The sequence below is a fragment of the Platalea leucorodia genome (genome assembly GCF_965183815.1).
Source record: "Platalea leucorodia genome assembly, chromosome: 1".
NCBI lineage: Eukaryota > Metazoa > Chordata > Aves > Pelecaniformes > Threskiornithidae > Platalea > Platalea leucorodia.
The window spans coordinates 97,154,772-97,226,860 of record NC_138823.1 but is presented as its reverse complement, the minus strand read 5'-3'; the positions used below and the strand labels follow the sequence as shown (position 1 = coordinate 97,226,860).

General features: G+C 43.5%; 1 protein-coding gene across 1 annotated transcript; it reads left to right on the top strand.

Moving 5' to 3' along the window:
• Positions 1-14,509: 14,509 nt before the first annotated feature.
• On the top strand, positions 14,510-47,959 carry ADTRP (androgen dependent TFPI regulating protein; the record flags this gene model as incomplete). The annotated part of the gene is made up of 6 exons (XM_082322064.1): positions 14,510-14,662; positions 23,264-23,398; positions 24,861-24,962; positions 36,456-36,571; positions 41,505-41,656; positions 47,916-47,959. The coding sequence occupies 6 exons, from the start codon at positions 14,510-14,512 to the stop codon at positions 47,957-47,959; spliced, it is 702 nt and encodes a 233-aa protein (XP_082178190.1).
• Positions 47,960-72,089: the final 24,130 nt, after the last annotated feature.

Below are 72,089 nucleotides of genomic sequence, written 5' to 3'. Positions count from 1 at the left end.
AAACAGACCAGAAGGAGAAGCACTGCCTAGCCCTCTCCATTTTAAAGACCACTCTCCCAAGGTGGCAGCTGCAGTCACAGCCTTTGCTGGCTGCACAGCCCCATAACGCCATACCCCAGCAACACGTCCAAGCACAGCTCTTCTCCGCCCATATTTCAATCCAACGCCATCATTCAAGCATCCTGAATTCAACCACCCCAGAAAGGCCCGAGAGTTGGGGCGGCACCTCAGTGATACCCGGGGTGGGAAGCTCAGGATGAGGCAGCATCGTCCTGCAGCATGGCTGGGATGTTGCAGACGGAGGCTGCAGGTGAGGCACCAGCGCTGCTGCATGCAGATCATGTCACTTTGCCTTTCCTTGCTTTCCTCACCACAAACATGGGGCAAATAAATGCATTCAAGTCTCAGAGGGAAGCCTGTAATAAGTATTCAAGAAGGTCTCAAAGCTACGATAACAAGAGGTGCATGAACACAAGGTCAGATGGTTGTTTCTTTCCCCTGAGCAAGCATTTCCATTTTGTTCACCCTCCGATGACACTTTCTCACTTTGTAAGGAAATCTTGGCCCATTCCACCATCTTCTCTGCAAGACATATCATTGTCTGGGACTTGTGGATAAATTACCCACTTGAAAAAAAATACATATCACATACAATTACCACTGTAGCTTAATAGGGAATGTATTCTTTTCAAAATAAACATGTTGGGCCAGTGAGCTTCAAGTGACTTTCAAACATGGCTTATCAAAATGTGAAAAAAGCATGCCTAGTTTCTGCTTCCCCCCCACTGCAGAAATAAAACAGGTTTGTCCCCAACAGAAGATTCCTCCAGAAGCGGAGGAGAGATAGGATTACGTTGAGAGAACAAAGCCTCCTTCATTAGGGGAGGGGAAAAAAGAAGTTATTTCTATTAAGAGAGGAAGCGTCTGATTACTATAAGCTGCTATTTCACCTCGCCGGTCAATCGAGAATAAGAAGAAACGAGTTAGTTTTGCCATTGAGGACACAGAGACCTTAGCAGGTCCCAGAGAGTAGCATCAAGAGAGCTTCCCATGGGGTTCCTGGGACAAAATGGCCACAAGCGAGGGAGAAGGAATTAACACCTTAATGCAGAGCAAGTGTCCACACAGACAGCTGACCTGAGTTTTGGGGCAGGTCAGGAGGTGACAGGACAGTTCAGTGACTTGCATGGCAGTCCTTTACAACGTATGGCATCCCTAAGGAGCCCAGATCCCTTCCCTCAAGTGTTCACTTGAATTTAAAGTTGTTGGGCTATGCCTCTATTCCTTCACAGGAGACAACCAGCATCGGAAACGTCTTCTCATTCCTACCTGCAAAAAACTAACTGGGTGGAAAACGAAGACGACGAGAAGGAGAAGGTTTACTAATGATCTTCCACAACTTTTTGACAAACTAGCCCGCGCTGACAGCGGGCAGACACCAACTGCAAAGGACACGTCATGCACCAGTGGAAAAGGGATGTTGAAATCAGTCTCCTCCATTGGTTTCCTTGAAGCATGCCATTTCTGCAAGAATTGTGTAACGCCAAAAAGCAGAGCTACCAGAGAAAGGGCAAGACATCACATTGCTTCCATTTAACCAGCATAAAGCATCTGTATTTGTTAAGAGCCATCAAACCCAAGTTACAGCCTTCAGATAAAATTGTTTGCTGACCACATGTGCACATGGTTGGATGAACTCCGGCCTCTGAAACGTTGAAAGTGGGAAAAGAAAAAGAGGTATTTAGGCGCCAGGGGTGGGAACAAAAACCAAAACACAAGAAATCTCCTTTTTTAAGTAGCTCTGAGGCTGCTGAGGGATCTCAATGCCCTTGCTGCCAGTGCCAGGGGCTGTGCAGGCCTATTCCACCCCCGGGGGTTTCCTCTAACAGGTGGCAGCAACAAGGCACCGAGGCACAGGGTGCTAGAGGTGAACAGATCTCTGGCATCTTCTGGGGATGGCCCTCTCCAGGCCACAGCTGAGGTGCAGCCCAAAGCATCCCCAGGGAAGAGGATGAAATGGGCAGAAATGACTGTCCTTGGCTGAGCACGGAGCCCATGGCAGCCTGCAGGGGAAGAAAAGGACTAGACGGAGTGGAGGGCCAGGTGACGAAGATTGATTTTCCGTGAGGCTACTATATCATCCCTGGAGAATGATGCAACTTTGTGCAAACAAGAACATGTTCAATTAATGCATCTCCCTGACTAGAAGAGGACTACAGCCTCTACAGGGACTTTCAGCTGGTTCTGTACAAATCTGCTGGGGGCAGCAGAAACTCAACAGGGGCAGCTGCAACCCCAGTTCCTGTGCATTGCTTCTCTGCTCATTCTGTGTGCCTTCGTCTTAGTTTAAACCAGTTGCTGAAGTCACATAAGGCCCTGGGTTTGGGGATGAGGCTGATAGGTGTATGCTTTGTCATCTTCATTAATGTCTAAGCTACCAGTTACAGCTACAGATTCTAAGCAGCACACTAGAAATATAGTGGATTTACTCAAGCTTTTGATTCACACTGCTTTAGGTAGAGGCTTAATCACAGATTAATCAATCTACAAGTTAAACCTAAAGTTGTTGGGCTATGCCTCTATTCCTTCACAGGAGACAACCGGCATTGGAAATGTATTCTCATTCCTACCTGCAAAAAACTAACTGGGTAGAAAATGAAGTTTTCGTTAAGAGTTCTTGTCAAGTTAAATGTGACTTCTGAATGAAGCATGGTTAACACCATGGTCTCATACAGAAGTCCATTCCAGAGAAGACCCTTCCATCATAGCGCTATTCCGATAGACATGAAGCAACCCATGTAATGTCATTCAGCACGTCATCCCAATCATTCTATATAAATACACACACACACATATATATATATAAATATATAAATACAGGGAATCCAGAAGACCAACTTCCTCTCCCTGTTTAACCAAACCATTTTTTGATTCTAAAGCAACAGCCTTAGCAGTATATCCTCCTTTAAGAAAACAATTCCCAAAAGGTAACAAGGCCACTCTGAACTCACGCTCCTGACATAGCTACCTACTTGCACAGGTGATCTTCTACGTTTGAAAAGCAAAAGACTGAAAAAATGAGTCTCCAGCTTCCTGGAGACTGTTTACTGTCTCCTCTTTCCATTCCTTTATGCCGCTTTCCCCTTTGCCCTCCCACTTTCTTCCTGTGCCTCTCAGGATATTTTTCATTCCTTGACTTCATCTTTTTTGGCTGCTAGACTTCTCTCCATGGTCTAAATGCAAACCTAACCATTGAGGCTCATTGAAAGAGAAGGTGCACTCAGCGAGACCAATTACACAGAACAGGCTTTTTTCTCCACTGCAGAGATACGCTTCAAATAAATTTTTAAGAGTCCGTACGTGTCCCACAGAATTATGTGGTTAGCTTCAGATTTGCAACAGCAATCCTCGAACCCATCATTTAAAGATGCCCAGACTACTGCACTATGGAGTCATTTCAAAGAGCTCACTTAAATCTATATTCTCCTACATATTTCCACATGGTGTTTCTGGCATTATTTCATATTTTTGTTATATATCTAGAACAAAAGACCAGAGAGTAAACAAGATATCCCATTTGCTGTTGACTGTATGTATTCAAAATCCCTGTACATTGAAGTGCAAGGCTCCTGTTGCAGACCTAAAGAAGGACTTTTGTTCTTAGAGCTTGTCTGCTTCTCCCCACTGTGCAAGGCTTGCTGATGAAATCTGTTATCTTCTCTCTCCTGTAAGCTGGGGTCAGTATTGGAATGGCCTCGGCAAGTCCAGTGTAGCCATGAATTCTGGGGAGTCACAAAAACTAGTTTTGTGGAAGAAAGATTTGGGATGTTAATGCCATGCAGCTGAGCTTTTTTTTTATTTATTTTTTCATTAAGTGATTACTCCCCACAGATAATGTTTTCAACCTGTTGCAAAGCCCTTGCCTGCCCTGACTTTTCTGTTGTTGGGAAACAAGCTTCTGTCTCATGAAGGTGCAAGTCACATCTGCTCAATCTTTTATGCATTGATTTCACTCTGCTCAAGAAGATCTCTTCTGCAACAGGCTTCCAGCAAAGTATTGCAAAGCTGCACTGGTAAATCCCTCTGCCAGCTTCAGGTCCTAAACCTGCAAGCTGTCCTGGGCAGCAGCCCTTCTGGTTCTTTTGCAGGACCTCTCCTAATTGACATTCGCTGTGCTCATGGAAATTGTCTCCTGCATAACCTAGCCCTCACTACTTCCCCAGGTCACGTCTGTCTGCTTTCTGTGTGCACACACACCACATCACGCTGCATTTCCTGGCTCCGCTGGAAGGAGACTCAGGCATGCGGCGGGAGAGAAGTTCAACAGCAAGCCTCATCTGGGTAACTAGGGGAGCAGGGCTGCGGGGTGCACCACGGCTTCTACCTCCCACACAGTACAGATGCAGCCCAGGTGGCTCACAGAGTCTTTATTACTGCACTGATGGAGAAGCTTGAAGGAATGCAGCTTTGGACAGTCTGGAAGTCATTATCCCATGGCACCGTCTTTAGAGCAGCTATTCTGCCTTGAACAAGGCTCTCTGAAAAAGTACGCAGCCTAACTTTTATGCTTTAATAAGTGAAATACAGCTTTACTCAAAAAGAGCTGCCAGGGTATATAGATTGCTCTTTGAGAGGAATATGCATTTGCTGAACTAGAACAACTGTTGTGGAAAGCAAAGACGCTCTGCTTGAGCATGTACTAAATATCTGCAAAGAACCAGAGGCCCAACTTCATTCAGCACAGACCTTCGCTGTGCTGTACAGTCAGCAATATTCACACGTGATACTTGGCCTTCCTGAACTGCATGCTTTACAGCTCAATTAAAAAAAAAAAAAAGGCAAAAAAAGCAGTTCAAAGCATCTTTGGCATGTGCTGCAGTCATGTGCCGCATCCTAGCTACGGCTCAGGGGATTGAACTAGACATTTTCAGCAGACAGTAGTTCGATCCAATCACTGGGATTCTCAGCAAAGCTTTTTTCTAGCACAGCATCAGCATGCTTCAGCTCTAACACCAAGCTGGCTAGCAGATCACAAAACTTGCAGCCTTTTATATGGTAAGAGTATATTTTTCTGTTTCCCAATCCCATACAAAGCAAAACTACTTTCCTCTTTAAGTGTCCTAAAATAATTTTAGCTTTTGAGCTTGGAAATTTACATCCCAGTGGAGAGGAGAACGAGACAGAGAGAGAAAAGGATAAGGGAACAAAATAAGTGAAACTGGGAACGATCACCCTTTTAATGTGGCAGTCTCTGTCCTTCCCATTCTGGTGTGAACTTTAGGTCCCTTCCTTTAACTAACTACATTTGCTATTCGGTTATTCCTTAGTTTCATTCATTACTGCAGACAGCCTGGATTCTCCTCTGTTTTGCTCCTGGTTTCATCATGAAGCATGCATAAAATACTTTCTGGTTTCGTAACGCTAAGCCCACTTAGCTGATAAATTCACCTTTCCTTGCAGCCATGGTACGTTTTATTCCGCAGTGACTACACGTTTAATTAGAAAAGCAGTGGATCTGGATTCATGCTTATTGTATAACCCCATCGGCAGACATGAGGAAAGAAACTCGGACTGTGCTTACATACATCTGCGCAAACAAGAGCTTCTGCCACCAAAGTCAGTGGAATAACACCAAGCTAAAACCAAGAGCACAGGCAAGCTCTGGGCTCTTAGTATCAGTACAGCATCACCTCCTTTTCCCCCCTGTGCTTTCTGCATACGTGCTGGGCTGAGCTCCAGGGATTAATTTACCACCCACTGAGCAGTTTTGCAGAGGAGGAAGGGATCAAAGACTAGTTCAACAACATGAAGCCGTAGCTAATGACGCAGAGGCCAATACTTCTTCTTGGCAGCCCAGGGTGCAGAGAGAGGTGGCACTGGCACCTCATTAAGTGGCACCAGCACTCCTCTCCATTGCCAGGGTGGCACTGCTGCAAGGCAGCGCTACCCAGCCCCAGCTCCATTTGGCTACAAGAAAAGCTTCAGCCTTGGCATCCCAGCAAAACTCCAGCTGGACTTATGCGAGGCTGGTGCTGATGGTACCCAAGAAAAGCCTCATGCGGATCTGGGGTCCTTTCGATTATTTTTCCACTCTTGCCCATTTCCCCCATGTATTTTCCTGCCTTGATCACCAGCACCAAAAGGAGTCATCACAAGCGCGACTCCCCCTTGCAGCCACCTGCAGCAGCACCACTCAGGATCAGCGTATGTTAGCGTGGGCAATGCCATTGCTGTGGGGCACAATTTGGGAAGAAACGGGCTTCTCTGAACTCCTGACTGTTCTTTGTCTTTTCACCAACTTTCATCTAATGTATTGGGAGCAGCACCCCTGCACAGCTTGTCTAGAAGCTCAGGTTTCCTTCTTCAAAGCAAGGGCAACGATACTACCCTCCTTTTTTAAAATCTCTTGAAATGTGCAATTGGAAAGCAGCACTGCAGATCACTGCTGAGCGTTACAATTAAACAACAGCAGAAAGCTTCTGATGAAAACAAGCAGCCAGCCCTGTCCTGCAAGCTGCAGATGAACTCCAGCGCACTGCCAAACACAAGCAGTTGTTTAGCTGCGTGAACAGCAAGCAGTAGAATTAGCTGATAACCGGCATCTTGAACTTGGCAAGGGCAGGTCTCTTTTAAGAAGCAAGAATGCAAGAAAAGTCCAAGCCTTTCAGAGGGCAAGCTAACAGCAAACCACCTCCCTCCACCAGCTGATCCCAGAAATGTAAAGGTATGTAAACTACCTATGTTTTCACTAAGCAACTAAAGCACGTGACCAAGAAAGTTCAGATCCCTCAAACGCATTTAGCGTTAACGAAACACAACACGTTTTCAGAGGGCAGCGAGAAAGAAGGGGTCAGCGCAAGAGTTTTGTAGCAAATGGCCTTATTCCAAACTCAAATTCCTCATGAATACATCTGACTATCTGACCAACAGCCGAATGAAGTGTTGCAGAAGCTGGAGGCACTTTTCCTCATCGCTGAAAATAGCTGTAAGGAAAGGAAACGTGCCAATGTGCTTCATGTAATGGAACTGACAGTGGCAGAAGGAAAGTTCAGGTGGATTTTGTCAAGAAGGATGTAAAAAAATGTTGGGGGGGTTGCGTATTTGGTGTGTCCCCCCCCCCCTTCCCCTCACCCAGGTTCATTTCTACATAGGATAACTTTTGAGGGATAACTTTTTGTTACAGCCTGCCTTGTAAACAGCTACAGCAAAATGCTTTGCCGGAAGCCACCACTAAATCAACCCAGTCCACAAGATCGCAACATGCTACATCAAGAGGCCCTGGCTGCAGATGCAAAGGTAAACCACAGCTGCTGCAGCTCCCTGTAGCAGCTCTCACCCTTGCAGAGGGTGAGCTGAAGCTGTGCCACAAGGGCAGCCTGCAAACACAGAGAGCAGGGCTGAGGAGCAGATAGAAAGTGCTCTTAATGCCACATCCATCACCTAGAGCACTGCTACAGTACACACAGATTACAGGTAGGTGCTACATGTTAGAACTGGGTACTACCTAGCACAGCTGTTTGGATAATACATGCTCTATCACAGTACTTTGAGGAGGTAGGAGAAGGAAAAGCCACCCAGACAGGAAGATCTGTGCAAATTAAGAACTACAGTGAGCAGGAATACGCATAAGAGCTAAGAGTAAGCTGGGAGAAGTGAACTGACCCCTCACAAAGACGTTGCTGTTGGGGAACATCTTTATGTGGGGGTCGGTCCCGGTGATCAGGCTAAGAAGAAAGGGAGAGGAGGCAGTAGGCCACTTCAGCCTGGGGGAGCAGGGCATGATGTGCACAGAGGCTTGCTCTGAACATGACCTTTCTCCATCCCATCTTAAACAAAAAGGCAAGAAAACTCAGAGAGACCTTTCCAGGGCAAAGGGGCTGGATAATAAGGAGCAGTTTGCCAGCTCTTCATGGTAGCAGGATTACTCATACATTGCTGCTGAAGACCAGTAGCTAAGACACTGAGACACCATTGATACCCCACACAGCTCCTGCTGCAGGATTTGCTCTTTTATTTGAGAAGGAGGAGATGAAGAGCGGCATTCACTTGGTAAACTGGACACTTCCCCACTGACAGTGCCCCATTAGAGCCCGATTGCCAAGGCAATGCCTCACCCTGAGGGCTGCGCCGGGTGCACCTGAGCCTGCAGAGCCCTCTGAGTAACCCCTGCTCCAGTAAGGAACCACCAGCTGATGAGTAATGAGCTGACTGCTCATCACACAAGTAGGGTCCAGAGCCACAGGTTGTGTCAGACTCTGCTGATATCTTATGTGAAGACCATGGCAATGGCGTGACTGCTCGTAGGTAGGAAACCCGCTTTCTGTCCTCATTGCTAGACAGGCAGTCTGACCAACCCGCTGGTTCGAACTTCGTTATGTTGTTGACATCATGTTGTTATCATTAGAACATTGCAATCTTTGTTTCACCCTTGCCTTTGACAGTATGAAAAATTTACTTTCTTCTTCAGTGTCTGGTAATGAACAGGAACTGGACATGGGTTTGGTGTACAAAGGGTATTACTGTCCTCAAGGAGAGGGGATCCTTGTACTTGCCACTCCAGCCAACTTGCAAGGTCCCCAGCATCTAGCAGGGTTTGGGAGGCTCTTGCGGTTGTGGCATGGTTTATAACCTGTTGAGTCATCTGTCAAGATGATACCAGTGGTGGGGAGCAAACCAGCACCTCTTCAACATCTCCTGCAGAATTACATCCTTTCCTCCAACATGCTTTAGATGTTGTAAGGACTTCAGGAGAACAATCACCAATTTGCATTTCAACAGAAGTTTTCAATGTGACCTTGAACACACTATTTCACTGCTTTGGGTTGCACTTCTCCATGCATACGGTGGGGATAAGCAGTTCTTTCCTCTGCTCAGCATTTGTTGCAATCTAAGTACCAAAGGTTGTGACCAGATTTAGGTACTACACTAACACGGGCTATAGATAGGCATTTATTTTATCCTCTAATACCCATTTGTAACAATATCTGCCCTTTAAGGTAGATTTGCACATAAACTACACCACTTCAGCAAGCACTGACTGGTGGGGGTCAGTGTTGGATGATTCTCTATTGCCTTGTATCTGGAATAGTTATTTAAGATTATACATAGATCACAAAGTCAAGAGTAACATACACTAGATCTGCTAATCTTCTGAATGGCAAGTGGAAAAAGCCACAAGTGATGTCTTCTTATAGTCATCAAAGAAGAGTGACTTACCTGGCTTTCCTACCCTGCCACCTGCCATTCTTATTCCGTCAGTCCAGCAAGGTGCCCTCTACATCCACTCATAAATCTTTATGAAACTCTTCTGTCAAAGAGTTACTGTGTTCCACCCTAGAAGTTGCTGAGTTTCAGTGGCAGATGAAGAAACCCCACACAAATCAAAGTATTTTGATATGCAATATGTTATCAAACACACGTCTTACAAGACCAGTTGGTACATTCTTGTTTCCCTCTAGAGAGGGCAAAGAAAAAAATAACATAAACACATTTCTTAGGTTGCCCACCACAATTATCTAGCAGGAAGGAGTCTAAAGAGAACCAGTCATACTTCATGTACCCAAGATCTAGAAAATACCCTGCCATTTCTTCCCTGGTACACTGTGGCATGTTTGTTTTGCTCTGAGCTTCAGGTTGTTTGTGCACAATCTTTGTAAATGGTCAAAGAGTAACTGTGCATTTCTAACAGAAAAGGGAAAAGGTAAAATTGAGAAGCAAAGTTATATATCTCTTCAAAAAGTATGTAAGTGCTTGGAAGCTGTTGAGAATCAATGAAAACCATGCCTTTTATTTCTAAGCAGTATTCACCTTGCCAAGAGAGGAGAAACTATTAGGGTTTGGTGATAAGGCAATTACTAATTTCCACTAAGTTGGAGATAATGAGATAGGCAAGCATTTCTCCAATCAAATGTTTCTTATTTTCAACATATCTACTTTTAGAACCCAAGTTGTTAGCTGAAAAGGTTTTGTTTTGATTAATGTCATCATTTTGATTCGTTTAAAAGAGTCAGAAATGTCAAATCATTGTTACACAGGAAGTTTTGTTTCTGGATCACAGTGACATTTCATTTAGCAGTCTGAATAAACATACAGTTTAAAAGCCAATGGAACTCAATCGGAGGGAGAAACTCTGAAATCCGAATGAGTATTTACAACTACTGAATCGTGCACCAGTCACCACTTTGGGACTGAAAAATCCCTCTGGATTTTGGCCATTTGGAACAACTTTTTAAAAACAGTTCAGAACAAGCATATCAAGAAGAGATAAACCACTTCTTGTCTTCTCCTTACAAATATACATTAAAAAAAAGGAAACAAAACAAAACTGGACAAAAAACCAAACTCACACAAAATAAAGACGAGAGGCCCACAGAGGAGGAAGCATAAGCTGTCTCTCAATTGTATAACTTTCCCGCTTGCCATACACAGCAGATTGCAACATTGTCCATTTTCAGATTTTTAGCGAAATGTCTCAGGATATTTTTATTGATTTTCGTTAGTTGTCGCCATCACTGCGGTGTCGCTGGGCAATGCCCTCAGCTTTTATTAGCAGTTAAAACATTTTTACACTTGTCGCTCACACAGCTGTGAAGGAGAGTTAGAAAACTCAGACCCCTAGAAGCTACTAAAGCCCAAGACAAATAAAACCAGAGAGAATTAAACCTTGTGAATTACACTAAGCACATGATTTTGGGGAGCTTGCCTCAGGATTTGAGGATGCCTGGAACAGACTGTACCAGGCTTGGAATTTTGTCAATTATGTTTTATTTCATACATCACAGAATGAATCGTTATTACAAATGTCCCTGGGGACATAGAATTCAGGCAGCCTTATACTACATGCTAAAAAGCTTTCTTCGCTAATGCTTATCAGAAAATGCTTCTTCCACACAGAGCCCTGCATTACCTGCAACTAAACAAGAACATAGCAGAGATGGGGTGTATTAACTTTGGACACACTCACATAAGACACAGGGGATGTTTTACAAGAATGGCCCAGGGTCCCGCTTTCAAGGAATGGCTCCCTTAACACAAGCCAGCTTACCATAGTAGCAAATTAAAAACAAATAAATTACAAAATCCACACATGAGATAACAGTAACTGAATTGAGGATAGAAACAAGCATCAGAAAACTAGAAGAAAACTGGACTTACCCAGCTGCTCATATTTTCCTCACCCTATAAAATCCCTCTGACTGAGGCATGTCCCAGTTGCCTATCAGTGCCTTGTTCTTAGATTGTGCCTAAAAAAAGAGAGCTAGATGCAAAGACCCAGTTTTGCTTCTTAGTCCCCCAAACCTTTCCCAGGGCTTTGCTTGGCTTTGAGTCCTTTCCTCCCACCTGGTCTTAACTGCTGTCACCTGCCAGTAATTTCCCACCTTGCTCTCACTTGTTCTGCCATCACTGGATGCTGCCCTGACAGAGAGCAAACCTTGCCAGTGCAAAAGTATTGAAGAATATTTGAAAGGTGCCTAACTGGTCCCTAAACAAATTGTTGGCCCATGAGGAAGCAGGAATATTTGTTTCTACCAGCTGCTTCATTAGAGACAGGCTGAGGTGGTAGCCAAGGACTATATGGTAGTGATGGACTTGGATGGGGACTGCTCGGTAGCCTGGAAATACCATGCCCATCAGTGGAGACACACAATGACATTACAGACAGACATGTTGGTCTAAGATACTAGCAGTTTACTCTGTTTGCTGTTATCTCTGTACCTGAACCATGCTAATAATATGAGTGACTCAAGCCCATTTCAGTGCAAAGTCAGGCAAGATGGCCTAACTCACTCCCCTAGAAGAGGGCATGAGCAGGGGACATTTTGTGTATAGAAGGTGATTTACAGCTCCAGTTACTTGTTACTGTTCTTCAGCTAATGGACCAAGCGGGAGCCCCCAGTTTGCTTCAGCACAATGTCAGCTGTCGCAGCTGAAATCAGATGCGCCCCCGAAGCAGACGGGGAGCATTGGCAGAGTGCATGAATGTGGCTCAGCTGCAGGGGAGCAGCAGATTTGAGCTGGGGTGTGGTACCAAGCAGATGGAAAATGTTATTTCCCTAAACCATCCCACAAGATCTGCAGCAGTACATTTGCCTGTGCCCCTCTGTCCTCCTTTTTTCTTCCTCCCCTCCACTCCCTGAAAAAAGTTTTGGGCTGAATTTCCCATCCCATTGACCCTTCAGTAGATGTTCATACCCATGGAGAGAAGGCGTAAGATACCACTTTTCCAGTACATTTGCTTGCCGCATCACACTGGGAGTGAAATAAGAAAGAGTCCATGAAGTGTGGAGCGTTAGACTTGAGATCCTATCATCTGGTGCTCATCCTTTCTTTGCGATGTTTCTACATCCGAACTTCATGTCTCATCTAGGCTGAAGGATATGTATCTTGCTTCTTGTATATGGGAAAATAAAGCAGATGGTCTCAGTCTGTGGGACAGGTGTCCACATCAGAAAACTGTCACCGTACTTGACACCTTCCCAGCCATACTGGCCAAGATCCTCCAGAATAGAAAAAACATACCTTGCCATTTTGCATACATTTACATTCATTTACATGCATTCGGGCACCTACTGAGCAGAAGCACATGCCGTCCCATTTTTAAAGTTGCACTATAGCAAAACCTCAGAAAGACTGGTGTGAAGATAACTTGTTAAGTGCTGACTGCCTGGTGCCTTTGATATGCAAATCACTAATAAAAAGGGCCCTTCCATGCCGTGGTCTTGTTCTGTTCCTGCCTCTTGTCGCAGGGATGAGTCTCAACAAGGAGGAGCAGAGGAAGCAGCTCATGACAGCACTGCCCCTCCCCAGAAAGTCTGCAAAGGCTATTGAAAACCCTTTTCTGCTAGCTATCCTAGGAAAAGACCGGTGACATTGTCAGAGTCCAAAAACCATATTCCCTTTTTTTTTTTTTTTTTTTTTCTGGGAAGGGGTTTTCTCCTCCAACCACAAAAGGATCTACATCTTTATTTTTCCTAAGTGAGGCAGAAATATTTCATTGGAATTGCGATGGCTGGAATGCCTGGGGAATCTGGATGCGGGTAATCTGAATTAGGGGAGAAGTCAATGAAACACAGGATAATGAAGTGCCTTAGTGCAAGGGCTGTTTCCCAACATGTATGCACATTGCTGTCTGAGTTCATAGGAAATCATCCCACATGGAGCCTTACGTCTGGTATCAGGGGGGAAAAAAATGCAAGAGAAAAAACAAAACAAACCAAAACACAGCAGATTGCTCAATGCTGCCTGTAGGCCAGTTAGAAGAGAAAAAAAAAAAAAAAAAAGAGATCGCTTAATGGAGTCTGCTTGGCCAAAGCCCAGCCCTGCCCGTGGGGACAGCCTCCGCAGGGGCGAGAAGAGCACCCCATCTCCCCATCCTGCGTGGGGAAGGTGCGGGCGTGGGCTGGGGCACGGTACACGCTCCCGGCCAAGGCCCCCACAAAACACTCAAGTGGCAATTACTGCTGACAGCACTGCAATTACAGAGCCTCTGGCTCCACTAGGAAATGCCATGTGTATTTTCCAGTGCTAATTAGGGCTCCTTGGTGAGGCAGGAGGGGAGGGAAAAATGAGCATTTCCATGGGAACTTTTTTGATCACTTCATTTTAGGATGAGTATCAGTTCTTCTCTTCCGTACCCCAGCCCCGACGGCGTGATAAAGTCGTGCCAGGGAAGAGGGGCTGTCGGAAGGTGAATGGCAGCAAGCAAGGAAGCCGGTAGGCGAGACGCCCTGCTCAGAGCTTAGAGTTTGTCACCCAAGACCTTTGCCCTGTGTCTCCATCCCTGCCAGAGCTTCAAAGTGAGTCGGGGTTTGGCCGACCTGCCATGCATGGTTGTGACAGATCCCAGCTGTGTGGAGCAGTGTAAAGGCGGCAGAGCCTTTTCCCATAAAAAAAAGTCAACGCTCGCAGTGATTTTCAACCCCAAGGACCTTTGCCTACGAATCCTCTCAGCTTCCTTGCCACCTCTGTAGCCTATCAACAAATCAACTCGGTTTTTCTTTCACAGACCATTTTGTTTCCCACTTCTTCCTTTGGCACAAGGGAAAAACAGTCACAGAGTGCTTCCCAAGCTGAGCTGGAGACATGGCTGCACCCATAGCTATGAGTGAGGAAAATGCCACTTGTTTTCACTTGCTACCCAAAGCACGACAGCCTGTTACACAAAATCAGCAGCAACGCTCCCCCCACTTTTACAAAAAAAAAACCAAAACCCAAAAACTTATGTAACTCCACAACTAATCTGTGCTAATCTTGAGCAAGGCATTTAAATCCGGGGAATAAGCCTATTCTTCTCGCCCCCTCCAGCCTATCTGTACAGTGAAAAGAGACACAAATAGAAGCAAAGTTCACAGCCTTGTGAATATTCCTTTCGACGAGAGCGAAGTGGCAACGTGTCCTGAGTCTGCTCCGAAGTAAACTCTCCTGCCCTGCCATTTCCCATGCACAGCGACCGAGGGCCTTAAGAGAAAAGCTGCTTTTGGACCGATTATCACTTACTCTTAGCTAAAGCATGGAAATCTCCACTCTCGCAACGTACCATTGCCTTGCTTTTGTCTGGTATTTTTTTGTCGCCTATTCAATCTTGCACATAAGAACAGAAGAGCGGCCATCTGAAGTGTTCCTTTACGGTGGGCAGTGGAAATATTTGACAGTCCTCAATCTGGTAAGCAAATCATGTTGTACAGTGATACCAATATGTCTATTTGTTTGTCTGCCATCTGTGCCTCAAGACATATGCAGCTGGTGTATTTGCTGCTGTTAAACTGCTTCCTTTAACGGTTTATACCCCAAAGGAAACTAAGTAGGGATCCATGCTTGTGCTGTGAAATGTATTCACAGGTTTTATGCAAAAAGAATATTGGCTGGTGAGCTGCTTGGCTTTCAGAAAGTACTTTGCAGCTAGCTGCCTCCTTGTAAAAGAGACAAGCTATCAGTGAGGAGAGGGACAGAAAGGTAGGGTATGTCCAGCCAGGACACGTGCAAGTTTGATGCATCTTATCTAACCCTTAATTCAATATACATTATAATGCTGCTTGGAGTTTTACTTCAACTTTTTAATAGGCTTTTATGTCCTGTAAATTACAGAAAAGGTAAAACAAAGCATAGCATGGTGCTAATTTAGGCATTCAGATTACATGCTTAGTTTGACAACCAGTTGAGAGCATGAGGGAAAGAAATTCCAGCCTGCCGAGAGAGGTGCTCATGACATTATCAGATGTGTTTTAACAGTGTTATCAACTGCCTGCTGCATTTCCTAAAAGCGCACAGAAAAACGTCGACCGTAATGTGTTCTGGTTCTCCTAATATGCTAATGTTTCACAAGATAGAAATCAAAATGAAAGCATGTGAGATACCCTGGGGAAGAAGGCTTGTTCACAGTCCAAGTGCTTTATCAGTCACTCGTGGCAGTGGGGTGGAAAGACCGGGCCTGTGGAGAGGTTTCCTACAAGGGACAAATTTCAGGGACACTTGCAAATCTGAAGGATGACCACAAGGACCTCTGTTAGCTTTTCATCCATTCTGTGTGACCATCAGAGTTAAATATCAGTGGGAGGTCTGGCCTGGGGTATGTTTGTCTCTACGTTTGCTCTTCAGAAGGAGACACCCCATGGTGGAGTTTAATGGAAGCCTAAAGGCTCCCCAGCTCCAAGGGGGGGCCTTTGGAGACCCCCAGGGGTTTGGGAAATTTGGGTCCCTTCCAACCTCAACCATCCTGTGACTCTGTGAAATATTTGCAACCAAGAGGCGGTGAACGGCACGTGAGGTGGCTACAAGAGCCCAGGCTTCAGGGAGCCACAGCGCCCTTTTCAGTGGCCAAGCTGGCTGTGGAAGGATGAGGGCAGTCAGGATGGCATATGTATGGTTTGTTACTATGTTGTCTTTGTATCAGTCCATCTAGGCTTTTTGTGATGTTTTAAAAATTATTTTTTCTGAAATGCCAGTGGTCAAACAGTCAGGATTCAACAACCTTAAGGATATTCAGTTCATCCTGCTGGGACATATGTCAGTAGATTAAAACACCACCAGTCAAGTCCCAGGCAAGGGACTGTGTGCCCAGCTCCTCTCCTTTGTTTTTTGAGGAAAGCTGGCCCCATTAAAGTATCAGCCACACTCTCAGGCAAAACAGCATCTCCACTCCCATTCCCTGGCACCATTATAATGAGATCTATCACCCAGTATATGACACAGCTCTAAAGCATGAGATCAAGGGGAGAAAGCAAGTAACCCACCTCCCAGTATTTTGGGATGCAGAAACACTCATTGAAATTATCGTCCAGCTTCCCTTAGTGATCAGCAGTGGATGATCAGGGAAAGGCTGCACAAGACAAGAGCGTGTGTAAGTGTAAAATGAACTTTCCATCGCATTACCCTCACACTGGCATACTGAATTACGCAGCCAGAAAATAAATCCAGGCCAAGGTAGCTACTATCCAGACAAAGCCTTCCCTTCATCTATCTAAAGGAAAAACATACCTGTTTTTACTTCTGCTACCTTTCCTAGCCTGTGACAATGAGTGCCACAAGGCAAGTGTGCCATGTGTGAAAGAGCAGTTCATTTTGTTGGTGTAAACCTGCTTCCTGACAACTGAATTGGATTCTGCTTCTGTGTTATAATGTAATCGGCTGTCCCTGTTCACTTTTTCTTTGCCACTCAGTAGAGACCTCTACCAAATTTTCCCCTCAATTATTCTTTTCTGCAAGCTGGAAGTCCGAGCCTTTTTCATAGAATCATAGAATCGTTAAGGTTGGAAAAGATCATCAAGTCCAACCATTAACCTAGCACTGCCAAGTCCACCACTAAACCATGTGCTCAAGCACCATTTCTACCCGTCTTTCAAATACCTCCAGGGATGGAGACTCAACCACTTCCCTGGGCAGCCTGTGCCAGTGCCTGACCACCCTTTCGGTGAAGAAGTTTTTCCTAATATCCAACCTAAACCTCCCCTGGCGCAGATTGAGGCCATTTCCTCTCGTCCTATCGCTTGTTACTTGGGAGAAGAGACCGACCCCCACCTCACTACAACCTCCTTTCAGGTCGTTGTAGAGAGCAATAAGGTCTCCCCTCAGCCTCCTCTTCTCCAGGCTAAACAACCCCAGCTCCCTCAGCCGCTCCCCATAAGACTTGTGCTCCAGACCCTTCACCAGCTTCGTTGCCCTCCTCTGGACACGCTCCAGCACCTCGATGTCCTTCTTGTAGTGAGGGGCCCAAAACTGAACACAGTACTCGCGGTGCGGCCTCACCAGTGCCCAGTACAGGGGCACTGTCACCTCCCTGGTCCTGCTGGCCACACTATGCCTGATACAAGCCAGGATGCCATTGGCCCTCTTGGCCACCTGAGCACACTGCTGGCTCATGTTCAGGCGGCTGTCGACAAACACCCCCAGGTCCTTTTCTGCTGGGCAGCTCTCCAGCCACTCCTCCCCCAGCCTGTAGCATTGCATGGGGTTGTTGTGACCCAAGTGCAGGACCCGGCACTGAGCCTTGTTGAACCTCATACAGTTGGCCCCGGCCCATCGATCCAGCCTGTCCAGGTCCCTCTGCAGGGCCTTCCTACCCTCCAGCAGATCGACACTTCCACCCAGCTTGGTGTCATCTGCAAACTTACTGGGGGTGCACTCAATCCCCTCATCCAGATCATCAGTGAAGATATTAAACAGAACTTGCCCCAACACTGAGCCCTGGGGAGCACCACTCGTGACTGGCCGCCAACTGGATTTGACTGCATTCACCACCACTCTCTGGGCTCGGCTGTCCAGCCAGTTTTTAACCCATTGCAGAGTGCACTTATCCAAGCTGGGTGCAGCCAGCTTCTCCAGGAGAACGCTGGGGGAGACAGTTTTCATCTCTCTTCACAAAGGGCTGCTTCTTTCATTAAAGCATCCTTGTCGCCCTTTGCAGTAGTGTTTCTAGTTTCAGGAAGGGGTAGGTAGGGCAGGATGCAGCGGTCAAGCTATGAGCACAGCATGGATTTATACAGTGACCTAAAGGTGGTTTTTTGTCTGTTGTTTATTTCTTCTTAACAATTCTTAACTCTCTATTTGTCTTTTTTGATTGCTGGTGAGCAAGGAGCTGGCAATTTGAGAGAGCTATCCACAGCGAGTCCAGCATTTCTTCCCTGGATGGTGATAGTTAGTTTAGAACCCACTGTTGAAAAATATATAATTGAAGTTGCTTTTTTTCTGAAATGCATTACATCATTGCATTTACCAACACTGATTTTTGCCTGCTATTTGGTTGCTCAGGCACTCAGTAACCTGAGATTCTTTGGCAATTTTGCAGTCAGGCTTCACTTTGATAGAGAAAAAAAAAAAAAAAAGATTTACAAAGCTTTACCATCTCAGTGTTTGCTCCCTTCCCCAGCTCATTTATGGATCTGCTGAACAGCTCAGGTCTCATTAAATCTCTGTGAGCGGGGGCCCTTGCTCCACTTCTCCAGTCCTTTGTCTCCCATCTTTTAACCACTTATTGAACTGATCCTGATGCTAAAATGGAGCTGTCAGCCAACAGGGAGATGGTTTGGGCTGAAGATGTTGCCTGTCTCTCACACAGAAAATGTGGCAATGGGGCAGCGTGTGCAAAATTACTCCTTCATGGCCGGTAGTCCTTCTGGAGAGATATGTTTTTTTGCAAGAAAGGATTGCCAGAAATGGAAGGGGGCACAGGGAGAGAAATGCCCTCATCCCCTGTTCTCCCATTGATCTGGACAGCGTTTGTTGGTATCTCCAGGTGGCAAAAGTTTCCTGAGCTGCTGTATAAGAGAGAAAAAAGGTGAGAAGACAATATGGCCCAGGGGGCCGTGGAGCTCCCTGTGGGGCTCCACAGGACCTAGAAGAGTTGTCCCATGGTTTGGCATTAAACCACTCCCTGTTGCTGCTGAGGGACATCAAGGAATGAGAGGTGGCTGTCAACCACAGACGTCCATCAGGTGCACACCCGAGGTGCTACATTTCTGCACCTTTGGGAGTAGTCCAGGAAATACCTCGGGATGCCGGGAGGTACGGTCCTGGGGAAGAAGAGCAGGCAAAAAGCTTCCCACTGGGCTGTGCTGGTTCCGTGGAGCTGCCGCACTGGGCAGGGCTGGGCAGTGCCTTGGAGGCTTCCCCAGAGCCAGGCATGCAGAGCTCTTGTCCAGCTCTTCTGCTGGTCTCCTGCCAGGCTGTGATTGCCTGGTTTCTGGCACCAGCTGGCTGAATCGCTTGGAAATTTTCCCCCCAAAATTCCTCTTAGCTCTTTGGAATTGCATTTTAAAATTTCCTTCTGTGGAAAGCTGCTGTGGCCGGCTCGCTCTGATCCGAAATGGAAATACTGGGAAACGTGACATTTTCCAGGGATGGAAATGCAGCTTGACTCCTAGCTCTGCTAGAGGGATGCTGGAAGAATTTCTTCTAGATATGACCCTCTTTTAGCACCTCATTCAATTCCTCGCTAATCATGTGGCTCTCCCAGGAGAGCTACGGCTCTGACGTTACTTCAGATTCATTTATCTAGTTAATGATCGTAGCAATCAAGATTCAGAAAGGAAATATTTTTGTAGGGGAAAAAAAAAAGATAAGTGGATTTTGTATGAAAGGAGTTCATTGACCGATTATTGACCGAGCAGAAATGACAGATAAAAACAGTTTTGTATTCATTTCTCTGTGGCACAAAACAGTACAAGCTGAATCATTCATTGCCTGAAATATCCGAGCTCATAAAAATCTGCTCACTGCTGTAAATCTATTAGTAAATCATTGCATAATGAGCACACTGCACCTTTAAAAACTATTAATTGCATTCCTATCCCATTTTACTCCTTATGCTTTTGTCCCTCATAATTGAAATACTTTCCAATTCTCCTGAAACCTGTTTTTTATTTATTTCAAAATAGACCCAGTATTTAGTATACATATTTTCCAAGTCACTATCATTTGAATGGATGTGTGTCTACACTAAATGTTGACTGTTATGTCTAATAGCCTACTCAGAATATTGGATTTATCCCCCCTTAAGGGCAGAGCTTGGAGCCCGATTTATTTGCACTAGTTGGAGATTTCAATCTACACATATGGCTAGATCTTATACGCGAAAGTAAATCATGTCAGGTCAGTTAAACAGAAACACCCCTTTGATCACTGCAGCAGATAAAAATTAAGGTTTGTCTTTGTCACTGTGACTCTCAGTTTGGAAAATCGATCTGGCCAAATTAAGCATTTCTACAGCACCTAGCGCCATGGAGCTCTGCGGGGTCTCGAGAGGGAAGCAGCATCTCTCCAACAGGGATAATCATATCCATATTCTCATCTTTGGGTTAATCATTAGCTTTCTGAATGCTTCCAGTCTTCCTTCTGTTCGTGTGGGAATACTTTAGGGGATTCTCTTTATTTACAGCCAGCAGATTTATATTCCATGAGCAGCTACAATGGATTTGTGAGAGCCAGCACTGCTGTTTGGGAAATTCACGGGACATCTGGAATAATTTGATGTTTTCATGTCCCTTTTTTTTTTCTGATGTCAACATTTTCCCATTAGTGAAGGGCTGTGAGATTAGGATGCACCTTTCTTACAGGAATAAGCCTGGAAGAGCACAAGTTTGGAGCTCTGACTCGAGTCTACTGGCAGTGCACCCTGCCAGACTGAGCGTTACGAGGGATGGTTCTAGCGAGGTTCAGTTTTCTGGCTTGAAAATTACTTATATATTCTACCATTACTCCTGGAAATACAGGGTGATCAGAAACTGACTGAAACCCTTTTGAACCCACAGTGACAGACAAGGGTAGAGCTATGAGCAAGCACAAAAGCAAGCTCCTGAGACTGAGTGCAGACTTCTTCAGGAGTTGTTCTTCTCCATGTTCAGCCAGAGAAAAGGGTCAGGTTACAGATTCAGATAAGCATTTTCCATACAGTAGATAACATTGTCCTCCCCTGCACAGGACAGAATATTTACCAGGCTGAGAATGTGGCCTTTGTGGGACTGTTTCTTTTCAGAAATGTTTGGTTTAGTGAATTTTGAAGTGGGGGGGGGAGGAGGAGCCTATCCCTGTCCTATGATTAATGTAAGGCTGACCATGAACAAGATAATAATAGCCCCATCCTCTGGGAACCAGGCCTCTCCCTAATTGCTTTATTGGCAATTAGTCACCATGTGTCACCAGACTGTCACCACCCTCATGTAAATTTTTCATGCTTTTTACAGAAAGTTACTGCTGACTCTACGGGGTGTAACAAGAGCTTCTCTTTATTACCAGGCTTTTCTTAGCTCTTCAAGGACTTGGGTTTGGTGTCCTGGTGAGGCCAAGGACTGGAGCAGCCGTTTGGGTTGAACATGTGCTTGGGTCTAAGTACGCTGCGCCCCAGTACGGACTTTTCTGAACTAGACCCATGACTTGGAGGGCTGAATCCCTACTGGCTGAAATTGTGCCTGCAGTTAGAGAGGCTAATTGTGATAATGGGGAGAGAGAGAGAGAAAACCACATTTAGAAGAGCTGGTTTGGGTGCCTCAGAATTGAACAAAACCATATGTGGGTTCTGATGAAGCTGCTTGGGTTTTTTTATGTAAAAATGTGGCTGTTCACCCCATGCTCTTGAAAGGAAACACGGAGCTTTGCAGCTGAGCCGGGTGGTGCATGACCTCCAATACCTCGTCCTGGGTGACCCCGGGCCAGTCACGCAGCCTGCGTCAGCACCTCCCTACCTCCACTGCTGTGGGTCTGCACAGGGAGGGGGGACACTCCACCAGTGGCACCTGGCTGCAGTCTACTGGGGTGACCATCTGGACTGTGGAAAGGATAGGGAAGGAAGGATGTATCTTTTCCCTTAGCTGGAAGGCCACAAAATGGATGGGGATGGTTGTGGATAACGGGAAGGATGCTTTGGTCATGCAAACTATGGTCATTTTGCTCCCCAGGAAGACTCATTCTCTGCAAACTAAAGCTTGCAGAAACCCATGTTTGACAACAGGCATGGTGAAATCATAGTCCCCTCCTTCCCTCAGATATTTTGATAATAAAGGAATTTCTGATGGAAAAGCATTGCACTAATTCTGTCCCCTCCCAAGCACCGCCCTTCTCAGCTCCTTCAGAAACTGATGAAGTAACTAGCCACAACTTCAGACACTTCGCTCTAAATAAATATCTGATTAAGAATAAGATCATGGCAAAAGAGATCTCATCCCGAAAGCTGCAACACAGCCTCTTTCCATTTAAGCATCGCTAGCTGGTCCAGCGTTTGCAGTAGGCTGCATTTCCCGTATTGCGTCACTCTGGGACAACCTAGCCTTAAAAAGAAGAGGCCGCCCCGTGAGTTTACAGAACTAAACTGGACTCAGTGCTGAATGCAAAGTAGCGGGAGAAGTATTTTTCTGCAAGGCTTTGCCTTTGTGCGCCTGACAAATCTGGTTCAGCTTGATCTGCTGTGTAGCATTAGGAGAGAAAATGTAGTAACAAGAAAAGCAATATTGGCTTAAACCACAGTATCGTGACAATTTCATACAGAATTTGCGGAATACTGTTTTGTCACTGTGCACTTCCCTAATTCTTTACCAAATCCTCCTAGCACCCTCCCCAAACAACCCCACCCTCATTACTTGTAAATGATTTAAACAAAGAAAAAAACCAAACCAAAACACACACACACCCCCCAACTCCAAAATTCATTAGTTATAAACAGTTTTAACTTACGCAGCTTTAGTTAGTGAAGCCTGGATCGCTGCTTCCATGCACTTGAAATCCTTTCCTGAATCCCTCTGAGTTCAGCAAAAGAGGTTCTGGTTTTGATAACTTCTGCACCTAATTCTCGTGTTAGAGCATTTTGAGCTACTTGGCACTGAGATCAACTGCACCGTGAGTCTGCGGAAAGCAGGCCCTGTGTTGGCTAAATGGCGGGAGAAGCTATCTTGCAATTGCTTTACAGGAAACATTTCCTGGCATATTTTGTTCTCTCCTGCTCCTGCTCAGATACATTGAACGTAACAATTAACATAGGAAGTGTGAAGCAGCTGGCTTTCAACATGTCCTTCCACCTCCCCCGTCTGAATCGCATCACACATCTCTGTTTAGTCTATTAAATATACTGATAAATATACTGAGATACTGTTAAAGTTATTTCCTGAACAACTTTATTTAATCAGTTTCAGTTAGTAAAAAAGATTTAGCCAACAGCTATTTCCCTCATGCAGGCTTGCAGCTCACGAACAAAACAGCTCCCTGAAGAGCAAGAACAGAGTTCATTGAGGAACGTGCTAATGAAAGCTGGATTATTTTCCCTCATTAGGTGTAATTACTTTAGGTTTTGCAGGCTGTCTTCTATGGGGTGTCCTTCCTGGCTGATGTGTTGAGACTAATTAAGAAACTGCGATGTGCTAAGTGTGTAATTTCCAGCAGAGACCTTCTTTTCAGTGTCCTGGCTTTCCCACTGTCCACAGTAAGTAACCTCTGTATGTAAAAATAATGTTTGCATAAATGATTAGGGGTGTATAGCATAACATGCACATGTATAAAATAGATAAGAACTGTAGGCTTTCTTTTACCATTTGAAAATGGATTTGGACCATTTAGAAGAAGAAACAGTGCTGAGCCTCTCATGGTTGAATGCAAAGCACAAACTTTAGGGTTGCTGTCCCCAAGCGAACAGAGATTGACCCTAAAGGGTGAATGAGGTGTAACCTCTCCATTAATGTCACAGTCCAAATAGCTGTAGATTTATTGACTTACTTAGGGCATTTCTCTAAAGGGCAGTACAGGCCAGAAGGACATGAGAGGGTACCTAAGAGGCAGCAAAATCTCACATCTCCTTCTCTGACTCTGGTGTGGCTTTCAATAAGCACTGGAGAGAAACAGATTCACAGGATAAGAATTATAGTCATAGCCTACGTCGGATTCACCACAGATCACCTACTCCCTCACAGACAGTGCTGTTTATTGAAATGCCATTTATCTGGTGCTGTGGGTTGAATGGGAACTGATGGGTTACTTATACGGGTAGGTACCGCTTTGTGTGAGTGAAGCCTGCAGCCACCTCTGAATCTCAAAGGGCTGAGCAGCACTGCTTAAATCTGGTCCCCAAGCAGCTCAGCCAGCTGGCTCACTAAAAAAGTCCTGCCAGGGATGGAGACAGAGAGACTGGCTAATTTATCTTCCCTGCACAGCAGTATTCATGATGCTGCTGTCATATCCCCCCAGGCATCCTCACCGTGCCCGCAGGACAGCGGCACAGGGTAGCCTCATTCTTCCAGCATCTCACACCCCTCATTTCCAACCCCAAGCACAAAGTGTGCTCAAATACAAAGCCAGGCCAAAAAAGTGCAAATCAGCTTCCAGGTATCAATATCCGATACCAGGGTTCATTTCCTCCGGTTAAGTTCTCTTGCTGTAAATCCTCCTCTGCTGGGGAAAAAAATGGGCACCTGCAGTGCAGCTTGCACCTGCAGTTTAGGAATTAGGCTTATGAATTGTGAAGATAAGGGTAAGTTTTATGTGAATTGTCTTACCAAGATCTGTTTTTACTTTATTACCGATCAGAACAAATGCTGTGGCTTGACAGCCAATCCCTCAAGGAGAACTTCTGGACCATCAAAAGATCCTGTCTGGGGGGGGGGAGCAGAAAAAAAGAATTTTAAGGCTAATCTAGTATTCCACAGAAAATGTCAGTGTTGGCAGTTTATAAAGGAGGTTTTTCTCACAGTGTCAACACAGAACACTGCACCTCAGAGTAAATTCCTTTCTGTATGTTGTAACATGTGAGATAAGTGAGTTTATCTGGCAATATCACCATTTTTCATGTAGGAGATGTTTTGCCTTCTCAGAAATGAAAGCACTAGGCAAATTCTATCAATTATGTTTGTCTTTCATTTTGAAATTTCTTTCATTTTGTATTTTGGTTCCAGTTTGTGTCTATAGCCTTTTGGACACTGCATACCTACAATCGAGAGCTGGTTTACCCCAAAAGCCTTGATGGAATCATCCCACTCTGGTTAAATCACGCAATGGTGAGTAAGAAACACCCCTGCCTCTTGCAGCAAAGAGAGGCTTTGCAACGCGTGTCACACCGTTGCATTGTGTCGCTTTCCAGAAGAGTTTCACGGCTTCTTCTTTCTCACCTCCTCCTTCCTACTTACCTGAATCTGATGTTGAGCTATGCACACCAAACAAACAGATGCATGTGCCTGAAGTCACCTCAAGGAGCCTTTTAGCACACAAGGAATATCAGTGAATTGGCCAGACCTCTGAAGTCAATGAAATGATGCATAGTCATAAGGGAAAAAAAAAATCTCTTCTCTGTTATTGTAGCTCAAAAAATAAATTGTTTCTGCAAACAGAAGTCTATGAAATACAAAATGGCTGGGAGCATAACAAAGCAGTTCTTAATTTTTAAAAAAGGTGAAAGAACCAAAGAACATCTGACAGCTCTACAGCTAATAAGCTAATGTGTGCACAGCTTTGAATAGCTGAATTGCAATGATTGTTTACAGATTTTCTATAAATACTTTCCAGATTTCTCCTTCGTTTGCTCTGGCTGTTTTTATGATGTGTTGAATAATCACATATTTCTCATCAGTCAAGTGTAAGGAGGCTGACAGTAACATGGAAACCGTGGGTGGATTGTAAGGTCAGGGAGGCCTCATGGGGCTAATGGGAAGGGGGAGAGAAGGGAGAGGTTCAGTGCTAGACTGAATCAGAGAAGCCAAAAAGTATGAAATAATTGCACAGAAGACTCATTTCTCCCCAGACTTCATTTCTTAAGCACAACGCTTTGCAACCCACTGCAGCAGTTCCCGATGCGTGTTGAAGGTAAATGCGGGAGGCTTCAGGGTTTCTGGCTGAGGGCGCTTGCTAAAGGTTTTGAACAGCCACTTGATTTAGACAGGCGTATTCAGATACATGTGCCTGGAATCCAAACACACACAGGCATGTCCGCATTACTGATATCTGAGTGATAAACTGCAGCTATCGTGCACTTTTAACCTTGTCACCTGCTCTCTGCCCACCAATTCATCTCCACCAGGGCCTCTACGCGGCTGTCCGAACCTCCGCACAGACGCAAACGGGACCTGTTCTCTCTCAAAACCATCGTCCACCAAACAGAAAGATTCCTTGTGTCCTCAGCATCATGCTGGTTTCAGGTCTGGGATGTGGTATGGGCGACTGGTCGAAGTTTAAAATGTTCATGGTAGTGGAGGTGCTGGGGAAGGGGAGGGCACAGGGTAGAGCTGAGAGGAGATGGGCTTTGCTGCTTGTTTTAATCCCGGCCCACAGCTGAGAATTTGCCCTTTCCATTTCCGCATTCGTTTATGACATGGGAAGGTTGAGAGGTGCTAGAACGTACATTTTTATTTCATGTGCAAGAACTCTTTGCAGGAATCCCTCAAACATACTTGTTATAACTTCTTTCTTACCCTACCTACATCTACATTTCATAACAGAGTCATTCTGACAACAACAAAAAGCTTTTCCATTTCAGAAATGCCAAAAACAGGTCTTAAAAAAGGAAAACAATCCTTCCGCAAAATTATTTTGACGAGAGAGAAACTTCACATAAAGAAAACCTCTATCACACCCTAGTATTTTATTTCTATAGCTCTTAATACACTGCAGACATCTTGTGCTTGACAGTTCCTAGGTGGGAAATTTTCCTTCCAGTCACTATTGAGTGTAAAACACCTGCCACCAGCGTAGACTGATTCCCACTGTTGACAATCCCCACGTTTTGGGACGCCTTCCAACAGGTGCCTCCGGGCTTAGCTGAGGCATTTCTTTCTTCCAACCTAAAATATCCGCTGGGAACACTAGAAAGATCCAGGGAACTACCGACACTTTAAGGGACAATCTCCAAGTGCTGATTGCCAAGCAGACGCTTTGGGTTCGTTTCCTTGCACGTTGCTATACTTTATGGCTCTGAGATTACAGACATTTCATGGCAGATTGAGGCAGCATCTAGCTGGCTTTGGTGGAAAAAGACATCGGTGTATCAGTAGTAGACGTCAGTGCCATATCATTTGCAGTGGGAGTACTTTTTTTTCATCTCGGTCTATTTTAACGTTGTAAATAGGGAAAGCATATGTTGTTATGTAACTGAAGAGCAAACCCAAAAAATAATCATGCAAAACCACTTCAGGAATACCAGGCTCCTTGAGTTCGCGGTGATGCTGCAGCACCTTCCTTGCAAAAATGAACTAGTCATTTATTTTTCTCACATTTACTGCTCTTACAGTGGGAAAGTGTCGTTGCCCACCTGGTAGCCCGGAGTTGTACAGAGCGCGTTACATTTTAGGCATGTTTTTGCACTCTGAGTACAAACATTTTCTGTTTTGGAGAAAGGACGGCTAATGCAGAAAGGAATCTTGCTAATATTTGGAGGAGGCCAAATACTCCAGACTACCTGGGTTTCTCTCTTTGCCTTTCTACTGAGTTTAACCCAAGGGCTGCACCTCAGTTTCCACTTCTGTTTGCCTGGGCTAATTATGTTTTACCATCTTTATACAAATCCTTGAGCTTCATGGATGAAATAAAAACACCCTACTTACGTGTCAAGCACAATTATTTTATTTGAACAAGATTTTTGAAGCGCAAGATGGCTGAGACAAAAGATATGCTGGCCAATTTGTCAAGTGAAATTGTTTATTTCTTTCGCAGTCATCCCTTTTCAAGCAACATCTGGATACTCTCCAGAAGGCGACTAACTGCTGGAGACAGCTTGGATTAACTCATATGCATGTATTATTCAACTTAATGGCAGTATAGGGGAATGCTAATTTTGAAGGGGCTTACAGAATTGAAGGCTAAACAAAGAGGGGCAATGGCGGGTCAGAAGAGATGACTCAAAAACGTTTTAATCTATAACAAAAGAAAAGATACACATCAACATTGACCAGATGTGTTCACAAAAATGGTAATGGTACAATTGCCTTTTTGTAAAGGAGGCTTATATTTTCAGTCTGTAAGGCACAGTTCTTGTAAAATGCAAATTTTCTTGTAAAAAGCACAATTTTCTTTATTTTCAGGCTGCAGCTAAGTTTAGTTTAGCCGTCTGTTTTCCTAATTTGATCTGTAGCCATATTATCCTCTCACCTTGACAAAAATCAGCATTTTAGCGTCCTGGGTACTTTACTGACACATAGTCATGAACTGTGCATGTTCTGAAGACCTTGCAAGCTAAATAACTAAGAATAAAAAAGGAGGGATGGTAAATGGAGGCACAGAAGAAAAATGGCTTACCTGGCAGACTTTCAGCAAAGATGACAACAGACCCCCACTTGGCCTGAGCCTCTCAAGCTCCTTTGCATTTTGCCCCGATGTAGTTAAGCAGTATCTGAAAGTAAAAGGAAAATGCAAGGGAGTGAAAGAACAGCCTGGGTGCACACAAGTAATTTCCTTCGCTGAAGCAAGCCACCGATGCCCTGACAGTAAGAATACCAGCAAGACTCGCCGTGTCCCCTCTCTTCTTGCAGCTTCTTGGTATCTGCAAGCTGCTTGTGTTCTGTCCACCTAGCTAAACCATTACCTTCCCTAGTGTGGACACAACTACATCAACAGAAATGTTATTTTGGATCAGTATGATTTACTTCTGTCTAGAAAAGAAAATCAGTTATATGAATACAAATTGCTCTTACTCCTATGCAAGGGCATCTACGTGAAGGATTATATCTTTCTACAGATATTTTAGGAAGATGCTGCAACACCAACCTACCAAGGGGGTGCAAAATCAGTGTGTGGAGCAGAACCTGCTTGTCCAGGCCACTCTAACTGGACTCCTGCTCCAGGTGTGTACACAAGAACCAGCTCAGGATCATCTTTGACCATCTTAAATGATTCTCCTTGCAACTGGTATTTAATGCTTAATAATTCATGCATATTTACACAAGAGAGAAACATTTCCATTTGTTTGCATTTCACAGTATCTCAATTTTAAGCTGTCTGGCAACTATGGACATTCATAGGCTTCCAATTACATTCAGCTTTTGGCAAAGAAGAAGAACGTGTGTGAGAGGGATATGGCACATGAAATTAATCACCCCACACATTTAAGAGCAAAGATGCTTAGCTTTTCCCAGAACTGCATATATATATTTTTGAAGTTTCCATTTTTGTTGACATAAGCTCATTTCCTCAGGGAGAAAGTATGTGTTTCACAGACAAATGTTATGTCAGGGAATCCTCCCTGGCCGCTGCTACCCCGGCGTGCACAGGTGCCGCCTCTGTAACCCACCCCGCGAAGGAACAGCTGGAGACAAATATTCCACAGCGAAGGATGTGTCACTTCGGTCTCATGTCAGCTTCCAGCTGCAGTGCAACATCAGTTTTTTAGACTACATATCTAATGTCAGGCAGAAATGCAATTAAAATTCTGGCATTGACACGGAGACAAAACATTTGCTAGTAAGCAACAGGATATTCAGCCAGGGCCTTATTTCCAAAAATGCATGCATGCATGCAGAAATGTTATCTCTGAAGCTCTTATACCTTTGCTCATGCAATTGGTCTGATGTTTCATCTATTTTTCACAATAACACTCCCAAACTACCTACACGTCTCAGGAAAAGCAGAAAAAAAATAATGTTGCTTTTCAGATGAGCATGAATGGACCTGGGAAGGGTAGAAACAGATAGTAGCCGACAGTTCAGAGGGGAGTGCTGCTGGAATTCAATTGAGCAATAGCTTCCTGACTGATTTGTCACCACACCTGCTCAGTAACAGGACTCCTTGTGCCTCCCGCTCTATCCATAAAATAAATCTGTGGTTCCCTGAAAATGCACCGATGGCTGAGAATATAAAAGACAGGTAGTAACTCTAAGAGAGAATTATTTCTTTAACTAAATATGGCGATGTATTAGTTAAAGAAATAAAGTGAACAATAATGCTTAAGCCCCTCCCACCCTGAAAAATAAAGAGAGGTTAAGAGGGGAAGAAAAATGTATAAGAAAGAAAAATTTTAAATGTATAAGAAAGACAAATAAAAAAGAAAATTTTAAAGGAGGCATTTGAATGAAGACAGTACCATAGCAAAATAAATCAGAAGAGGGAATTTGTTCCAAAAGGAAGCCAAGAAAGGAGAGAGCATACAGAGGTTCAGAAAATTATGAGGAGTAGAAAACTAAATAGAGGTTGTGGTGACAGGAAGCCATTTAGTTTTATTATGCTCAGATAACGCAGGCTGTAATTGTTTATGAAAGCATCCAACCCAAGGAAATTTCCATAGACAAGAGGACATTTCCCAACAAAGAGCCGAATAACTGAGTAAACACCTCAAGGGTCCACCGATGAACACTGGCTTCATGAGCCTCATAAAACAGCACCGAAGAGGGTTTTTACTTTTTCTTTGCGGTAACGTACGGACAGAGAAGATACAAGCATGAGTATCGGCCACGCGTGGTTGTCAGCACACAAGCTCTGCAGGGAATTTGTCTGAAAGGAGAAACACGGGCAGTTTTTCAAAAGCACTTGATGGTGTCCAACTATGCCCAATGGAGTTTAGTTTGGCCAGTGGTAACTGTTTGTGAAAAATCCCCCGCTAAAGTCTCACATGTTAATGGAAAGCAGACACGGAGGGTATGTAAATGCAGACGAATTAGAAACAAACAGCTATGGTCAGCCGAGGCATCATTTCCTTCACTCTGGAGTCAAACAGGGTCAAACCGAGTCAAACTGCGACGCACGTGTTAGGCATATGAGTGATCTCAGCAGCTCTGGGGAGATTATTCATGGGTTTAAAACTCAGCCTAGGCTGGAGCCTGCAGCTGAACACAAACTCTACCCAACCCTGTCTTCTCAGCCCGAGAAAACTTGCTTTTACTTATATTCTCAACAGCAAAATGAGGATATAACACTGAATAAATACACAAATTACTCAAAATATGGGAAGTAAAAATTCCGTACGGTCTTACCAAACAGCAGAAATAGCATCCAGAGAGAACTATTTATCTCAGTTTAAACTCATGAACCTGAAATGTATCCTGGGAAACATACAACACAGGGTAGGAAACAAAAAATAAAGAAGCAGGAGAATGTTATAATTTCATTCTTCTCTGCAAGAAATGAGTTAACATGGCAATATATCAGATAAAGTTCAGCATACGTTTAAGAAACTTTCTTCTCCCTGTATTCATATGCCAGAGTTTATGAGCAACAAAAAGAATTTTGCAATTTTATAACTAGTTCAGGTTCACCTGAGTTTGCCAGGAAAAAAGCAAAGAAACCAAACGCAAGTTAAAAATCATAATAAGTGCCAAAAAGAGCCACAGAGAATCTTTAAATCAAATGTCTGGAATCAGAATTCAGATTATAAGTGTGATTCGTTAACAAAAGGTCTCTGATAATTTTGAAAGTCCCATAACTTTTATCTTTCCACTGTACAAATAAATTTAAAAAAAAGGCATTTGAAATACTTCTGTCCTTGCAAAATTTGTAAGCTGAAAGCTTTCCTCAACAAACAGAGGTTATTAGACAAGTAAATATATTAATATTTCAGAGAACATTAAAATAAACACTAGCGGGGTTTCTGCCAAGCGAAGTAAAAACTCTCTGATTCAGTTCAGTTCATTGATAGCCTGATAAGCACACGCAGCTATTGTTTTAGCCCATTTTCCTTACCTTGGAGTGAAATAGTTTTTTTCTCCCTCTGTGATAATTATTTTTGACAGCTTCACTGTTTATATGTGAAACTGAGAAACTGTTAATTGAAATAAAAAATGAGTCACTGTTTCCAGCAATTTTTGCCAATGTTTTGATCTGTGTCAATCTGAGCTTAATTATTAAGTTTTCTTTAAAGCAAGAGGCAAAACTGTGTATTTTAATTTGGCCCCATACAAATACTGCACTCTTCAGACAGATGTCAGCTTAAGGATACAAAGCACAGCTAAATAGGGTTGAAAGTATGTTTAATGACCATGCACTAGAGACCTATGGTAAAAATAACTCGAATGAGAAAATACGTTTTTTATTGAGAAGGATACGAGAAGCCTTTAAAGCCTTTCAGCAGATATGATTAACCATGATATATGGTCTATCACTAACGATGCTGCCAAAGTCAACGTCTATCGGCTGTGAGAGGGAAATCATTTGGAAAGCCAACTGCATGTCGTAGGCAAAGGGCAGGCTTTGCACCCCGTAGCCAACCATGCGTCCCTCTGGTGTCTGCTGTATAAATACACATCTGCTCTTGAAAACCTGCTCGGTTATTCGGTAGAAATTCCACCGTGATTTTACCATTAATGGACAAACTGGGCTCGGCAAAAATGCGTGAAGTCACCAGTAGACTCTGGGATAGCAGAAGTGCAAAGGAAGATTTTCCCACGTGTGTATTGGGCCTGGGGTACATGTATACATGAGAAGGAAGGCAGGGGGAAGGGGGGGAAGAAGCTTTATATCCACAAAGGAAAAATACTAAACCAAAAAATTTTCATCCTGGAGGTGCATGCATTAGCTGAGAACTGTTGCAGAAACCTGTCTCAAGAAGATATTTGCATGGCAAGTTTAAATGGCCCTACAAAAAGCATGTCTAGTTAATATGTACAGTGATTCTCTCTAACTAGGAATAAGCTAATAGTCTATTAATAAATAAAATTGGATTAATATATGGCAAAATATTTTTAAAAGGTACAATTATTTGTACAGAAGACACAGCACACACTTTAATAAGTCATGTGCCAGTGTCATAATTGGACTTGGGAAGAAAGTGACTTTCCTATGCCACAACAAATTTTTTTTTTTTTTGTTTTGGGTTTTTTTTTTTCTTTTTCCAAATCAGGATAGATCCAAGACCTTTAACAAACTGTTCACAAAACAAAAGGCAGCCCCACTCCTGAACGCTTTCACTGCTCTTGGAGGTGGAAGCACTCTTCCAGACAGTGGGAAGCTCAGCTTCAAGCCCCTGCGAATCAGGCAGAGCAGAAATTTGAACCTACCTCTTCCACTAAACTCTTGGCTATTTCCAAAAGCAGCCAAATTTTCCAGCTTTGCCAGTAACTTTCAAACTTCTTTTGATTTACAGGCCCTTGAGTATTTTTTCTAACTAACTCCTCCATAAGTGGAGGAGCCCGCCAAAAAATGACTAGTTAAGCAAATCAGCACTTTCTAAATCAACACAGAATAAAAAGAAGAGCTCCCAACTGTCTTTCGCAACCACTATGAGTTTGCTACTCATCTGCAGCGCCAATGCGTGTGTTAGAGCAGTGGGCTCCCCCTCGCCACCCCCAGCTCGTTGCTCCTCGTGACCGTATCGTGCTGTCCGCACGTTGTTAGCGTGCTGCCGCAGGGTGCCTCCGGCCATCATCCAGTGCGGTGCCGCTTACTCCCGTGAGGCGAATGAGAAATTGTAAATGAGGTGCAAAGCTCTGCTTTTCTCTCCTCTTCCCCCTTCTCTGCAGCATTCACGTACTGTAAGGCAGCGCAAAGATGTATGAACCGAGAAAGAAAAGAAATCGACTAAGTCAGTGGAGATGTTGGCGGTCTCAGTCATGATAGCTTGCCCCATCAGAAGAGGAGAGCCCCCATTTCTCCATGCTTTCATTGTCTGCTTCTGGACGCACGTACTTGCACTGGCTCTGGAGTCTGTGCGGCCCTTGGTAGCTTGTTCAGAGGAAAACTGAGGCTGGGTCAGAGATGCCCGGAGGGTGCTTGGCAAAAATCACACTCAACTTCTTATCTAGCTTCTCCTCTAAAGGGCTTGTCCAGCTCCCCTAGGTGGTCATTTCCCTGCTTGCCCTTGCTACATGTTTCCCAGTATAAAGCTATGTGTCTCTTGAGGAAAACTGAGCCCATTGCACTTGGTCCTACCCACGATAGACATGGAGAACTCGCCCATCGCAGTCATCACTGTATCAACCTCTCAAGCTTTTGAAATCTCTCTCATTTTCCTTTTCTCTCTAGATGCAACAATGCATTCAGTCCCGATTTCTACGCCTGTCTTTGGACTGCTTTCCTGTTCGTACTTTCTTGCTGTTTGTGCTGTCCTTTTCTGGACATACTCCAAATTATCTGCACCTGTCAAATCAGGGTGCCCTAAATCAGAGACAGAGTGCCAGCCTCATCAATTCAAGTGGAGATCGGCAAAGTTACTTCCCAGGTCTTTCTTACACACAATATTCCTGTTAATACCATCCTAGAACGCCACACGCTTTTTCTATTAAAGCAGCATCTTACTGCTGACTTGTACTTATTTAACACTTATTCACTTATTCACTCTGAGAACAAAAAGTCCCAAACTAAGGAAATAAGTATATAAAATAACCCCCACCTAAAAACTGTTCACTTCAACAAAGGATTATTTCACCAGGTCACTCCTACTAAATCCCTCTTAGGACAGCAATAATACAGCTGGAACAACCAGCTTATAGTTGTTAAAAGTGTTTAAATTAATTGAAAGACTAGCAAGGACGTTTCATGTATCCCAAAGGAATTTTGTAGCCCACTGGATGTCAGATGAAAACCAGGACTTATATCCACGTCGCAAAATGGAAAAATCCACTGTGAAAGGCTAAAGCCTAAAAGTGAGGACCAAGTGCAAGTTTTCCATCATTGCTGTCTTGCATGGGCATTTTGGTTTTATTCAAAGACAAACTATTGACCACCTATGAAAAATAAACTTTTTTTGAATCATTCTAAAAGCAACTTAACACATAGATTTCTGACTAAAAGACAGTTACAGGGATTATATATGAAAACTGTGTGCACCGAAGAAATTTTTCTGATTAAATGAATCCAGGAATCACTTATACTGATACAAGAAGACCTCTGCTATTAACCAAGCGGGTTGTAGACCTGAAGAATATCTTTGTGAAAGAGAACAGAGAAAAATCTCAGTGCCAATGAGTGAGAGGAACTGGAACATCAAATAAATCTTTTCTATCTCTTTTCTCTGAAAAATGATAACTGAGGGTTATTTTGGTAGTAGGATAGCCAGGTATGAATGGCAGCTCCTCGGGGTGCACTGGGGGGGGCCTGAGGGAGGGCATGCTGCTTCCAGGGAGCTGCCACTTGGCAGTGGCAGGCAAATATGGATGTCTGCCTCTCAAACAAATAGGTAAAGAATGTTTTCATGCATGCTGTATGTAGCTCAATGTGCATTTAAAGAATTTCATGTGTATTTGTGGCAGCTTATACTATAAATATACAGCAATAAAACTTTGACACCATACTACCATATCAGATACTCAGCACAGCTTCTGACAAATACGTACACTGAAGGTACTAGAACCACTTCCTTGGGACAAGAGGAAACTTTATACCGTGCACCCAGCAGGTTAGTCTTTAGGGCAAAACAAAACAAAAAAATCATTAGTTTGGTGGTTTTTTCTGTTTAAAAGTCTCTCTCTCTTTCTCTGCTGCCCTCCCTCTTACTCCCCTCATCTACCCATGAAATTATTTGCTTCATTAATAGGAATTTAACCAACTAGTCAGCTACAGTTGTTGCTATAGTTTTCTCCCATTGCACTTCATTGACTCTTTTTGCTGTCTTGTTCCCCAGCATCGTTTATGCCTTCTGTCTTAGGTACGGTAACTTAAAACTATCGTTTGCTTGCACAGGGAATATTACAAAGCTTTTAGTGGGGAAATTTCACCCCAACAAATTATTTTCTGAAGTTGCCACAAATCAGCCAACAAGTTGAGGTGTTAGCATCGCAAGAGCCCTGCATTGTCCTTTTAACATCCAAGCCCAGAAGGACTTCTGCTGTGCTCCCAACCTCCCCACCGCGAGGAGCATGGCTCTTGAAGGCAGCTCCCCACCACGAAACAGTCAGTGCCACCAAGCTGCCTGCCCTGTGCTGAAAATCGCCTGTGCTCAGGCAGTTATCATCATAAAGTCCTTGAAACTGAAGCTGCTTAATACAATTCAAACTGACAAAAAAAGAGAGAAGAAAAAAAAAAAAAGCTTCTCCAGCAAGCTAACTCTTTACTAACTCTCAGTCAAGCTTGTTTGAAGTTCCTTCATCATCTTGAATCATAGCTAACTTAAGTCCTCTGTATGTCTACCACCACGTTTTTCAGTTTACAAAGAGAAGAACAACACACTGCAATTGGACTGGAGTAAATAATAAATGTCAGTTTATAAAATACAATTTGAAGAGAACATGAAGGCAATTCAGCAATTGCTTAACGAGTTCAAGGAGGAGACTTTTGACATGCTCAAGCGCACATAATAATAGACTTCAATATCTTTTGTACTCTAATGGGAATTACCAAAACATTTATTGCATTATAAAATGTAAAAAGAAAGCTCACCTATTATAAAGTAACGCAGAGCATTCTACAGGCAGACCTCATTACAGTACTTTTTACAGCATACTAACAAGAAAATTTCCATGCTTATTACTGCAGGGGTACTTCTTCACTATGAAAAAAAATGAAGTATGCACATTTGTATGCAATTACGTTCAGTATCGTTAAATAATCCTTTGCTCACAGGCAGGCTCTTGAGCTTCGTGATCAGCAACGACCAAAGGTGAGGCACTGCGACCGGTCAGTGATGGACTCTCTTTTCTCCTCAGCACACAGCTATATTGCCATTTGCTGTCCTGGAAATCCTTGCCACACCACACCGTTACCCAGCAAAGAAGAAGGGATTGATCCTATTAGGATTTGTCGCTTTTCTGTATATCAGTTGGTAAGAATTACGTACTTTAAAATATTTTCTTCAAGTGTTCTACTTTGTAAAACAAGGCCAAATGCTGTACTTAAATCTAAGTTCCCTCCCAGGCACACAGGAGACAGGAGCCTGTTCTGTGGAGAAGTCATTTAAACTTCAGCTGAGACCCATGAAAACTATTTCCAGACATAGGCAGAGCAGGTTTCCTCAAACACTGTACAGGTCCTGAGACTATATATAGTATCTCCTGCTCTTCTAAGGCCTCTTATAGAAAAACAACTAAATTGTCATAAACTCTGGGGTACTTTGAGTTATTTCAGCTGGGCTGGAGTTTTTATTTCTACCAGTACCATCAAATTTACCTCCACTTGCTGTCTTGCTCACTGCAAAAACGCCAAATCTCAAAGGTCTGGGGGTCACGGGAACAGAAGAGGAGCAAAACTCAATTTGGTATTTGGCAGGGACACATGGCTGGGTTTAGAAACTTGAGATAGAAAATGATACTCAGAGCCAGGTGCAAACTGACGGGTAACAAGGAGGCATGTGCCCCACTGCCACCTCCCACTCCACCGGTGGACACCGCCTACATTTCCAGCAATGTGCCACAGTTGATCTCCAACCTGTTGGAGGGTGATCCTGAGAGAATAAACTCTATCTAACCAGCCCCCCAGCCCACGGCCATCCACCCACCTCCCCTGTGTGTGTCATGCACCCCTGGAGCTGGGTTTGCATCCGCTCCTGCTCATTGCATCCCGGCTGCAGTGCTGGGGTCTGGAGGCACTGCCCGCTCTCTCTAACTATGGGCAGCTGCCAACACTTTAAACCACTCTGAGGATGCCTTACGTTGAGACTCAGCTCAGGAACAGGTCTGTATAGTTTCAGGGTACACTGCGATATCACTTTCCAGAGCTCAGGTAACACCCGGCCCCTAGGGTGGAGGATACAGAACAACTGGTCAGCAGGGAGGTGACTTGTCCTCATGTAAAGATTTCTGAGAAGTCACTGGGACTATAAGGGAACCCATCCTTCCCATTCCTACCCACCAGTTCTCACACTCAGCTAGAGACTACCTTCAGCCCACCAAAAGAAAATCTGGAGTAGAAAATAAACTGCACAGATGAAACACTCTTGTGACTTAAACCCCTCCGGAGTGGCTGTGGAAGCAATGGACTTCACTGCTACATTACGTAACCAAGTTCGGAGCCATTTATCCTGATCCAGCCCAGAGCCTCACAGGATTATGACCACGGCTACCTAAATCCTTTTCTATGTTCTGGTTTACCCAGTTGCTTAATGCCAGCTTTGTTTTTCTTGTCTTCTGATGGCATTTGGTTCTTACTGTCTTTGAGACCAGACAGCTCTCCCGGCAGCTATTGCAGTCGTGTGCCATGCTTTCCCCTAAAGCCCCTGTCAGCTGAGCAATTTCACCCCACAGGAGACACGGCTTATGCCAGGACCCGAATCCTCATCAAAGGATGAGGATCAACACAAGCATCAACACATCTGAGCCCTCCCAGTATCTTCCTTGAATTGACATTGCATGGTGCTGCTGGGGTCCCGAGTGAAAGGCAGTCCCTTAGAGCGCTTGTCCCCTGTGTCCCAGGGCCCCGATAACCAGATAAAAGATATTAGGCTTTCAATACTGTTGCTTTCTCTCCTCCTGAGGCAGGAAGGAACCTCCTGTCTGCTTTCTTTTTGACTCCCTGTCTTGGTTCCCTGCAATCACAGACAACAGCTTTCAACTAACAAAAATTTTTTAGCCTGTGCACTGAAATCTTAACACGTGTACACATTTTACTGTTCGTGCTGCAACCTGGTAATAGCCTCATTTGGGCACCTTATGTTTCACAAGCAAGAGAGTCCTTCCTAAAAGCTTCTCCTTGAACTATCACGGTCATCGCTGCGCGTCCCCTTCCCCAGTGCCGATGGGCTGAGAACTGACTGGTCCCTGCAAGGCAGTAGAGAAACCGAGCAGCCAGTGACGCCTCACACCACGTACCTGCCTCGGTAGCTTTGAATATCCACAGTGTTCAGAAAGGAAAGGTGGCTTTCAGTTGTGGGACACCAGAGCCAAGAGAATCATTAGGCATGCTAGTTAATTCTTGCAAGGATGGATCTTGCATCTCCTGGGTGCATTAAGTAATGCCTTACTCCTGGAGTCATCACATTGAAAACAGCGAAGAATATATAAATGTTAGAACTGGCATTTTAAATCTTAAAAAGGAAGTAACAATAGGTTGCCCTTTCCCATTTCAGTGTTAATAGGTCGGTGTATAATAAGCCTTAATCTTCACAATTTTGTATGTGTCTTTGGAGAAAAGTTCAAACTACCTTTGCAAGGGAATATAAATCATTATAGATCACACTCTGTATACGAAACTAAAATACAAAAAACCCCAAACCAAATTAAATCTAGAGACTGATGGCTTTCTTGTAATATGTCCATATTCCACCTCTGTTAGAAATCAAAATATTTTTTCTTCGCTACATACTCATTTTCAGTTCACAATCTTTTAATTTTGAATTAACCACAGTCTCCGAGAGCTTACATGTGGCCAATAGGTTTTCTTCTCCTTTCTGTATCTTCCCATTTAATAATTCCCTAGAGATACTTTTTTTCCCTTCAGAGAATGTGGTAGTCCCATCAACGTTAATGGATGGGTAACGAGAGGACAGGATAAATCCCCCAGTTGCGTCCAGCTGTACTGTGACAGCACATCACCTCTGCCAGGTATCTATATGCTGTCCTCTATCCTATAGCAGTTTGGCAACTTTGGTTATACCCAGGGCTGTTATCTCAATCTATCCTCGCCATAATTCTGGCGGGCGTTGTCTACTTCTGACTAACTCACTCACTGATATCCAAGGTAAAATCTTGGTAAAAATTGAAATTTGGTGAAATGAAATCTTCAGAATAATAAACCTCTGAATCCTGCATGTATATTTAACAGGTCATTACCCATGAGAAATGAGCAATATGTATTTGCAAATTGTGGGGTGCATTTTAGGAAATCCCTAGCAGAAAAAAACCCAAAAAACTAAAATCAAGAACTGTCAACCATTCTGTGATCAAAATGAGTAAGTTTGCGAATCTGGAGGTATGCCCCAAGTTAAAAAACCTGGCAACACACAGCTCCCACTAAGTCAGAAAGCTGAAATTGCTTTAGTACTCCTGCATAGTCATTTGCTTAGGTTTACAAATACGGGTTGGAGTGCTTCATATGAGGCACGCCAGCTGGCCAAATTGCATCAAGGTAATCTAGTTCCTCATTATATAAAATAAGGGCGGTTGTCACTCTCTGCTTTACTGTTTGAGACACATTAAGAAAATAGTAGCCCTGTGCAGCGAAGAACACATGCTGACATTTGCACGGGCGCCAGTGAGCACCCGGTCTTCAGTATTTCTACTCAGCCTCCCTGTGGCCTTTTGTGCAGGCTTTTTTTTTTTTTTTTTTAATTACTTAGCTGCTTCACAGCCCTATTTGTTTGACGAAAGAACCTTAAATCAGGAAAATGAGTCTCTACACTTGACATGTCCGTGCTCAGCCCAGACAGCTCCACTACCAACCCCCTCCATTTCTCCACTCTACCCCTTAGGTGGGGATTAGTGAATCTCTCTTTACAGGCAGGGTAAAACCCCGCCTTTTTTACTCCTTACCGTTTCTTCTCTAACTAGAGAAAGGAGAAATCACCTCTCCTTTTTTCTTTTTTCTTTTCTTCCTTAGCGCGCTCCCGTTCCTCGGTTTCATGGCACAGTGTCAGGCTGGTGGGGCAGCCTGTTTGTCACTTCTCTTTGAGGCGCGGTGCTCAGCGTAAGGTGGCAGGCTGGATGCCATCAGGGAGAGTGGGACTGCATTCCCATGTTAGCACCGGTGGTGGAAAGTATGGCATGCTCCTCAGATGTGGTTTTTTTTTTAAATCAAGAATTAAACCTTTTAGGACTCTCTGGCCCCAAAGGTTCCTTTCAGGGAAGTGCTGCCCATCTTTACAATGGCACATCCTCATAACAATCACTGGAGACCTGCCCTATTTTTTATCTTCTTTACATATTCAATACAAATACACATAATTTTATCCATAAAACAATTTATTTTGCTATATTTAATATCTAAAGACAATTTTTATATTCTTAAGTCCAGGCATTTGCTACCAGCCACTCTTACAAGCCATAAACAATGAAAATGATATCAGTGAACTGACAGCCACTACAAGATGGTTTTTGAGAGAAGAAAAAGGCAGAAAGAGAGGGCCTAAGTAGAAGAAAAGAAGCCCTATAAAGCATGCATATTCTTCCTCTTCCTTTTCTTTCTTTCCCTTTTCCAAACAGAGCTTTGCAAATGGTTCTGGCACAATGGAGCAAAGCAGCTACATCTGTTTCCTACCTACCTACCTGCTCCTCCTCTCCTCCTCCTCTTAGACTGAGAGAAACGGTGCTGGAGAATTCCCCTTGCCCTCTTGCCTCCTGAAAACTTCTTTCCACTGCCCAAAACAGTGCTCAACAGCGGCAGGATAGAGACAGTGAGAAACAGCATTTTGTCTCCACAGACCCTCGAGATGTGGATAGGGGCTGAAAAGCTGTTATAACTAGAGAGCAAACATATGTCAAAGCTTATTTGAATAAGCTTCACTTAGAATAGCCAAGGGCACATCCCTATTTCTGAGCATTTTGCTATTTTACTGTTATTTTACTGCCATTAATAGCCAATGCCACCAGGGTGACAGCAGAACATTGTGTGCATTTCAACCTGTGCTGAAACCCATCTAATTTAGCAGCAGCTCAAGTGTGCTTCACAGCAAATAGCCCAAATGCCGAGGAGATGTATCGACAGCTAAGCTAATTTTCTCTGCATCAAGATTGTTTTGATAGCTTGGCCCTTCAGGAGTTAGAAATCATGAAGTGGTTCTTCTAACTGAATGGTCCTAACCAAAGGTCATTTCTCTCCTTGCCTAGGGTCCTGTGGATTTATTCTGTGACAGGAGAGTGGGTATACCGTCTCTTTGCTTTGTTCAGCCCAGCCGGGCTAGCAGCCTTTTTCGCCGGTAGCCTTGCCGTCATTGTCTCCTTCTACAACTTCGGGGAGTTCCTCAACCGTATGATATGGGGTCAGTCCAAGTTTTGTTTTTCACTTCTACCCATATGAAAAAAAAATTATCTGAAATGAATTCCTGTGATTGCCTAGCCAGGTGGGGAGAGGAAAGGGGCCCTTGTACACTGGGGGGTGGCATTTGGGTGTCTGACAGAGATTGCCGGGTCCTAACCAGTTACTAACAAACAGAGAACACATCAGAGCAAGAATCCCAACCCTACCAGGTAAAAGGCTGGGCCGGGTTTCTCTAACGTGGCTCAAGAAGCACCTCTTACCAGCATAGACACTGGATTTTTAATTCCTTCTCAAACAAGGGTCCAGAGAAGCCAAATCTCTCTGGCTAAAACTCTCACACCTGCATCATGTGGTGTTTGTCAGACTAGGGAATGGCACCATTTACTGACAGTTTGTAGGAAGGCAGTAGTGTATCCAAGTGAAAGCATCGCAACAGCTCCGTCAGTGAAGCAGCACTTCAGAAAATTTTACAAACTGTTGAGAACCTCTCCCTTCTTCTTTGGTAGTGGTATAATCAGTAGTGATTTAAAGAAAATGAAAGGCAGCTTCCTTGGATAAATGGGCAGTTAGGAAAAAAAAAAGTAGTTTAGGAGGACACATTCAACAGGTGGAAGAAAGAAAGAACTGATGAAGCAGCACTGGGGCTTTGGCATGAGGATATTACTATTATTATTTATTATTATTATTTTCCCTTCTGCTTTCCCCTCTCCTTTTTCATTCAAGATTAAGTTTTTGAGGATGAAAGTGTTTCTGTCAGGAAAACGTGTGTATTTTATTTAGGACAAATGTGTGAACATTTGCAATTTCTTAACTAGCTTTCTGATGAAAGAAAAAATGCTGGAAAAACACCTCTGAAAATAAATAAGACAACCTCCCTCTGTTCTCAGGGAACATTTGATGCCTGATCCATTTTGTGAAGTCTCACATGCCTGTCAAGCCAAAGTAGAGTGTCTGTAGCTAGTCTCTCACCATCCGTGCTCAGCTACCTAAAAGCAGCAGATTGACTTTCAAATGTGCTGAATAACCAACTTCACCGCTTGATACCTTTGCAAATAAGATGCTTGCTCTACATGTCCATGTTTGGAAATTTTGGCTGAATTCTATTCTTGCACAAACATGATACGAAATGAGGATTGCTGGTAAATGAAAACAGATCTGCAGCCTTTCTGCATGAGCTCTGGTTTAAGAGCCATCACATAAATAGTAACTATTACTAATCAAAGACCACATCATCACTACAAGACAGTATAGGTCTTTATATGAGATCTGATATCCTACAAACACATCTAGGTATCAGATTTTTTCATCACTGAGTACATATTAGTAATTTCAGGCCTATAGTATGCCTGATGCATAAGTTGGAGATAATCAGAATTAAAATAATTTGATTTCCAAGTTGCTAATTGATTGGACAAAAGGTCATGCCAAGCAGAGATCAAATTAACTGCAAAAATTAGACACATTTTGAATAACTGACTAAATATACTCACTTCAGAGATGTTAATTTAGAAGATTTCTAAAGAAACTGGGACAAGCACTCAACTTTCTTTTCTGTGCACACAGAAAGGCTGAAAAGCACCCCCAGTTGTGATATCATGAATGCAACCTCAGGGAATATATATAAACACAGCATACATGATATCCTCCCTTGATATCTGATGTGCTCTTGCAACCCATGGAGGCCTCCTGTCTGCGGTGGGTCTGCCTCTCCATGCATACTTGGTACTTTTCAAAGGAGCCACAAAATCATGGCCTTAAAAATGACACAATGTTTTCATCCACGTGCAGGACGCTCCCCCGAGTTACGGTTCCCCATGTTTGTGCGAACTCTTGCTACTTCACGTGCGGCCTCAGCTCTTCACCCCCAGGGCTGGCAGCATTCCCTGGATTTGTTGTACACCGACGAAAGAAGCTGCAAGCTGCACCCCAATAGCTGGCAGCTCCATGGTATCTGAGGCTGCAGTTTGATAACACAGGGGCTTTGGCAGCAATAACTTCTCCATAAGCTCCTGCCCACCGCCCCTCACTCCTTCCTACTCCACCACACACGCCTGCTTCTTGCAAGCAGGAGCTGTTTGCAACTCGGATCATTTTCCCCGTCCATTTCCCAGCTGTGTCCACCCAAGAGAAGGGTAGGACTTCCTTAAGCTGGTATTGATAACAAGGTCCCAATAAGCGTTGAAACACAGCCAGAGGGAAGCTATTCCAAATTACAGTGTGCCAGAGTCTTAATGTTCCTGACCGAGACAAATCTTTGGCTCAGCATTGCCAGAGTAAAAACAGCTGCAAACTGAAGGAAGACGCGATTCCAACATACCTTTCTTCTCACAGCAAAAATGGCTCCATGTACTTTTTTTCATCCTACCCTTTCCTGTCTCACCTTCCCGTCACAATATGGGAGATGATGCAGTGAAAATAACCCTGCAGGAAAAAAAACCAAAACCACACACACACAAAAAGCAAAACAACCTGTGGTGGTAGAGGACAGACCTCTTCATCTTTTCGTACCCTCCACCCTACCTACCTCCTCCTTCCCCCAAAAGAAGGAGTACGTGGAAGGGCACTTCTGCCCTCTCTTTTGCTTCCTCCTTAGCCCCCCAAAGGCACAGTTTGAGTTAGAGAGTAATGCAGTTGTCCACGAGGTTCCTATAGGCACATCTGGAAACACCTTCTCCAATAACACCTGTAGCCACCAAGCAATTAGGGCCGATGCTGGCGGCATCTGCCAAGGCGGGGAGCCCTGCCTGGGCTGCTGCGACAGGGCTCGCCCCACAGGGAAAGGCTCCCGGGCAGCAGCTTCTTTTTCTTTCTTTCCCATTTGAAGGAAGAAAGCTTGCTGACTTTGTGCCCAGAGAATTTGTGTTTATTCAGAGGTGCAAGAAGTGATTAACAAATAGCTCCACGTGAGCAGCCAGCCTGGCTTCCTTCTAGACTTACATCCAGCAGCAGACTGTAGGCTGCAAATGAAGCTTGTCCCACAGCATACCATGCTTCATAGGGGCTGTCTTCCATCTTCCTTTATAGCTTCAGGCCACTATTGCTTTTCCTAAAACCAGCTACATGTATATTTACTCTTTTTCACCCTTAAAGATGTATTCAGTTCCATCTTATTCCAAAGTCTATGGATGGCAGCTTTCAGCTTCAAGAAAGTATTTTTTTAAAGCTGTGTCCTGTGCTTGACCAAAAGACGCAGTATCATTTCTGAGAGCTGGAAAATCCAGGCTGTCGAATAATATAACCTTGTTTTTCCTTTTCAGAACAACCAAAAGATGCCAGACCCTAAATTTGTTTTATTATTTATAGACAAACTGTTTCATACAGTATTGGAGGTTTTAAAAATGTATTATCTCTCATGTGCCTCTCCCTCCCCTTGCACAGTTGGATTGGTGGTAACTAAGGCAACCCAGCTGCACAGCCTGAGAGGCACAGAAAATAGTACCAGTAATGACTTTTTTTTGTTGTTTTAAATCCCAGAGTTTCTAGGGTACTAGACAATGTTGAGCAATACAGAAACTCCAAAGAGGATAATTTGAAACAATGGGCTGATTCTTTTACTGCCATAAATTTACCTCAGCCAAGAATTTGGCTGCACGGTCCAAGTACCAAAGATGAACAGTAAGATAGCTTCTCCCATTCCCGATGGGTAGAAAACATGACGCAGGCAACTGACCTCACGTTACTGTGACCAGTCAAACTAGAACCCTCAAAAATAAAGCAAAGCAGTTTTCCCTTGGGTTTTGCTCCTGGTAAGACAACCGGATCCTCAGGAGAAATTCAGGTCAAAGTTCTCCACAAAAGACAGAGCAACATTTCAGGTGAGGTCTCCTCTCTGGGACCAGCTTTTGAAGATGGAGCAGATTCATTTGTCTTCCATCTAACACACCTGGAAAAAAAAAAAAAAAACCAAAACCAAACAAACCCAAAACAACATTCATCAGCTGCTTCATTTCAATACTTTGAAATGCAGGTGGATAGGAGCTACAACTAGCTACAGCTAGCAACAGCTACCCGCTCCACCAGTGATTTAAACGCCTGCTGAAAGACACTGGGCAAACCACTTGCGAGATTTTAGAGCCACCACAAGGCCTCTGCCAAGTCCAGAGAAATGCTCATCCCCAGGTGCTGGAACTGTGCTTTGGGAGAGAAACGGGGCAGAAAGGGAGGCTGGCTGTCAGAGTGGGCAGCAGCTCCAACAGACCCATGCCTGGATGCTTGCTGTCCTCCAGAAGGGAAAGCTTTGGCCAGCAGCTGGCTGAGGAACACCGGGGGTGGGGCAAAGCCAGAATTAAAGATATTGTAAAGCAAGGGATAGGGCAGTGCAACAAGAATAAAAACCATTGCTCTCAGGAAAAAGAGGAAGCTTATGGTGGAGTAACTTCCTTGTGCCCAGTGCACGGATGGATGCGCTCCTCCAGATCTTCTATGAGCACTTGAATATCTTGTGAAGACATTGCTGAAATGTATTCACCTAAGGCTGAGCTAAAGTTAGATGGCAATCTTCTCTTTAACATATTTTTCCTCTTCTTTTTGGAGTACTTTTGCATTAAATGCATTTTCCAGAAACGTATAACATGGTTTAAGAACTGATTGTTTTCCCTGGGTTTTATGTTTTTTTTATTTACATGCTTGTGAAACCAAGCTCGCTTAATGCCCTGGAGTCAGCTATTGGGAAACCCAGCCTATGTGACAATGCATGAATCTGTGCAATACGAAGCAATACTATAATATGATTGAATTCTCCATGCTCTCATTCTTCTGAGCAGTCATTGAGATTGCAGAAACGCGAGTGGCAAATACAGGGATGCAAAGGGCAACTGTGTGGGGTACGAAGCCATTCTACCATTGTGCTGGTACAGGCTTATGAACAGCAGGTTTTGTATGAATGTTCCAATGCTCATGTTCTGCAGGTAGTTGTCAATCCAGACACAGGTTCCACCCTTCATTATTACAGTGTCCAGGAGGGATTTTTAAACTGAGCCTCCTTTCCAGAAGATCTCTTCGTTTGTTCTATCATGCCTTTAAAAACAAAGAGTCCAGAGTATATCTATTTCTTTCAGTAAACAAATAATGTTTATATCTAAAATTTCACTATATTGCCAGTGACAAATGGAACTCAAGTTTAAGAGGATTTACAGACCAGAGTTTGCAAACTAAATACGAATATTTACTTTTGTCTCAGCTATTCATCCTAGTTGTGCCACAAACCTGTAATGGCATATTTATATCCTTCGTATTTGTCACTCCCCCAAGCCGCAGTTTACCCCTCGGGTAGAGGAGTCTAGCTATTTAAAGGAAACCTGCACCATCTGTCACAAGCCCTACTCTTGCTGACAAGTTTATCTGATGATCCACTGGAGGGAGACTGGATCAGAAGCTCTGGCAACCCAGGGCTTACGATTTCATCATTGGAGGCCAGACATTAACAGGTGCTTGCTAATATGCTGTCCTTGGCCTAATAGGCTAGTCTTTTTTTTGGTGCAGTTTTTTTCTCCCTCATCTTTAAAATTTCTATTTGGTGAGTACAAAATACGTACAGGATCATTTGGGAAGGAAAAAATGCCAGGATTTTGTTCCATATCAGGTCAATTGCCAAATGCTGTGCAGGCTGGAGATAAATAAAATACAGCAATTAGTGTTTCAGAGCCTCTGAGGTCTATGGGCAAGGAAAGCACTTTTAAAAGAGGGTTCCCTGTGAGTAAATGATCATCAACAGAGAAGAAGAGAGGCTGAGACCTTTAGATAAGGGTACCCAAATATATTTGATTATTACCACGCTTGGTGCCCCATGGTAGCACATCTGGTCTCTAGCTGATGCTTCAGAAAGCTGTGGGTCTTTGGTAGGTCCTCTGCCATCCTGGCCAGACTCCTGAGGATGCTCCAGATATCTTAGCTGCAGGATTAATCATCTGCTGCCTATTCTTGCACCAAGCTAGGCTTGTTTGGTAGCAGATACTTTTTCCCCACTAGCAAAGCACCATTATTGTCAAGGGATGTGGCCCACGGGTAGATTTCAAATCATTCCTCAGTAGTCGAGTAATCCCTTACTTGCTGGGGACATCCCAGGCTCGTTTGACTTCGGCAGCACTTTGGCGTCAGCAGCTGGTCCAAGCCGTGCACTCATAGCTTGCTCCCACTCCCAGGGATGTTGGGAGGCTGGGGCCAGTTTCGCGTCCTCCTCCCAGCAGCGTGCTTGACCTGTGAGAGGACTTCTCTGTTGTGCCTTTTTTTCCAATAATCTGTTCTCCTCTGCCTCCGAACAGGAGATTCAATAGTAATACTGGACTACAGGCGGAAAGGCAAGTGAATCCTCCTCTTCAAGCCAAACAAGCTCGCCATGAATGCAGAAGCCATGAAGTAGAGGAAAATAAATGCAGCTGTGATAAATCCTTTCTCCAATGCATTGCAGCTTCTGGTGAAGCCATTATGTCATCAGACATATGGAAAACTAGTGGAAAATATGAAATGTTTGCCTGTTACATGATAACTCTGCAACTGCTATGAATAAGAAAATTGTGTTCATCTGTTTACACAGATTTCTCATCTCTTGCACAATGTACGTGAGGATGTGTCCATGGTTAAAACTCGTCACTGGTAAACGAACTCTCTCATGAGCTTGGCACCACTCTGTAAAAGATCTGTGAATGAAAGCCAGCTCTTGTTTGGATTACCCTTCATCAAGTCTGGAAAAAATTAAGAGGAGGGGTAATTTTAACAGTGCTGTGACTTTCAAGCTAGCTAGATAACAAATTGGGCTAACAAGGACTGTAATTAGGAATGTCTGCTCAGAAAGTTCACCATGAAGCCAAGTTCTTCTAACAAGAAACATTCTGGAATATTAATATGCATAATATCTCCCCTCCATTTTAACAGGAAATCTGAATGCAACACTTTCTTCCTTTTTCTTGGTTTCAGTTAATCTTGCAGCAAAAGTAACCTAATTATACTGACTGTATGATTGCTTTGACAGAAAGCATGTTAATTTAAAGCACTGTTTAACATAAAGCTGCCTGCCATATAATTACACTCCATTCACATGTTTACTAATCTTGCTCAATATAGTTGATTTCTGTTATTAGCCTCAACATCTTGTTAACATCTAAAACACTGGAGATCTGCTTTGCAAACTCCAATAAACAGGCAAAACCGACAGTAGCATAAGTGTTCATTAATGGTCACCATGAAAAAGAAAGATCTCTGTTATTAGCCTTGCATTTAAATGAGGATTTGAAACTAGTTGCAGTACTTAAATGTCGAACTCCATCTTCATTGCCAAAACCCCTAGCTCAGAGCTACCGTGCACACAGTTCACCAGGCTGTTATTTTCATCTTTCAAATGCTGCTGGAGCTCAGTAAAAACAAAACACATTGTAAGCTGCCTGTGAGCCATAAAAAAAAAAATAATGTGTATACATAAGATTGTTCTTCTCACATGTTAAACACCTGATAAAATTCTGGTCTGGTAAGTTGACATACTAGAGCTAGACTGTAAGCTAAGTTAACTCAATGAAAGACGTGCACGCATTCAATAATTCCCAGCTTATCTAGATAACTCGCTCCAGCTAACTTTGCAAGGGGAATATAAGCAATTACACACACACACACACACACACACACCCTTTTCTGTTGAAGCTAAAGGAGAACATGGAAAGAATTCAGCTGAAAGATGCTGGTCAAAGGAAATATTCCAGAGAGGCAGACCATGAAAAAAACATGAAGGGAATTAGGGAAGAGGAGAAAGTTCAGGAGACTCCCTCTACAGGTATGTTGGGGTAGGGGTTTTGGAGGGGTTTTTTTGTTTGTTGGGGTTTGTTTAGTTGGTTTTTTTGTTTGTTTGGTTTTGGGTTTTTTTTGTTGTTGGTTTTTTTTGTACGCACAGTCCAGTGCAAGCAGTTTAAATGCCAGAAACTCAAAACAAAGCCTGGGCCCTGATGCAGAGAGGCACTTCTTTCCACATCCAGCCAGGAGATGGACTGCAGATCTTGCCCTTGGCTCCTGCTCGTGCCAAGAGTTACCTTTGGGATCTGGTATGGTGGTTTTCCTGCTGGGCTACAGGGGTCCTGCAGGAGAGGAGAATCACGGAGGGGTGTTGCTTCTTTCTTTGAAAAGGGCTCAGAAGAGGCACTGCTCTCTGTTACGTCCTGCACGGAGAGGCTGGGTCTCAGTCACGCACTTTAGGAAAGCGATCAGAAACACCTGTCCCCAAAACACAACTGCTGGGGTCTTGGGTTTGCTTTGCTCCTTTCTCTGATGCACGCGAAGCCCTGGAAGGAGGAAAGGGTGCATTGTTGGTCACGAACCCACATTTTCCCCTGTAATTTCGAAAAGGCTTTACTGAGGTACACCGAGTAAGGATCTGGCCTTTATGACATTTACACTAGATTTCTCTTTCCAGTCTGTTTCTCTCTCTCATTTTATTTTGAGTAAGTATGCAAAGTCAGTCAGAACTGTTTATTTATAGCTGTAGATTTTCATGGCTGTATAAATTAGATGTTATTACTGAATGAGATGCCCGCCCACTCACCCAGTGCAGCTCTACAGGAATCCTCTCATGCTGCTCAACGGTACGCAGCCTCAATCGGGAGGAAAATGACATGCTCCCAGTCAGACCAAGGGACCGCTGCTTAAACCCTCAGGCGAAAAACAGCAATTAATTTTTTCCGTCGTACAATGCGCAGTATGACAACCACAATTACCTAATGCTATTTAGACCTGCCACTTCAGTTTGGTGGAGAGAAAATGAAGGTTTAAATTCACCAGAGCAAAAAAAACCCAAACTAGAACCTACCCCTGGACTTTCTTTTTACAACATTAAGGGATTTTGGAGGGAGTGAGGGGGACAGGGACAGTCAGGGGAAGTAAAAGTAAAATTGGTTGTTATTTGAGACAGAGCACCATCAGAAAATAAGGACCCATCCCATACACACACACAGAGCTATTTCCAGCAGAAACAGCTGGAAAGCAATATCCACCACGATTAGGAGCTTTCATCTTAGCTCACACCTTTCTAACAGTTTACTCCCACAAAAAGCATAGGCAAGTGCTAATTTATTCCTTCCCCAATTTCCTCAAAAAATTTCTTGGTTTGAGTCTCTGCCAGAGCTTCAGGGTCACAATCTGACCTCAATAACATAACTTAGGATTGTTCCAAGCCTTCAGTGGAACTACTGAAGATTTACTTTGATGGATATGGGGCCGGGATCTGGCACGCAGAAAACATGCATTTACATTCTACCGAAGTGTCTAAAATAGTTGCCCAGGGAGGCTGAAATTCAATTTGAGACCTTGTATTCACTTGGCAGAGCACACAATTAAATATTTCGTGCCACAAAATTAACCAGAGAGTCTCAGGGGTATCGGTAAGGGGAGGCTTAGAATCAACCATGAGAGCCAAACTAAGACCCATTTCCCAGGCAAGTTATTCAGTAAATATTGGAAAAAAAAATCATAGCATTCGTATATGGGTTCATAATAATTTTCCTTTGTATTTAACCGTACTGATTATCTGGTTACCTCAGAGGAAGAGGTTATTGGCTGTGCGGATTCATATGAATAACCCCAGTATCAAGTTCTGCTCTTGACCTAAAGCTACTGCTTACAGCTAAGAACAGTTTGTGATTGAATTAACCATTTGGTACAAACAGCAGGTAAAAACCAAATACAATTACAACAGGCCAGACCTCATAACAAGCGGTCGAAAGCTCCAAAGTGAAATATTTGCCTTTTTAAAGTCACTAGAGGCCCTGCCCTGCAAAGAGTTCAATGTTTCTGAAAAGCAAACCAAATACCTAAGACGTTTGGTATCAATACACTTTAGTTTAACTTCCAGATATTAGCGTTTAAAAACATGGGTTTGAGTAAAACCTCTAGGATATGGCCCAATAATAGTTCTGAGCTATAAAATTTAATAGTAATACTTGGTGTTTCAAATGTCACCTTCTATCAAATGCGCTCAAAACATTTAAGCAAACCTTCAAGTTCCTTTCACCTTGAGAGGGTAATTTCTCTCACTACCCAGAGAGCAGCACATATATAAGTAAATAATGCTTTTTTTCTACACCTGAGACAAACAGAACTGCCTCCTCCGAGTACGCAGGATGACCTGGTTTTACTGTTGGCAAGGACTACGTTCCTCAAGGAGAAGAGACGGAAACCTACATATACCAACACATATCTGCTTTTCGTTTTGAGATCTTCATTCAAGCTTGTGGCGTGGGACCACCTAGCAACGATGTCATCGCCAGCTGGCAGGTGAAAGGCACATTCTTCACTTAGTCTACTAAAAGTTTGCGTGCTACGACGCAGTGCCGCTCTGCCTGGGTTTGGAAATAGCAGTTTTTCCTGCCTTTTTTTTTTTTTTTTTTTGGCTTTTCTTCCACATCAGGATCAAAAGCTCTGGTAGCAGCATCCCCTGTCTCTGACACCGCACGCAGGCACAGGGCACAGTGCATGCGTGCAGGGAAAGGGTCCATCTGGGAAGAGGTCAGCCCGCCAGTTTACCAGCTCCGTGCTGCAGAGGTGGCTGTCCCCGGGCTCGGAGGTGACCCTTCCCGTGGCAGAGGCAACGGAGCGGGCAGCACACCTCCCTGCCTGGCTGGTGGAGCTCTCACCCGGTGGCTTGCAAGGCCTCGGCCCACAAATCGCCTTTCCCTGCCTCGGCCAGCAGTGGGAACCCCGAAAAACCACGGGAACAATCTCAGCTCCCCAGTCGGGGCTCGCACAGGTGACGCGACAGCTAGGCGCACGGTGGCGCGGCCCCAGCAGCCTCGGCGTGCCCGAGCCTCAGCGCCCAAGCGGGAAGCGAGGACGTGCGTATATAAGAAGAGGAGCTCTGTGCTTAAGCGTTTGCTTCCCTCAGGCTCTTCTAGACGCTGGGAGAGAAAAGGACCATTTTGGAAATGTGCCTCCGAAAGGGACACGCTTTAAAGCCGGTGTATTGCTGCCGCCGGGCTCTCACACCCCAGAGAAACGGACCAAAATTCAGCACCTTTGTTGCATCGCAGGTTCTGATATTTTGGCTGTTCTCGTCCCCGTCCCCCCCCCCATTTCCAGAGGACGCGGGGGGGGGGGGGGGGGGGGCGGGGGCGGCCCCGGCCCCGCGGCTCCCGAGGCGCCACAGCGCCACCTGCTGGCACGCGCGGGCGCCGCCGCCTGCCCGCGCCCCCGCGCAGCGGCGCGGAGCGAGGCGGAGCAAGGCGGAGCAAGGCGCACACGGGCGCGGGAGCTCCCGGGCAAACTCCCGAGGCCGCTCGCTCGCCCCTAAGCGCCAAGAGGGGCCGGGTCCCATCGCGGAAAGCTTGCCTCCCCCCCCCGGGTCGTTGCAGCGTTATAAATCCGCAGTTACGAAGCGTTACAAAGCTGCCGTTGTGGGTTATTTCAAAATTACCTACGACGTTCAGGTCGCTTCAACATTAGAAGTGGTGTTAATTAATATTTCATTTCACCTGAAATTGCCACAGATGCGCGCTAGCGTTTACTCCTCAAGCACCGGTGGAGGCTTTTGGCGCTTTTTGGCATTATTTCGCTTGCACATCTGGGAGCCCAAACCAGCCCCAGCCCAAAAGAAAACCCACGTTCTGTCCCACTGTGTCATCTCACAACCAACCAACGTTGTGTTATTAAGTCAAAATCACAGGGAGAATAAATAGACAGTTGGTCATGTAACAACCATGTGCAAGAGGAAAAAAACTAAAGTTAATAGAGCACATTATTTTTATCTGTAGTCTCAGGTTTGGGGTGGTGTGTTTTTTTTTTTTTTTTTCTTTTAAAACAGATGTTGCCAAATAGTTTTGACCTTGAATCACACATACCTTAAAATGGCTCACAACCTTTTGAGGAACAACCCCCCAGGCTCTGAACCATGACATGGCTAAAGCAGCCTCCTTGTTGCTCGCTGCCAAACAATAGCCATTGTTCCTGGAGGAGCCAGCCAAAAATAATACGATGTGCAACTGCCTTCCCCTTGTTGTCTTTGCAAAAGTACTTATAAGTTCCAGAAATGACTTTATGGATGGTGTGCAGCACAAATAAACCAAAAAGGAGCAGAACAACTGGAAAAGCATGTAGAAACATTGGAAGTGGGTGGAGCAGGAATAAGAAAGTGGTAGGGGATGGAAGAGAATAAAAACAGTACGAGGAAGAGTTTATCTTAAAAGATAGAGGAAGAGTTTATCTTAAAAGATAGTGTTTAAGTTAAGCAGCTGTTTTTATGTTGTGTAGGTGAAAACAAACCACGAATATTTCAGTACTCTGTCTATGCGCGGGTATCATTGATACTTGCTTATTATTCTTGAGCCGAGTAGTTGCATGCTTGCACCTTAAATGGTGCTTTTATACAGCTCTGATTTTAGAAGGAAAATGAGTTGCAAAGAGGGGGAAAAAGATATGGAAGGCTGAAGTAGTTTTCTCTTTTAGCTTTTCCCCCCTTTCTTAAACTTTTACTACAACTTTGCCAGTATTGGTTCTCAAGACACAAACATCAGTTTGAATGACTATTTGTGAGGGAACATAAAATGGCTACTGCTCCTCGTTGGGGAAAAAAGTTATTGAAAGATGAAATCCCTGGAAATCATAGGCATCACAAACACACAGCTAAATATACATAGCCTGTGGCTTATGGGTGGTCTGTACTGAATTCAAAACTTTACAGAAAAGCATACAGAAAAAAAAAAAAAAGGAGTTGTTCCAAAGCACCTCCTTAGTTACTGAATTTATTTCCTACCTGTAGTTGAAAAAAAATACCAGTGAAGGATCAGCTCAGCTTTTCTGCTATCAATAGTCCAGGCCACAGCAGAGGCATCTTTGTCAACCAGCGGAACTTCATATTGCTGTTGTCTGTGTGTGTATTTCCTGATATAAAATAAAAGATCATTCATCTTCCATCAGTAATACATTTATCTTACTGATAAAGAAAGCCCTGAAAGAAAGGACAAATCCACATGCACACTGTACATTGTGTGAAAGGTTGACTTTCAAGTTTTCTTCCACATTTCCACTTCTAATCATCAGACTACTTAGTCACCCCCAAGTCTCAGTTCTAGATCCTGACACAAATTTAGAGCTGAATTTTGATGTAAGTCCTGAATCAAAGGTGTAGGAAAACCAAAATGGGCTAAGAAAAGGCACCTCAACTATTTCCAATGAAAGCTAAGTTTTTAATTTTTTTTTTTTTTTAGGTCCAGTTTGAAATTCTGGCAAATACTGAAGCTCATGTTTCCATGTAATGCTATCCAATTACAACATACTTGCTAACCACAGCATATTTATTGCTAACAAAATGTTGCAAATGCCTGCTATTATGGGCCTCTATCTAGCCATTACCGGCTATTTGATAAATGATCTGCAGTGTTAGAAGATCACAGAAGAATAGTAGAGACACACAGGGTGGGGGGGTGAGGGGAAAGAAAGAGGAAAAACCCCAAACCCCAAGTGGGCAGCAAGACCAGACTGTGAGAGAGACTGGGTTATGCTCTCTTTAAATATGACCCTCCCTTATATGGGAGAAAAACATTACCAATGTAAAGCACGGTCTGTAGGCAAAGGCCGTGCCGTTCAGATGCATCCCCCAAGCTCTGTCCCTGGTGACGTGTCTATATGCTCATGGTAAAAGTATGTGCCACTGAACGTACAGCTGCAGCGACTTCCTCCTCGGGGGGAGCCGGCATCTATACGTCTAGAGAAACAAGCACGTGGGTCCAGGTCCGATCACCGGAGCCCACACAGCGCAAGCTGCTTCCAGAGCTGAAGAAAAAAGGAAACAACCTGGAGGAAATGGTGCAGGACGTCGTTCCGCAGGTGTGCTGTCATCAGCTGGGGAAAAAAAAAAAACAACAAACAAAACAGTCACAACGGAAACGAGGTTGATCTGGTCATTACGCTGACAGAAAAAAATGCATTTCCTCTTAGTGGTGGTGGTGCCTTTTAGGAGTTTCTGGTTTGTTTTTCTTAGTTACTGGGGTTTGGAGTTTCCCAATTATCAGAGCACTCACAAAGCACTCCTACATTCTCTGTCTGTGCATGTGAATGCCGTCTCCTATTCCCCAATGAGAAAGACATTTTTAACAAATTGATAAGATGGAATTTTCCCATACAGTCGCTATCAGGCAATCAGAGCGCTGCATGGCATGTCAGAAATGAAAAAATGTGCTTACGCTCTTTCTAACTTGGACTAGCCCTCCAGTTCCTCCTCCTCCTCGTCTCAGGGTCAGAGCCAGATAGAGAAACATCTCCCAGGCTACAGCACTGGCGTTGCTGTAGTAAATGCCAGATGCGGCCTCGTGCCCTGAGTTTGGTCCATTTGCACACCTACCTTAAGTGATGGGGAGTTTCAACGAAGCAGAAAAAACAGTAGCTGAAGGAACGAAAAATAAACCATTGTATCAAACATCAGTAACAAGCTTGTGAAACCCATGCGCTGTATCTTATTTGTGTATTGCTTGATCTGCGTTGAGGAGCAATCAGTAAAGCGTGATTTCTCTCAGACAGACTGAAAATGTCTGAGACCCAGGCTTGTAATACAAAGCATGCTCACACTGGGGTTTGTATGGCAGGGTTTTCCTGTGGGAAAGCAGCAAGGGGCAAAGGGGAATTCACCGCCCGCTAACATACAACCCCACGAAACACCTAAAACTTCCAAAGGGTTAAAAAGAGGAGATTTAGGTTTGGGCAAGCGGTACAATCACAGAACAATTTCCATAATTAACTGAGGAGTTCCTGCCATTTAACTCCACTTGCGGTGAGCTTTCGGTTCTCTGTGGTGTCGGGAGCAGCCAGGGCTTTCCAAGGGCGGGCGGCACGGGGCGGCTGGCAGCGAGCCATGTCTTTCAACAACACGCTGCTACGGGCAGGCAGCGCGGGCCAGCTCAAGGACCTCGCTTCCTGCCATTGTTGTCCCTGCAGCCCTGGAATTTCATCCAAATGGATTTGACCCCTTCGCTAAACAGCCCGGGCATGCTTCCCTGGTTAGGGTATTCCTGTGCGAGGAGAGGACAGAGTCGGGGGGGTGGGGGTGGAAGGAGAGCGGCTTGCTCCATTGCTGCCAAAGTGACACGAGCGTGCTGCTACGCGCCCGACTCCTGGTTTGGCATGCAGCTTTGAGGAACAACAGCTCACCCATCCGACGGGGAGCGGATCTGTGCGCCTCAGGTGCGCAGCTGCTGAACGGGAAAGAAAATAACACGCAAAGGATGCAGTTCTTCACCTGGCTTGCACTTGCTTGCAAAAGAAACCTAGTAGGTGACATTTATGCCCTGTGCTTTAGGAAGACTGTTATTTCAAATTTTCAAGTCTGAAATGCATTGTACTTTCCTACAGTGCAGCTATCAGTCTGCTGTAATGCCTCACCATGCTTGCATACATTTTTTATTTCTGCACATACTTTATATAGATTTTGCACAGCATTCCCCTGTGCAAGCACTGGCCTTGGTTTCTGCCTGGGAGAAACCCTCTCTTTGCAGGAGCGCCGATTCTTTTTTGGTTTTAGGTTTGTTTTTTTTTTTTTTAATATTTTCTATCCATAGGATGATTTTCGTAACAGTTCACTGCCATGAAGCCTCTGACATCTCAGATGATGCTCCAGTTCCATGCCACAAGAATATATTTGAGTGGTCTTTGCCTTGCGATTTGATGGGTATAGCCACCCCAAGGATGACTGCTGTTTTTATCTTTTTCTGATCCTCACATTCCTAAAAAGCTTTGTCCTCTTCTCAAACCTCTCTATCCGTTTTTCCCCTCATATTTGTACCAGAGTATGCCCTGCTAAAATTCCCTTTACCTTACTAGACCTCAGAATGTATGACAACATTTCATATAACACAGAATAATCACCAGTTAGTATTACAATCTGCTTCCAGCTGCCCCACTTTGTTGTTCTCCATTCTATTCCCCCAGCCTTCATACGAGAGAAACTTCACAGTTTCTTCCATGACAAGACTGCTGATGTCCAAGGACAGGTCACTGCCACCGCTTCAACCGCTATTACCCAATCTATCCCTCTGCCCATTCATGAAAGCATTTCTAAAAGCCAAATATTGAAGAAAGCACTTAAATTTCAGTCCAAGTTTTGCCTTTGTAACTCCTTCTCAATTTCTACTCCAGGGCATCCCCTTGTCCCCTGGAGGGGTTGGAAACATTAGGACCACCTCTCTTCTCACCTGTCATTCAAACTTGCCATGCCTGTCTTAAACAGATTGAGTTAACAAGAAGCCTTCCTATCTCTTTTTTCTCTCCTTTCCTCCTCCTCCATCCCAGACTTGACTGCCTAGCGGATGCCAATCACCCACCCTCTACAAAAAGCCATATTCCCTCTCAAAGTTTCCCTCCTCCTTCCCCTCAGGACCTCCCAGAAGCACTGTTCCTCTTCGCTCTCCTGTTTCAAACTTCCGCTCTGATGCAGATGTGGAAACTTTATAAAAAATTATTAACCCTAGATAATGAAGAGTTATTCAGGAAAAGGTCCATAGTTTGCTATATGTTAATAAAGTTTTTTGTAACCCAGGGCCCTGGCTTCCTTGTAGCTTTAAGCAAGAGTGAATGTCAGAGGATCTGTTTTATCAGATTGACCTTCATCCTAAGAGGATATTAAACAATCTTTTGTTTGAACAGATGTCCATGTACTTCAGTTGGGTGTCAGCATAGCTCTATCGGAAGTTAGTGGGATCATGTCAGTTTAAGTCTGGAGTTGCTGACTTTGCATAACATAACTCTGTGCTGTGACTCTCTCATCTATGAAAATTTAAATATCCCAAAAATATTAATTAAGCCTAACAATAGGATAAATACTTTAATACCACATTTACAAGCAGGGAAACTGAATCTTGAGAAGACAAGACTCAGGTAATCATTGATATCCACTGCTGCTGGATGGCTGCATGTGTCTAGACTGGACTTTCAATATGGTTCAGCACAACAGCAGTCAGGGGAAAATGGTTGCCTGACAGTACTTTTGATGGCCAGGTCATAGACGTCTCATGCTGGATTACCCTCAAATAGAAAAGCACATAAGCCAAAAGCTACTTTTAAAATACATGAAGCTAAAAGGCCTGGCCAGAACACTCCAGACTTATCAAAAGATGATCTAGGTCTTCTGGCTCCTGGCACAAGACCCTCATTTCATTCCCTTTGTCTTTACTGAACTTCAGATCAATGCATGCAAAAAATGTTTCCACTGGGCTTTAACTTTGGCCATCCACTCAACTACGCATTCCTGTACAGTCACATGTTATTATTATGGTTTTAATTAGTAAATGTTATACAGCTATATCTATTGTTTCAGTAAAGTTTTGGCCACAAATTTCACATGGTCATACTAAGCTAAAACCCAAGGTTATCAAGTAATCAGGCTAAGCGCAATTTGTTGCAATTACGGCTCCCTATTTGTTTTATTCACACACCCCCACCTTCCTCTCCTACCCTCCCTTCTCCCAAGCCCTACTGCCAGCTTACCAGCTTGGAGCAGTTTATTGTTGCTTTGTTGTGAGCAGCGACCCCGCATTACGTAGACAGCTGAATTAGGTCCTATCGCTGTACCGATCGAAACTGACATTTTGACAGGGGCGACGTGGGTGTGCCTTGGCAACGATGTGGCAGTAAATGATGTTACAATGCAAAGAGACACCATTTTTTGCCTCAGTCTTCACCAGCAAGTGCTCCAGTCACACTGCCCAAGTTGTAGAAGGCAAAGGCAAGGACTGGGAGAATGAAGAAGGAGAAGATCAGGTTCAAGGACATCTAAGGAACCTGAAGGTGCATAAGTCCATGGAACCTGATGAGATGCATCCACGGGTCCTGAGGCAACTGGCAGATGAAGTTGCTAAACTACTATCCGTCATACTTGAGAAGTCGTAGCAGTCTGGTGAAGTTCCCACTGCCTGGAAAAGGGGAAACATAACCCCCATTTTTAAAAAGTGAAAAAAGGAAGACCTGGGGAACTACAGGCCAGTCAGTCTCCCCTGTGTGCCCGGCACGATCACAGAGCAGATCCTCCTGGAAACTGTGCTAAGACACATTGAAAATAAGGAGGTGATTGGTGACAGCCAACATGGTTTCACTAAGGGCAAATCATGCCTGACAAATTTGGTGGCCTTCTATGAGGGGGTTACAGCATTGGTGGATAAGGGAAGAGCAACTGACATCATCTACCTGGACCTGTGCATAGCATTTGACACTGTCCCACACGACATCCTCAAGTCTAAATTGGAGAGACATGGATCTGACAGATGGACCACTCAGTGGATAAGGAATTGGCTGGATGGTTGCACTCAAAGAGTTGCAGTCAATGGCTCAATGTTCAAGCGGAGACCAGTGACGAGTGGTGTTCCTCAGGGGTCGGTATTGGGACCGGCACTGTTTAACATCTTTGTCGGTGACATGGAAGTGAGATTGAGTGCACCGTCAGCAAGTTTGCTGACGACACCAAGCTGTGTGGTGCAGTTGACACACTGGAGGGAAGGGATGCCATCCAGAGGGACCTTGACAGGCTTGAGAGGTAGGCCCATGTGAACCTCATGAAGTTCAACAAAGCCAAGTTCAAGGTCCTGCACATGAGTCAGGGCAATTGTAAGCACAAATACAGGCTGGGCAGAGAATGGATTGAGAGCAGCCCTGAGGAGAAGGACTTGGGGGTGTTGGTTGATGAGAAGCTCAACATGACCCAGCAATGTGTGCTTACAGCCCAGAAAGCCAACCATACCCTGGGCTGCATCAAAAGGAGTGTGACCAGCCAGTTAAGGAAGGTGATTCTGCCCCTCCACTCTGCTCTTGCAGGACTCCACCTGGAGTACTGCGTTCAGCTCTGGGGCCCCCAACATAAGAAGGACATGGACTTGTTGGAGCGGATCCAGAGGAGGGCCATGAAGATGATCAGAGGGCTGGAGCACCTCTCCTATGAAGGCAGGCTGAGAGAGTTGGGGTTGTTCAGCCTGGAGAAGAGACGGTTCCAGGGACACCTTATAGCAGCCTTCCAGTACCTGAAGGGGGCCTACAAGAAAGCTGGAGAGGGACTTTTTACAAGGGTGTGTAGTGATAGGACAAGGGGTAATGGCTTTAAACTGAAAGAGGGTAGATTTAGATTGGATATAAGAAAGAAATTCTTCACTATGAGAGCGGTAAGGCACTGGAACAGGTCGCCCAGAGAAGTTGTCGATGCCCCATTGCTGGAAGTGTTCAAGGCCAGGCTGGATGGGGCTTTGAGCAACCTGGTCTAGTGGAAGGTGTCCCTGCCCATGGCAGGGGAGTGGGAACCAAATGATCTTTAAGGTCCCTTCCAGCCCAAACCATTCTATGATTCTATGATTCCATGAACGGACAAAGCACATTGTTCGTAGCTGTGCTGCATTGAGTTCAACCTCAAGCCAGGCTGCTCTTAGCCAGTGGATTCAAATGCCATAATTGATTGAGAGTTCTTCCTGTGCCAAAACAATAATGAAGTAAAAAGGGATTTGGATGTTCTTCCCCTTTCACTCTCATCCAGACTCTAGAGAAACCGTCAGCTTCATTACACATGCATTCAATCAGGTATTTTTGAAATAAAAGCACACAAAGACGATGGAAATTGTGAAACAAATTTTGTTCTTAGATGCACTGGCAATAGTCACATGTTACCTTCATCAAAATTTTGGCCCCTGCAATTTGAGAGAACTTTCATCTTCTACTGGTAAATAAAGATTATGTCTGATAATCTACATAAAGTGACTATTACCTGATACATCACTCCATATGGCTGTTTTCTTATTTACATTTCACCCATCTTGGACTGTGTCACTGAGTGAGTCCATTTTACTTTTATATTCAGCCTGTCATTTTTTGGTTCTTAGGAATTAGCATGAGGTAGTCATGTTTGGATCACTGCGATAAATGCTGATACTCAAAGTTTGCAATAAGTTAGTTCAAAATGGCTTATTAATTGATTTAATTCAATACCTAGATACTGTTATATGGATGGTCTTACTTATTTAAGCCTGCCTTGGTTCAGTTTAGTTATGCCTCTTAGAGATTCAGCTTACCGATAAACGTAGTTTGCCACCCCACACTGCTTTTCACTGTCTTTAAATGCCATATTGAAAAACCATGACATTAAGAGTACTTCAGCTGGGGTTCTTTTTGTTTGTATTCTGCCCAGCAACCCATTAAGTCCTATGCTTTTCTCAAAAGCAAAATGAAGACTAGAATCTCTTTTTCTGCCTTTTGTGCTCTTTTTATGAAAAAACAGATTTTCTCATAATTAAGTGACACTAGAACAGTGGAGCCTAAACCAAGCTGCTACCGTGATTCACAGCAACAAAAGTAGGGGCTTGCAACACAGCTGTTGTACTCCATAAAAACAGTCTGGTACACAGCCCACAATCAGCTCTCACAGTCAACAATGTGCAAGCCCACATTTGATCTTAGTTTAGTGGCAGGCTACTGGTACCTACTAGTTAGGTACTCAGGTGGCACAGGGCAGTTGTTAAAGCCCTTGAGCATCTCTGGAAGGGAAATCAAACCAGGTGACCCAAAGAACTACACAGAAAGTACTGGTGTCTTCCTGGAACAACAGCCTCCTCCCAGAGACCAGCTTTTGTTCTTTAGCTTCCCCCACTAGTTTATTCCACAACAGCTTCTCTATATAGAGGAGTCTTAAGCAGCTCTTCAGCTTGAGAGAAAAGGATGCCAACTATCCTCAAATCCAGCAGTGATCCCTCCATCAAAACCTGTTTAACACAAGGTTTATGCATGGGCCACACAGGTCTATTGTTAGCAAAATGCTTTGGTGCCAGTAGCAGAGTGGTTACCTTCTTTTTCATAAATGCAACCACAGAAAAATCACATTTGGTTTAAACAAACAGGAAGATTTATCCTTTTCTCAAGAATTAAAGGGGTTTCAAATATGGTGGCAAAACCAGACTTTTCTAGATCTCAGAACAAATGAAGCCAAGTCCTTGGAGACAACTGTTCTTGGAATCCCCCAAAAAGATATTAAGGAAAAAAAGATGTAGGCAATTCTCTGATAAGAGACCAGAGGCCAGATCTGATAGAGCAAATGGACAATTTTCGTTCTTTCTCAAAAAATAAGGGGGACAATCTGTTCAGGATCCCTCAAAAGATTTCTGCAAGAACTAACCTCAGAAACAGAATGGTAATTAGTATCCCTCTTCTCAAGCATCTGTTTTTCTTTCCCAGGTAATGTATTTTAAAGCACAGTATTGATTGGCTTTGATTTCATACAAGTTTTCCTGTGACTACTGTGACTACTCACCCATAACGATGAAGATTTTTGCTCCTCAAATGCAAATAAGCAGCAACATCATTTTAGAGCAGTAGGTATCAAACCATACGGTGACTTGTACCTGGAATTTAACAGTTCAGAAGTTAAAAGAAAAAATATTATTTATTCTTAACAAAACCAAATATAAATACTCCTTTTATTATACCTACTTTTTTAATCCCTCCCTCGCCTTTCATACTAATAAAAGCTGTAGGTATCTAAACTGGGCAGCTGATGGAGACACAAAGTACATTCAGAACCAAGTTACAGGGGTAAATATCAACCATATTTCATTTGACTCTGTGTGAGAGAAACACCTACTTTGCCTGTCCCGAGCAACCATTTGTGTTTCTTTTAGAGCACAAAACACTTTGCATTTTGTCAAAACTGGCGCCCCTAACAGAAAGAAATGAGTGCTACTCACTGAGCACGATTTCTAATACAATTCATCTGTCACTGTATCAAATTTGTATCACAATGAAAAACGAGTGGCATAGATTAGTTTTGCACTGGAGACTTTTTGCTAGCTATTTCGTTCCTGTGCTCTGCAAATGCTTATAATTAAATGACAGCCACAAGAAATTACTTAACATTAGGCTCGCACAACACAGAGTTCCTGAGAAAGGCCAGAACAGCAGATACTCCCATTTCAGGCTTCTTTTGCTTCTCAATGAACAGTGACAAGAGTAAGTTATTGCATAAGTACCCTTTATTTAATCAATCCAGACTCCTCTTCAGTCTGTCCTGACATGAGGCATCCAGCCATTGCAAGGCTGTGTAGCACAGAGAAAGGTGATACAGGAGGTTGGATGCTATCGCTGTGCCAGCTCGTTAGCGCAACGATACTCTACAGCAGAAACGCAGGCGATAAAAGATCACGTCCACCTTCTGCCCCTTCTGCCAAAGATCCTTATGAGACTAGGTCCTGTTCATTTTCTGTTTAGCTGACTTGCTGTTACACACTTAGCAAGCAGAACAAAGGAACAACAATTTAAAGCCTTGGTTGATATTTTAGAAAGGTCTTTTGCTCGGTTGGTTTGGTCCCCCGTCCCGTCTGTGTGTCGCCCCCCCACCCCGAGTAGCACTCCCTTTCTGCCTCTGCCATTCAGTTTCTCCATCTCTTTAATGCCAGCCACAGAGTAAGAAAGGAGTATAACAGAGAGAGATCTGGAAGTTCCTACAAACCAAACCCTTTTGCTAAATCTGTCTGCATTCCCAATTTCTATGAGTACATGGTGAGATCAACGTGAGGACAAAGAGGCATCTAGAAAGCACAAGGTTACTTCACAGGCTCTAAGTCAGCTTTTCAATTATTTTCTTTCTCTTTGTGTGAAAGAGTTCAATGAACCTAAAAGAGCATTTCTTATTAGAAATTTTAAGAAGTGCTTAAAAAAACCACAGTGGTGTAGGGGCAGGAATCGGAACTCTGCGTAATGGATGCAAAAATATTTTAACGCTGGAGCTGGTGACATAGACTTACTTTTTATTCCACAACTCACCTTTGCTTTCTTTCCTTATGATCTCCCATGTGTCGTACATGTTCATGGTACTCTTCCAGTGGTGAGGTTGCAGTGGCAATATGGACAGCAGCCCTTGCCTGCAACAGAAAGTGAGCTTTTATTTACACCATGAGTATCCTATGCCACTTAAAGATGCAAAGTTGTTTGGTTGTGTGGTGGGTTCTTTTGTGTGTTTTTTGTGGTTGGTTTTTTTTTTTTTTTTCTTTTTTTTTTTTTTTTAAGGGATATGTGTTTTAGAAAACATGCTTGCTTGCTCAAAATACTAAGCAACTTCATAGTGTCTCACAGGGAGGAAATATCTTTTAAAACGTGACAACTGGCACATGAGTAGCAACAGTGCCTCACGCAGTATAATTGCTGGTATTTCAAAAGGTGACTGTGTAAGTGTGAATGTCTATAAGGCACCCTGCTCTCCGCGTGCTCTTTGAAAGTTGCTGTGGTTTTGTGTGAATTTTTTTTTTTTTTTTTTTTTTTTACAGAGAAGATAAAAGCTGAAAAGCAACAGTTTGACTGTAAAGCAGAGCTTGGCAGGCAATTTAGCTTACCAGTGACAAAACTGTGGTTTCTTGTAGTGTCTGATATCGGATAAGAGCAAAGAAAACATGGAGATGAATTCTGAGAATTATAAAAAAACCTAACGCTAAAATCCTGCAGCTCTTTGTGAAAACACAGCTGTACAAGAGAGAAGCAGACAATGAACTTCTACTGAATCATTTTTTTTACTGAAATTTCCTCAAGCAATGTATCTAGATTATCTACTAGCAAGAAAATTAACTCCATACCAGTCAAATCCAGGAAGAAGGCAAGGAAAGAAAAACCTCTCTTGGTAAATAGATACATTAGCACGTACAAGAGAGGACACGTGGTGACAATGGAAATGCCGACATCTGACTTGTACCAGTTAACTCCAGGAAAAACAGGTAAAAAACTGCTATTTCCTTCAACAGTTATGGGTTTACCATATGGAATTACAATGATGTAAGCCCAGACTAAGTGAGTTTATAATCAATCTTTTAAATCTAATCGAGAGAGGGGTTGTGGAGAGGTAGTGTTGACCAGTAATTATAGTTTAATTGAGACAGTATTATGAACAAGAAGTAGCAGAATAACTCAGAAAAAAACATTTCTCCCCCAACCCAAACCTCCCTCAAACTAAAATCTTTACTTGCAGGTCTGACTTTGTTTGACATGCCGTTGTTCACATGTAGCAAACTTGACTTTAAGCCCAGGAGAGCTTAAGAGTTCCCAGAAAAGAGAGTGGCTCAACAATAGAGTAATAAAAAGCTAAGAAAGTCCACATCATGTGCTGAGCTCTGAACCAAATGTCTACTCAGGGAGTGAGCTAATGCACACCATGATGAAGTAGGAAGTTGCTAATGACAGACAAGCTCCAAATTGAATTGTTACTGGGGATTTTCAGGTGCCTATCAGATGAAAAAATAATTGCAGCAAAGGAAAATATAAGCAAACATGAGAAAAAAAGACTATTCTTATGGCCTATGATGTGGAACAGTCTCCCTAGCGAGGAGCATTTGCTTCATCTTGAGTCACTTTTCCAAAGCTTTGTTAAATCAATTGTAAATACACCTCCTAAAAACCAGAATTGCATTGGCAGGGGGAAAGACATGGTGATCCAAAGGGTCTCTTCTATCTCTAATTACCATGACCTCAGCTGGACATGCCCAAAAACTTTGAGAGAAGAATGTGTGTTAACACATGAGGACATGGGTCCCTGGGGAGACGAATGCATAATTGCTCTAGCAAAGAAACATCATCTAACTAGTCAGGAATGAAAAGATATTGTACACAGAGCCAGTATTGGTCCAGTTGGGCAATTTATTATCTTTTTTTTTTAAGTTACCATCAGCAGTCTCCCAATGTAATCCAGGTGATCGATTTCAACTAGGTTTTCTATCCCAGTTAGCAATGAACCTCCCAAATTTCAAATATTCTTTGAAGTTCAGATTAACAGTTTAATCCAGCAGTATTTTATAACAAAAGTTCAAAAATTTGTATCGTTACCACGTAAGCACAAGTTTGTTTTGGGAAGAAATTGCAGTATGTTTCACATATCTCTTCACTGAGTACATCTGCCCTCCAAAAAAAAAAAAAAAAAAAAATCAATGACTGTAGTAATAATTAGGGCTGATTGAACTCCTATTGTTACCACTAAATCAAAAAGAAATTTTCAAGCAGCATTATAAATATTTATATGCTGTCTGCTGGAAAGTTTTTAGCTGCAAAAAAAGCTTTTGGAAAAAATATTTCCATTTTTGCTTAGTTTTCAAATAATAAAGACTTTTTTTTAAAATATAAAATTGTTACCAAAGGTTTTCAGCAACATTATATGTAAGTTTTTTGTTTACAGCTTTCTAGTCAACAGGCACATAAAAACATCATAAGAGATTAAAAAAACAACAACAAGCTTCAAACCACATCCATTAAACATTTCCTGAGAGGGAAAAGGAATTACTGACATTTTTATTGTTTTATTTTTAATAAGAAGAAAGCACAACTGCTTTGTTTCAATAGCAAGTTCTGAGGACTTGTCAGAACAAGCATTACTAAGTACTAAAGTGGTGATAGTTAACTGCAATTAGATTCAGCGTTCCTACCTGAAGAGCTTATTGTATGATGAATGTAAACCTACATGGTTAAACCAAATAAAAGGATTAACAAAAATCAGCACGGGAGCATGTAACTATGTCAGACTGTAGGCATACTGCATCACTGGCTTTCAGTATCAAAGACCTGGGAATGGTATCAAGAATGGAGTTATTGAGAAAGGTGAGGAGGCCTCTCTGGCCTCAGCTTGACCTGGAGCAGCAACAGGGTGCCCTCTAAGTCTGAAATCAGGGAAAGCTTTTGTAGTTTTAAGGTCTTTCCCACCCCAAAACCTGCCCACCACCATCAAGGTAGCATTCAGCCCTAAAACTTGCTGAGGCAGAGGACTGGAAAAGCACATACCTGGGGACACAAGCCTCTGGCTCTGGGTATCACCTTTGTCAGTGCTGAAGATAAATTTTTGAAGAGAACAAAATTTACAGTTTGGGATTTTTCTGGTGTTAAAACGTTAAGGGAAAAGACTCCTGCGTGGTGCTCCACAGTGATATGACTCTTTTTTAGTCACTAATAACATTCAAATTGCCTTAAAAGCTCTGATGGGAAAAGGCTACATTTAAAAGAAAGATCGGGGTATGAACTTCTACCCAATCTCTGAGGGAGGTGGAGATTTTTTATTACCATCATCATCATTACTTTGTTATTGTCTTGAGATTAGCCTTAACAACAAGAGCTATTTTTGAAACCGAAACATGAGTGAAAAATGCTTGGGTAGAGAGCCAAGGTTTCCTAGGGCACTGTTCCTTAGCTAGGTTTTTAAACAATTCTAGAAAACACTTCAAAAATAACTTTTTTTTAAAACTTTTTTTTTTTTTTTTTAAAGAAGCAATATAGACTGTTCGCTGCAGCAAAACACTCCTCGATAAGGCTGAGCCGCAGCTGGGGGGAGATGCACGTTTGCAGCTGAAGGCAAGCAGGGCACCCCCAGCTCCAGCACCAGGAGCTGCCCGCCCCGGCGCCCTGCAGGGGCAGCGCAGCCCTGCCAGCAGCACCTTGTGTCTGTGCCTCAGGACACTCCTCACCCTCCAGGTGAGGGAAAGGGCCGCAGTCAGAGACCTACCCGACCACGCTCCTTTAGGGTCACTAACTACTTGGCAGTGCCTCTAATCCCAGATATGCAGTCCAAGTAGGAGTGCAACAGGTGGAACAAATTGCTCCTTTCCTCTCTTTTTCCTAGGAGACCTTTGACAACTCTGTTTGGGAGCTTATGCTTTACATTGACCAGCCTATACCCACTAAAAGCATGGTTTGTGTTTTTTGTTCGGTGTTTTTTTTTTGTTTGGTTGGTTGGTTTTGTTTTTTTTTTTAAAAGTCACCATACATTTATATGCTGCAGAGACTTTATGTGTACACTCATATGTAAGGATTCTAAAAATCACCATACGCATCCATATGCTCCCTACAGACTGGGTTTCCACACAAGCAATGCTCTTATAAAATGTAGCTAGACTGTGTTTCTTAAAAATATCAAACTGATTAGACTGCACAGGATAGACGCATATCAGCAAGGTATTTAAGTATGTACCCCACCTTGCACTCACTGAAAACAGCATGTATGCAGCTGAATATGCATTTACTCATCTTGCTAAATTAGGAACTGTCAGATTTGCAAGGAACTGCTACAAAATAAATCAGGAACTTATTGTTCTGTTTTCTCAACTGGGAATGCATAGTTAAAAGTTTGGAATGACAGTTTAATGAATGTAAGATGAAATAAATATTTTTCTGTGCCATTATGAAAATTATCATGGATTTAAAAAAATACAATTGATATTTTTTTCTGAGATAGTTAAGGAAATAAGAGTTTTTCCTATTAGCAGAATGTGATTTTTAGTGTTATTCTCTATACGCAGAGGAAATAGTGGGCACCTGCTCCCAAAAATTTAACATAGCTTGTGTCCTCAATTAAGATAATTAAGTGCATATTGGATTAAAAATCTTGTTCCATAGGGATCCTGCCAGGACTACAAATGTCTTCATGTCTACGGTATTACCATTCAAGAACTGCCTTGACAGTTTGGCAATGAATTCCTAAAAAGGGATTTTTTTTTTTTTTCCTTCTTCTCAAAACTGAATTCTTTAAAAAAAAACTAAAATAAAAATACACACACGAGCATCTGCCCAACTGCATATTGGAAATAAATTATGAATTTGCACATTGCAAAGCACAAATTCAACCTGTGTTTTGGAAGCTGGGGTTTTATGCATTGCCCTTCACATGCCGCTGGGCTCCTCTGCACCTGTTTCATACTGTACATATTTGGAATTTTTCTGTATTCTTTATCATTTCAAAGACAGGAACATAAACATCTCTGCTTTTCCTGAGATGACTGTCTGTGTGTGTGTGTATGCATCACTGAAACTTCCTAGACTCAAGTGCTGTTTTCTCTTGCCAGACGCCCCTGTGGGTCTTCCTGAACAGCAGGCACTTTTTCAATAGCAACTTGGAGTTACTGAGGGAGAATAGAAGGTCAGTTTCTAAGACAGGATGCCAAGAGGACAGGAATTGAATGGTGCTGGCTGGCCACGAGACGCCATGCAAATCAAGAATGCAGTGTGGTCCCCAGGGAAATAGTTCATGAGCCTGGGGTATATGATAAACCTGCAACTAAAGCCTTCTTAGGCAACTGCGATAACAATGTGTCACATTCCAGAGGAGTCAAAAACAAAGGTTGCAAAAGTCCTTGCAAAGCAGCACTCCCTTAGACATCTGCGCTTTCAAGGAAACAAAAAGATTTGGCAAGCTTTGTCACTTCTGGCTATTTTCTGAAAACAAAACAGAACAGTTTAGGGTTAGTCCCTCTCAAAACCCCTAAGTAAGTGACAGCAGAAAGTAGTTGTAAGAATCTTTAACAAGTTAAAAAATTAAATATGCATGTGCACCCACAATAAATGAAAATAAATAAATGCCACAATAAGGAGGTGGCAAACTGTTATTTCCATAATATATTACAAATAACTATTTATCTGAATGTAGCGTTAACCACAAGTTAGGAAGATTAAATCCATCTTTAAATTGGCTGTCTTACCCTTTTTATTTAGGCATTGTACTACTTTCATAGATAAGTAGTCACTTCATTGCTGCTCATAAATTGAGCATAAACAGTGCGAGATACTTACTTGTACTTCTGTTGTTTGCCGTTGTTCAGTGACTAGTCTGTGCAAACAAACAGATCATAAAATGACTGCAGTGAGTATTTGTTATTCACTATTAATTATTGATGCTGGCTGACTGGCCAAGTCCCACAGGCTGTGGGAGAGGAGGGGAAGGAATGGGAGACAGAACAAAACGCCCTTGACTAAGGTGACAGATAAAATTCCACCATGCAGTTATAAAATAGGTGATGCAGCACGAGATTTCACAGGAGAAGCACAACTCAGTGTCCTTCTGAGAACTGAGGAAGGAAAGATCAAGAGTGCCCCAGAATTCAGAAGGCAACTACATTGCACTTTTGTGAATCAGATCAAGCTTACTATCTCACCCTGCTTTCAACCTTGAGGTTTGCTGCTTCTCTTTCAGATCTGAGGCACCCAAGAGCTCATTTGCTGCTTTCTTCCAGCTATGCCTGCCAATAGCAGTACAAGCAACACAGATCTTCATGGTGTTGCTTTGTAAAAATTCTTTGATATCATCAAAGATCACATCTCCTTAGCAGGGTACCAGAGTGCACCTCACAACATACCACTTCAACAACAGGATAAAGGCCTTCGTGCCGAGGCCTAAAGCTGGAGCTGATTAGCTGAATTGTAACAAAAAAATAAGCAGAGAGTAGGAGCAGAAAACATAGTTTGGAAAAAAGCACCCAAATTATTCTATTCCAGGTAGGAAAGCTGTATACCAAAAAAAGAAAATACCGGGAAGACTGCCAAGACAACAGCTGAGCTATCTCTATCAAGGCTATGACTTTCACAGGGACCCCCAAGAATTAGTAGAGCTGTTAAGTAAGGCTAAGGTAGGCACTTGCCCCCTTATTTCTCAGAAGGTATCCAGAATTTATGCCCAGGTGAGTAAGAAACACACATCCACAGCAGAAAACAGCTACAAAGAGACCCTCTAGAAAACGATCTGCTGTGCAAGGGTAACACCATATGGCCAGAAAACCATCAAGGTTCAAATACAGGTAGGTGTCCTGTACAATAACTTCAATTTCTGGCACTGTTTCTTAAGGCATCTCTTTGCCTGGCTCTCAGTATTGTTGTTTATGCAGTGCTCTATTTCCAACTCCAGTTGCTTGACATCCTTGCACAGACCTCAGAGGGCACTGTTTAGACCACCATATTTTAAAAATTAAATAAAGAATAACAAGTTACTAGTCATTCTCCTCTTGCAAGGACTGAAAATTATCCTCAAGCAAGCCAGCAGCTTCTAATTAAGAATACAGAAAGTGTCAACCTGATCAGAGAAAGTGCTAAAAAGCTATTTAACAAGTGCAATTTGCCTGCAAAACTGTCTCCTGAAGAAAAACCCAAAGGTTGCCGTTAATTTTACTTTCTGTTTTCAGAAGTACATTTAAGACAATCAGCCCTTTGCTCCACTGGTAATCCACATACTGACAAAGCCTTCCCCTTCTCCTCTGCCCCCCATCTGTGCTTCTGAAGAAACACAGAGCCATAGAAATAGAGAAAAGTTGTAATGTCACTCATTCACTTCCATAGACTGTTCCTTCCCTTCCTCCCAAATAACGTCTGTTCACAGTAGTATGCCCACTCTGGATAGACAGAAAAAAGCTGTCCATCCAATGGACAGTTAAGAGCACTACATGGTTTGGAAAGTCAGGACATTTTGTTGTTTCCATTACTAAAGAAAATGCAGTCCTTGTGAGTACCTGAGCTGTACAAGAATCACTGGTCTCCTTTCCTCCATCCCATGTCCACTCACAACTCCTGGGCAGTCAGCTGGTTTTCCACCAAAGTTCAAATCTCCAGGTGATTCTCCCAGAGCCTCACACACACACGCACACCAGAGATGAGTATGAATCCTGGGTTGGGATTTGCAGCCTGAATTTTCCCCAGCATTCAGAGTTGCTCTCATTTAATTTTCCAGTTCAGACTCA